The sequence below is a fragment of the Pelobates fuscus genome, chromosome 3 (assembly GCF_036172605.1).
Source record: "Pelobates fuscus isolate aPelFus1 chromosome 3, aPelFus1.pri, whole genome shotgun sequence".
Classification (NCBI taxonomy): Eukaryota; Metazoa; Chordata; class Amphibia; order Anura; family Pelobatidae; genus Pelobates; species Pelobates fuscus.
The window spans coordinates 150,673,525-150,726,987 of record NC_086319.1 but is presented as its reverse complement, the minus strand read 5'-3'; the positions used below and the strand labels follow the sequence as shown (position 1 = coordinate 150,726,987).

The 53,463-nt window shown below is 41.4% G+C and overlaps 1 protein-coding gene across 1 annotated transcript; it reads right to left on the bottom strand.

Moving 5' to 3' along the window:
• Window positions 1–8,817: 8,817 nt before the first annotated feature.
• On the bottom strand, window positions 8,818–48,095 carry CTNNA1 (catenin alpha 1). Its single transcript, XM_063447525.1, has 18 exons — window positions 47,771–48,095; window positions 37,826–37,929; window positions 33,817–34,012; window positions 33,086–33,252; window positions 32,191–32,310; window positions 27,864–28,127; window positions 27,194–27,397; window positions 26,523–26,603; window positions 25,418–25,570; window positions 24,270–24,362; window positions 22,996–23,152; window positions 22,202–22,402; window positions 21,590–21,741; window positions 19,390–19,500; window positions 19,037–19,218; window positions 16,432–16,537; window positions 13,757–13,891; window positions 8,818–9,518 (listed from the first exon to the last, which is right to left on the bottom strand). Exons 2-18 carry the CDS (start codon window positions 37,925–37,927, stop codon window positions 9,231–9,233), a joined length of 2,712 nt encoding a protein of 903 aa, XP_063303595.1. The 5' UTR covers window positions 37,928–37,929; window positions 47,771–48,095; the 3' UTR covers window positions 8,818–9,230.
• Between the last annotated feature and the right edge of the window lie 5,368 nt (window positions 48,096–53,463).

Here is a 53,463-nt window from a genome sequence, read left to right as displayed (position 1 = left end):
TGTGTAGTGGCAAATGCTCCCATCTTGTTCTCCATGTGGGATGTTCACAAGCCCAAATCCTGTATTTCTCTCCTGAGCCATTGCTTGCAGCTGGCCAACAATAGTATTTTGGATTGTGGTGGAGAAATCTGCCATAAACACCCTCATGGCAGCAATAATGAGGGGGGCATCTTCATTTGGAGGGGTTGGGGAACCTGGGGGTAAGAGGGAACCTTCCCTGGAGCTCATCCTGCCACCATCGTGGAGCTTCGTCGCCGTGGCTTTAAAAAGAAAAAGGAGGCTCTGACAGCCGTGGCTGGGATTAGCTTTCTGTTGCTGGGACATAGAAGAAGTGTCTCGAGGGGTTTCTCTTGGAAGTAATCGCCCCTTGCGGCTCTTTTGCCCAAAGCTCTAAACACACATGTCCATGCAGCTCAACTGCTTTTTTAAAAATATATATCTATAGCCACACATTATCTTTTCCTGCAATTACATTTCTAGTGCTCCTTCAACCAATAAATGAGTTGCAAAATGCCCAGAAATATTGATTATTGTTTAACTTGTTACATGAATGTAGTTAGCAAAATGGATAGTAGGTAAAACAGTAGTAAACCTTGTTACACTGAAGTACAGTTTGTGTTTTACCTGAAACCAACAATCCTAATTTTAAAGGTGACATTTTATTTAAAAAATGTCGATATAAAATATGCATGTAATTTGTTTTGGATGCTTTATTTGGGGTGGTCCACATTGCTAAACTACCATGAAGTAACAGGAACGGCTGTGTGACAGCTAGGGAGGTGCAACAAGGTTAACTTTTAAAAGTGATGATTTCAGTTTCTGTTAAAATCTACACTTTTATAAAATTAAAAAGAATACACACTCTTGTCTCACATATCAGCTGATCCCAAAGGTCAATTTCTTGCCGCATCATCTAAAACTAGACCTATATGAAACAATTGTATGAAGCTTATCACCTACTCTAGTTCCTATTTCCTGAGGTATGACCAACACAACATGTTCCTTATTTATAATTTTCTTCCCATCTCCAAGTGTGGCAAAACAATTAAACTATTATTGGTGACTGGAGAGGCCTTACTAGTTTACAAGCAGCATTGAGAGGCACAACCTGTGAGATGGGTTGTGGGGTATGTATGGCATAGTATGTTGTGGCAGAGTGTTGACCTCTCAGTGACATTAAGAGGCTGTGACAGGTGAAGCCTTAACTACTTGGCCAAGAAGGTGGAGTTTCTAGGCATTAGCTACAATTTAGGGCAAGAGGTGAAATGCTTCTGTGCTTGAGAGTGGAGGTTGCTACCTATTTGGCACAAGTAACCAAAGTGCTACATAGGACCATCTACGGTATCCTAACAGCCAGACCAAGCTACAGAGGGAGGATCAAATAGTCACTTGTGTGGTGACCTTCAGACCTGAATGCATAACCAAAGAAACTATCTAGTTTGACCAGATCGATCTATGATGTTCGTGATTGAAATAACAAGAAACTTTATGTGAAAGCAAGAAGGCCTAGGAATCAGTCAATGCGAGTGAATAGAAAGTTGGTGGGTGTCAAGGATTCAATCATCCTAATACGTCTCCGTCCTAGAATATAGTTCTGGGAGCAATAGTCCTTATATGGACTTTCCCACTGAATCCTCCACGAGCTGGATGCAAGATGCTGAGCAGTGATTGGCCCCTTTCCCCTCCCAGTAACTAGACGGCACATAGTTCTGAAAGTACAACTGATTTTAATGAGCCAAACTCTGCCTTTTATGCACAGACCCAACCTGCAGTCTCCATTGTATTCAACACAAGCCCCACCCAGGAATCTCTGGGCCTGGAAGATTATTGAGTTAAAGAATGGTAAGTTAATTATCTCCCAGGAACAGAGAGCCAAACACAAAAATATAATAGTACTCCAAAACATAATAAAAATATACAATAACCCCACATATTATACATCCCCAACAAGCCCTGATTTATGCGCTCAAGTTGTCCAAATAGAGCTCAGCTCCATGCAGTGTAGGGGAAACGCCACTGTGTCAAAGTTCTAACCGTCCACCCAAAATATCTCCAGGGTGTTTGGTGCTTTTGACGGTCAACTTTCGGGAGCTCCTGCAGCGCAATTTGGGATGCTCTGCATGGTTCTCAGGGAGCGTTTGTTCCACTTTTGTTCTCAGACACCTTCCATTCTGGCCAGTCGCAAAGCGGTTCAAATTGTCCAGGAAACGCAAGGTCACCTCATGCCGAAAACAGTTCTATAGCATTCGTGGCTAAGTACTGCTGAGGACCATTCGTGGATTTGTTCATGCAAACAGCCACCAGGAAGCTAGCGTTTGGTTCCATTTGAAAGAAGGGAAAATGCCGAACCAGGGGCACTGAGGGAAAGCTGCTAATGGCGGCTGGGCAGAGTATCCCCCGAATGGGGTCTCTGACCTGGACCACAGTCGGTGGGCAGGAGGCCTTCGTTCACACTCCTCCAGGGAGACTAACCAGACACCAGACCTCCAATCAGTCTGGGACTGTCATAGTTAGGTGACCTTTCCAAGAAGTTCAGTTATCCAAATGGCCTCCTGCCATTAGCTTCAGTTTGTACATCCAGGCTCTTCTGGGAAGGGAGACTGTTCTAATCCACTCCTGATGCACCAAGTTGTCGCTGGGGAGGATGTACGCAATTCTCCTCTCTCTGGAAACACAGGGCCGCTAGGGAGGGAGAAAGAAACTATCCGCTCCCTGTTGTGAGTACTGCCGCTGGGAAGTGAGACCAACTGTCTCCCCTCCCTGGAAGACAATCTGCTGCTGGGGAGTGGGACCGGTTGTCTCCTCTCCCTGTAATATGCACTGGCACTGGGTAGTGAGACTGTCTCCCCTCCTAGGAACTGTCTGCAGGGTAATCCCGAACGGGGTCTCCGACCTAGACCATAGTCAGTGGGCAGGAGACCAGCTTCCACACTCCTCCAGGAGTTTGTGGCAAACGTTCATGGGAAGGAGCGTATGACACAGTACTGAATTAACATGACAGATGAGGCATTGTGATTAAGCCTCAGTGTGGAGGGTATAGCGGAGGGTAACGTTATAAGAATAGCAGTATCATAATAATTTGATGCTTATACAGTGATTCCCGTTATTGCAAGAATAGGCAAAGTAGGTATATTGTGAACATGACATGATGTATGCTAACCTACCTATTAGCTGGGTGAAAGGGTGATAAGGCAAACCCTAGCATAAGGCAACAGCCATGCAGAATAATGAATCATACATAGTGTAGACTAGCCTACATAAAGCAACCAAGCTCAGAGTCAACTGTGACAATTGCTATGAACAGTGTATCCTATAATTATATAACGCACATCATCATCCATGTACACATCCATGTAGACATGTGTAGCCTAGCCTACATGAACTCCACCATAAAGAACATCTAAGTAAAGAAACAACAGAGTGACAGACATACCTATGGTTGAATCATAGGTGACTAATGTAGTATAATGTGTTTTTTTTTTCTGTATGTTTTTATTATTTAATGGTGAGCATCAACATATAACAATGGGTGTAAGATCTAGATTATATATCCATAGTCCCAGATATAGAAAAGTCATAGAGTTCCTTACTATATTATATGTGCCTCTGCTCCTTCCCCCCACCATGAGTCGGCAGATGAGACCTAATGCACATGCGTGGCAATGGCCATGCTCACATTATTATTATTTCCCCCACAGGAAAGCATGTATAATGCTTTCCTATGGGGTTTCGGGTGATGCTGGATGTCCTTATGCATGGCATCTAGATGTCTAGTCAGTCAGGCAACCCGGACTTTCCACTGAGTTAACCCTCAAAATTAAAAACTGCAATAATTACCTTTGCAGGGTTTAGGGACTTGGGACATTTCACAAACAAGGAACAGGATACACAAAAAAAGTGAAGGCACTGAATGCTACCAGAGACACCGTTCAATGTATAGTTCGCAAGTTTAAAGTTGAAGTAACAGTGATTACACTACCAGGACAGGGCAGAAAAAGAAAGCGATCAATAGCTGCAACCAAATCTCTGAGAAGGCAGGTTGTGAAAAATGCCTTGCATGACTGCACAAGACCTCCAGCAACACTTAACAGGCACAGGAGAGTGTATTGAAAGCATAAAGGTTTTGATACCAGGACCACTCCAAGATGTACACCACTACCAGCCCAAGAAAATTCTGCTCCAATACGCCAAAACACGCTATGGGTATGTGCGCCAAAAATGCTGTGCTGATTGCACCTCCTCGTAGAGATGCATTAAATCAATGCAGAGCGTGAAGACACTGAACATGAGCACTGGACTAAGATGGCCACTAGAGGTGCCGAGTAACTGTCACTACAGGTGTTCTCTGAAAAGGTACCGTTTACATTAACCCCTTAAGGACTGAGTCAATTGTACAAGTTGTGATCAAAACAAAACCTGGAATTTGCACTATATGTGGTTCAACCATAATTCACCTCTTTCATATTTAGTGCAACCACACACATTATATATATATATATATATATATATATATATATATATATATTTATTTTTGTGTGTGTGTGCGCACTTAATATGAAAGAGGTGAATTTTATATATAAATAAATAAATTTTGTTCAGGAGAAACAGGGCTTTCATTTTATATCAAATATTTATATATGAAACAATTTAAAATGAAATCTAAAAAAGTATGAAAAATTAAGAATGTTATTTTTCAAGTTCTGCATGGCATTTTAACTATGAATGTCAGAATACTGTTGGATTTTACAGAAATAAAATACACATTTGTATTCAGAAATGTCTCACGAGTACAACAGTACCCCCAATGTACATGTTTCATGGGGTTTTGCAAACTTACAGGGGTCAAATGTAGGGCTTGAAATTTGCCAGATTGATTTGCTGGGCCTATGTGGGCCTTTGAGACGGTATGGCAGCCCAGAAATTAAAATTAACCCCACCATGACATACCATTTGAAAAGGGAGACAACCAAGGGTTTTCAAAATGGGGTATATGTCCAGTCTTTTGTAGTAGCCACAAACGCTTGCCAACGTTAGCGTTCATATTAGTTTTTTGCATTTTTGTGTTTTACACAAAACCTGCACTTTTACTGACAATTTCATGGTCATAATAAGTTTTACGGTTTTGAAACACTAATTTGTGTTCAGCGAAGTCTCCAAAGTATAACAATACCCCTATGTAAACGTTTTATGGTGTTTTGGAAAGCTACAGGGTTAAATATAGGGCTTGCCAATTAAATTCTCTGGAATGTCTGCCTGGGTTGTCAAACAGGTCCCTCAAATTAGAATTCATAAAATCTAATTAATATACATGTATAATGTGTATATACACACACGATAAGTACACTTATAATGAAATCATATGTATACTATATTGTAAAATGCTTTTAGAATATATTATACATATATAATAGATTTATTTAATTTTTACATTTTAGGTGTCAGGGGGACTGCATGACAGTCTCCCTGCAGGCAGCTCCATAGACTTCTATTGCGGCCATGTGATCCCATGGCCCTGGAGGGCCGGAGCTGCTGCAGATGGACTGCTGGGCTCTCTGGCAGTCCCCCCCCCCACCGGGATCGCCGGTCCAGGGGGCCAGGATGGCTGGGTATACTACACCACCCTCTGACGTTTAGAGCCACCCTTTCAAGGACGGCATAGAACGCCCGCCGTCTTTAAGGGGTTAAAAAGCCTGCAGGGGCATGCTAGACACCAAAACCACTACATTAAGCTGTAGTGGTTCTTGTGACGGTCACTTTAAGCTCAAAAAGGCACACTAAGTGCTAAAAACTGGCACTCCCTAGTAGTCGTCAGGCACCTGTAGACAGGTGCCTACTCTGCCTAAGGAGAAATCCAGTTCTGTATACATATAGATTTTGGGTCCGTAGGATTAATTTTGCAGAGCTTATGTTTGTTGACATCAGGGGGAGATGGAGACAGAGAAAATCCATCTTAATGCTAGTGATACACTGTGCCTGGCGAGACCAGAAGAGTAAAGAATCCCTAAAAATCATGCCAGAAAATACAAATCTGTTTATTTAAAAAGAACTAAAAGATTGACCCAGGCACTTGCAACTGACTGCCCACTCAACTGTCAACTGTTTTTGTAACCCCGATGTAGTACATTTGGGACCTGGCTTACAGCAGGTATGTACTGAACACCCATGTAGCGGAGCTGATATCAGTGTGATACTATATCTATATTTATGTCTCTCCAGCATCGGCTGTAGAACTTGCACAAAAACAAAGTTCAAATATATACTTCTGGATATTACTTAAAAGCACTTTCAAAGTAATTAATTTGCCTGTTCAGGTCATCATTTGGATAGTCTGCCCCTTTACAGAACAAAACCACTAAATTAAAACTCTAATCTGACAAACTAAGTGCTAAACTCTGGTAACAATGCTCCACTTAGTCAGTGAGAGACATCACGTGTGGGATCAATACTTCTTAAAATAGGCCAGCAAGCAGAAAACAAGCCTGGAGAGTTTAGTTTTAAATGTCGTAAATACTAAAAGATTGAAAACACAAAAGTTTCCACAAAAAAATTAAATAAAAAAATAACACACACTGACACGAGTCAAAAACATACAAAAGGGGGGCGGAGCTAGCGGCGCAGCGGAAAGGGCGCCATTTCCAGCAGCTCTGAGCATCGGGGGCGAAAAAACAACCAAAAGACACGAAAATATTCCTCACCGGGGAAAACGAGTGGCAGACACATAATCCCGACACCCAGCTGACTTCACCGATGCCGTTTATGCAAAAATCGGGCACGAAACGCCGCGCCAAAGGTACTGGGGCCTACCACACACGCGAGCAAACCCTTAACAGGGAATTAACATCGTGGCTTGGGGCGAGCATATACTCCCCCGACGCTGACTTCTACTCACAGGAAGAAATGGGACGGAGGTCCCAGAAACCAGCCCTGAACAACCCCTTACCGCACAGGGACATTAGCAGCATGCTGCAGACTCCCACACAACAACGGAATCGTACCGCCACGGCAGTCTCACCCGAACAGTCGGAGAACGGAGACGGGGACCATAGCGCAGCCCAGGCGGCCACTGACAGCACGACAATACCAATCGCCGGAGAGGCGACCCCGGCCACAAAACAGGACATTCAGACCATGCTGACTGGCCTCCAGCGAAATCTCCAGCTCATGTGGCAGGCGGATTTAAAAGGACTGGCAACCGAAGTACAAGCGGTATCAGCCCGTACCCACGCTACAGAGCAGGAGGTGCGAGTGCTGCGCCAAGACCTCACATCCTTAAAAGCCACAGTCACTCAGCTGCAAAATGCACAAGCCAATGTCAATAGACAATTGAATGTCATGGAAGACAGAGGCAAACGGAAAAATATCAAAATAAGGGGGGTCCCAGAAGAGGTTCCGCTGGACGAATTGCCCCACTACATAAGACGCCTGGTGGCCTCCCTCCTGCCAAATAAGCAAACCAAACACTTCACATTCGATGGCGTGTATCGCATCGCCAAACCGCGACTAGCACCACAAGCAGCCCCACGAGATGTTATAATGAGATGTCAGTCCCTCACAGACAAAATAGCTCTGATGACAGCAGTCAGAGGGAAAACACCGTATGACTTCGAGGCACATCGGCTTACTTTTTTCCAGGACTTAAGTAGAGATACCCTGTTGTGGCGGAAGAGCCTACAGCCCGTCACGTCCACCCTCCAGACAGCAGGCATAACATACCGATGGGCGACCCCAAGAACACTATGGGTGACCAAAGGCAACAACCACTACAAGATTTCCTCCCTGGGAGATGCTCCAGCACTAATGGCTACACTGGGGCTGCCTAACGTCACCGTGGACACTCCTGCTGAACACATTGAGACTGTGCCATGAAACTAAGGGCGATTACATACCTAAATTTCAGCTAAAAGGGAGCTTAGCTTCAGAATGCTCTCAAACTGCTTTACCAGTTACTTTATTTGGAACTATTATTTGATGTTATATTATAATGTTTTTAGCCTAGACCCCAACTTGCCAGATGGCCTAGGCCAACACGCCCCGTAAGGACGAGGCGAACACCCAATACGCTGAGCCGACCTGTCCCCCTCCCCCCCCCCCCCCCCCAATGCCCTGGGGTTACAGGGCATAGTAATCACTGGAGCTCTTGCCTTATTTAAAAACATAGCCACAACCTTTATCAGATGACACTATTAGCTCAGACCTAGGGACACCCAGTAGACCAAGCTCCGTTATACGACTCGACTACACAGCAACAAACCATGGACACCCAGCCCATACATAGACGCCAAACCTAACAGACAGACTACCCCGACACAGGCTGGGAGCCCATAAGCCAATCCCCTATGCCAATGTCAAGCAACTACCCACCACCGTCACTAGTGGCACAGACGAAACATGCGCTACGACCGACCAGCCCAGTATTCCCCCCGAATCCCCCCCCCCCCTCAAAAAATAAAAAAAAAGTGCAGATTACACTTCAACCCGACGTACAGGATACCTGTTATACAAAGGTAGCTTAGACATGTGTTAAGGTGGCAGACTTATCTCTATATTAAGATCGTATTATTAATTAGCATGTTATATGATGGGATTATTACCACTTATAAAAATGATGCTAAAACTGCCAGTGTTACGAACTTGTACGAAATGTTATAATTATGCCTGCATAAGCTGTTGGGGCTAAGGAGGCAACGTTGTTTAATATTGCACAATGAAAATAAAAACATACAAAAGCATTCAAAATGTTTAAGTGTCAAGGGGGTCCTTTTAAAACAAAAAGTTATATATACAGCAGGGAGAAAGAGAGAAAGAAAAGAACCAAAGTTAACTATAAAAGGACTTTATTAACCAAAAATACACAGCAGCTACATAATCTTGCAAAAGAGATTTGAAATGCATTGTAAAGCTCAATATGTATATCCTTAAGAAAAAGAAAAAAAATTTTTTAGAAACAATGTGTGGCAGTAATAACCTCATACCATAGCAATTTGCAAAATAGAAACACACCCATCTTGAGTAAAAATTAATAGATTACACACGCACATAAAACTGTAAGATTGCTATAAAAACTATTCCAAAAGTTTTCTAATTAGTTCTGCAAGAAAAGTCAATAGAAATGTTCTTTTATATTTTGGAAATTTTAATTTACATTTTGCAAAAATTTGTGAGTCTTAAAACTTTAGAAGAAAAAACAAAAGCAACATTGGAAGCATGAATATGTAGAGTTAAATATAGATTTATATGCTTTCCATTGCCTTAAATTCACTGAGAGCCTGAACAGGATTAACATGTTTCTTCTGGGATGCCCGTTTTATTTTTGTTTGGGTTTCATCCTGCTTCTCTCTTTTGACAAGAGGCTTCTTCTCTGGAGCCTTCATTTTCCATGAAACTGCTGGAAGATTCAAAGATGCCATTCCTTGTGACTTCTGGTATTTCGTAGAAGCTACATATGAAGCTTTAACGGTTTGCACTACAGCATTCATCAGATTTTTAGCAGCTTGAATGAGGGACATAGCACTATCAACCTAAAATATTAAGAAAAAGGTTTATTTCAGTTACAATTTAGCTTACAAACATCTATAAAACAAAAGGCTGTTCAACCATGAAAAGCAATTTCTTGTTTCTAACAATGATGTAATGCCAATCTATACTCATGCAGATGAAACCAATGGAGCCAACATGTAGAATATACACATCCTTCATTGACATGGTTACATCAGAGGCAAGTTGTATTACCAAAAGCTCATGGTTTGCTTGGTTCATCTCTTTGCACCCAATACTGGCGGTTAATAAACAAGGCCTGGGTATTTATAGCAAATGGAATGAAGATACCAGATTTATACACTAGTATAAACTAATCAATCATATGTCTACCAAACAAACTATCACCTTATACTGCTCCAAACAAAGGGAAAAAAGGTTTTGCAAGTATTGTTTCTTACTAAGCCATGCTACAGGTATCACCTATAACCCCTTAGTGACCAGACAGTTTTTCCAATTTACTTGCCGTTAAGGAGCAGGGCTCTTTTTACATTTCCACGGTGTTTGTGTTTAGCTGTAATGTTCCTCTTACTCATTTACTGTACCCACACATATTATACAGTTTCTCACCATTAAATGGTATTTTTAAAGATACAATTATTTTCATCATATCATAATTTACTATAAATTATAAAATATGAAAAAAAAAAAAAATGTACAAAAACACACCTTTTCTAACTTTGACCCCCAAAATCAGTTACGTATCTACAACCGCCAAAAAACACCCGTGCTAAATAGTTTAAATTTTGTCCTGAGTTTATAAATACCCAATGTTTACATGTTAGCTTTTTATTGAAAGTTATAGGGCAATAAGTACAAGTAGCACTTTACAATTTCCAAACAATTTTGTTCCCCAAAATTAACAAAAAGGTTACATTGTAACACTGATCCGTCGGAAATCCCTGAATATGTATATATTTTTTTTTTAAAAGAAGACAACCTAATGTATTAAACCTGGGGTATTTTGACTCTTCATGCAACTATTTTACCCCCAGTCTATGCCAAATTTAAAACAAAATAATTGGCTATTTTTTTGACACACATAGCAATTTAAGAATACATGTACTGAGAACATTAAATGATTACTGCTAAAGAACACCCCAACGTTTTTAGCAACATCTCCCGAGTCCAGTGATACCACCCATGTATAGGTGTGTTGGGTTCTCTGGGGGCTAAAAAAATACCACATTTGGAGGGTGCGCATTCCAGTTTTCCAACTTGGAATTTTCACTGCTGGTCATCATGCACCCATGTCCTACTTGGGACATTTTTGAAGACGGCCTATCTAATTTACTTCCATCAAACCATATATTTTTGAAAAGTAGACACCCTAGGGTATTTCAAATGGTGGTATTTTAACACTTTCCATGCACCAATTCTACCACCAGTCTTTGTCAAACTTTTGGGTAGTCTTTTTTTGTGTTATTTTTCACAAACGTACTTTAGGCATGGATTTTCAGTTCCGGTTATGGATTACTGACAAAGAAAACCCCAATATGTGTTCAGCAACATATAATGAGTACAACAGTACCTCAATGTACAAGTTTTATGGGTTTTTGCAAACTTACTGGGGTCAAATGTAGGGCTTTCCCCTATTCCATGTTTGCACATTGAAATTTGCCAGATTGGTTTGCAGGGCCTATGTTGCCTTTGAGACCGTATAGCAGCACATGAATGAAAATTAAACCAATCATGGCATACCATTTGTAAAAGTAGACAACCCATGGTATTCAAAATGGAGGAGAGAGCGCGCGAGAGAGCACTCCTGGTGTAACCCTGTGGTGCCCGGTGCTGGCAAGGATCATGTAGACATAGCAGAAATGACCGCAAAACATGTTTTGTCCTGATGAAAGCTCCCTGTGGGAGCTGAAACGTTGACTTTTTAAATGGATTGAATAAAAGTAAAATTTTATTTGAAAATCTCTATAAAGTCCTTGGAGTGTGGTCATTTCTGAATATATATATATATATATATATATATATATATATATATATATTATATATAATAAACACAATACACAAGAACCAGCGCACTCTCCTATCTACTAAACAGCAACTTCAATGTTGACAGATTTTATTAGTTTTTAAAAGTTTTTTTCAAAAACACCTAATCTAGGCAAAAAAAATAATGGGGATTTAGTTACATTATATGATCATACATTGCATGAGCCTGCCACAACGTCAATGTACCCCATCTTTGGCAGGTCCTACTCTCACAGTCTAATGCAGGCATAGGCAACCTTCGGCTCTGCAGATGTTTTGGACTACACCTCCCATGATGCTTTGCCAGCATTATGTGTGTAAGAGCATTATGGGGGATGTAGTCCACAACATCTGGAGAGCCGAAGGTTGCCTACCCCTGGTCTAATGTCTGCTCTTATGAGATTAACCACTTACTTGGGAAAAAATTCCATCTGAGGCTCATGCAATGTATGATCATATAATGTAACTAAATCCCCATTATTTTTTTTGCCTAGATTAGGTGTTTTTGAAAAAAAAACAAAAAAACAACAAAAAAAAAACACTTTTAAAAACGAATAAAATCTGTCAACACTGAAGTTGCTGTTTAGTAGATAGGAGAGTGCGCTGGATCTTGTGTATTGTTTATTGTATAATATGGCCCCCAGCAGCACCCCATTTAAGCATGTTTAGGTGAGTGCAACCATCCCCCTAAGTTTGTGTGTGTGTATATATAACACACTAAAAATATATATCCGTCTAATATTGATTTACAAAGCATTTACTTTGGGCCCCTGGTCTCTGCTCCCCTCACCACTCCCTGGCATGCAATCACGCTCTCCACCCCAATGCAGTGGCAGAACTAAAGTAGAAAGAGCCCTGGTGCAAGAAATATTTGAGCCCACCAATCTCAAGCTTGGCCAAAAAGGGCAACTCCAATAATGCTTTGACGACTGGGGCTCTACCAGTTTCCCACGCTTGCATGGTTCTATGTAGTACTGAGCCGTGTTTGTGTGTTTGAATGGAAGCATGTTTTTGTATGGATGTGTTTGTATGTGGTGTTAGAGTTTGAATCAAGCATGCATTTATATGTAGTGTTGGTTTTTGAATGTAGTGGTGAGTTTATATATACTTTTGGTGTTCGTGTTGAATGCTGAGATATATGAACATAAAAAAATACACTGACACACACACAGATATAGACACACACACACAAACACATGCAGATACAGACACAGATATACAACCTGACACACATGCAGATGCTCAGACACATACGGACAGACATACTGACACAAACACTGACAGTTAATGTATTTATATGGTGTGTCAGTATATCTGACCGTGTATATGTCGGTGTGTCAATATATGTGCCAGCATGTGTCTGTCAGTATGCCTGTATGTGTCAGACACACACAGGCATACCCACACGGACAAACTGACACACACACACACACACACACACACAATTTACATTTGTTAAGCCCACCCCCCCAGTTTTCTACCTTTTTCTGGAGGGTGGCTTCCCTGGGGTCCAGTGTGGTGCATGAGGCTGATGGGAGTGAGGAGCCCTGTCCTCACTGCCTCCTCCTCCCTCCCGCGCAGCTTCTCTCTCTGTGGGAGGAAGTAACTCGCGGCTTTCACTTCCACTCAGCCGGCTTTAAAATTTAAAATTAAAGAGACTAACCAAAATAGCAGGTAGTCCGAAAAATAAAAAAATACTCTTATTTAGATTAAAACACCTGGTTATAGCTCCCATAAATGTGAGTTGGCATTTGTTAACCTCAGTGATGTCTGTGGCCATACTCCTTTAAGTTACTGCATCAGTGGTCCCCTCTTTTTTTCTTCTTCTTTCCTATATGCGAATGAGGATTTGACCCAGGACATCTTGAGAATTTCTGAAGAATATACCAGGCACTAGGGGGTCTTCCTGAGAGTTCAGGCAGGTATTGCACAAGTCGGCTATTCCGGCCATGTGATCGCGAGGACACAACGATTACACGGATCGGGCAGTGGGGGTCTGCCTGAGCTCCCAGGCAGACCCCAGGATTGAGTTCGCCGGCAGGGGATCGCCAGCGATCAGGTAAGTGCCGATTTATTAAATGACGTACCAGGTACGTCCGCGGTTAAATTTATTTTCATGTGCCTGGTTAGAGAGAAAAGCACAACATGAATGAGGCGAAACCTCAAATGCACTCAAGCTGTGTTGGGGGACCATAAAATAAATAGCAGTATTAAAGTTATATAAAGAAAGAGTACTTACTCCTGATACCACAAGTTCTCCTCCAAGATTCTGAACTTCAGCCTTAACTTTGCTACATATATTTAATTGATGGCAATACAAGGCAATGCGTTCCAAATATACTACAAGATCTTGCTTGCAGGAAGAATCGGGACACTAAAAACAAGGATAAAAAAAAAATTAAAGGTTTTTAAATGCCATTGCTACAGATCCTTTACAATGTCCTTCTCATTACATGTTTCTATTGTTTTACAGACATGCACATAACCTTCTGTACACTAGCTAATACTTCTAAGGTGCTAGCAAAGTGGCACATCTCTTTAGATTGTTTTCAGGGTGCAGAGTTAGCATTTTACTTCTCGTAGACCTGTCTCTTGGTCCAATGTGGAATACATTTACAAAGCTCAGATTATTCCTTTAGGCCTTCTTAATGGCACTTAGGTGCCCAGCTCACTCTCACCTCTAACCTAGAGTGCTTGTCTTAGAGTAGAACTTTGTGTCATTATCTTTAATGGTTTATTTTTCCCCACAAGTCTTTCCGCTGAGTTCTATGTCAAAGCAGCTTTTCTGGCACTCACTTTTATCCAAATACTGAAACAAAGTTCAGTTTGGAGCACATAAATGGAGTTCCAACCCATATGGGTTAATATAAAATAGTTTTGTTTTAAGTTACAGAATATTATACACACACGAATAAATACAGCTAGTTAAGCATCAGTCACGCTTTGTTACAAGTCTGACTTAAAGAGGACACTATAGTCACCACAACAGCTTACTTTAGGGTCGATAGCCTGTCTCTGCAGTCTTTTTAATGTAAATACTGCCTTTTCACAGCACAGCAATGGGGGGAAAAATATACAATTTTTAAAAAGTGATTTTAAACACTATTTAAAGGCCTGGCACCTAAATGCCTATTTTACCACTATAGTGTCAACAAGACATGTTTGTGTTCCTGATACTATAACTTCAGAAAGCCACCTTAAAGGAACATTATTATGTTGACTTAAATCATTAGCCAAGTATTAGAGTGTCCTCTAGTGACCAAATTTAAATTGAGGGTGTTGAGACCGAATAATCGATTTAAAAGCGTTTTTATTAATAAATGTTCTATTTTAATTTCAGTTTCAAAACTGAAATCTTCCCCTTTTAGTATTTCTCCAGCATCCCTTTACATTTTCATCTCACTTTCACGTTACGTGTTTTTGCAATGTCACTTGTCTAGATCGTATTTTCCCCCCAATTTACTTACACTTTACAGTTATCTAGACAGTATATTTTAAATTTATGATTAGATAAATTAACCTTGCAATCTAAAATATATGGCCGTTTAGTAGTTCCGGTAATGCTTAAAAGGGAAACGGTCATATGCTGTACTTGGCCCTTCACTCCACAGCCAAGATCTAATTAAAGAGGTGAGTGTTACACTTCTGTAACACCAACCTCCTGTCCAACTGCGTTCCTCTTGTGCTCTTCGTTTATTTCCCCTGCTTGGGGACACATCCCCAAGAAAGGGGAAGAAAAAAAAAAAAAAAAAAAAAAACTTCAGTTAGGCAGACAAGCTGGCTTTGTTGCCAGCATCTGGTAATAGAGTGATGTGACTTCACTTAGTTCATACTTCCTATCCTGCGCGAGCTAGAGAATTACCATAGCAACCAAGGAGCATGCACTATGGTTGCTATGGGTGAAGAGCAGAGGGACCTCTTCTCTGCTCTCCATGCCTCTCAATTCCTCGACATTAAGTGTCTGTCTAGGAACAGAATCAGATGAAGAAAGAAAAAAAAAAAAAAAAAAAAAAAAAACCAAAAACATTTTAAATAGGCATTTCTTCCAAACTATGCATTTGCTAGCACAATGTACAGATAGAATTTAACAAGCACAGAAGTACTGTTGGGCATGAGAGGTTCCCTTTAAACACAACCCTAATGGCAGTCAGTATTCCTGACAGCCACTAGAGGCCCTTCACAGTGAGAACCAAGTGAAACTTCTCATTCATATGCTGCTCCTAGCCTCCACTTAAAAAAGGATTTAATTGCCTTAGTTTTTATTTTTTTAATCTTCTGACAAGATACCTAAACAGTTTGCAGCACACTATAGCATTATGAATAGACTTTTATTCATAATGCTAGTGTTCTTTTAATGCAAATATTTTCCAACCATAAACAGTATCAATAAAATAGGGTTTAAAAACCCAGTGTGAGACTGGTTTGCCAAGAGTTGTAATTACTTGGAAACAAAAATCTCCAAATTGGATAGAATCATTTTATTTGGGTCTATTATTAAGTACCCAATGGTACGAAACATGTTAGGAAAGCCCACTGCCACAGCTGCCTATTTAGTAGTGCCACTTGTGTTACTTTTGTAATTTTCCAATTAAACACTGTTATGCCTTACTTCTTGGAGATGTTTCCTTCGTATGGTTGAAAGTCTAACTACTGAGAATTTTGAAAGAGTGAGAGAGTCTCCTTTATCTCATCTTCAAGAGAGCCCAAAGGAGAAGGTAGAATTTAACAATTTACTGGAATACAATTTTCTCTTTTTTGAAGAAGCCCCTCATTCTGCCCTTCAATCTTTCAGAGCTTACAAATGTAAAGATTATTTTGCTGTCCAACTTTGTTGAGCTACATCACCATCATTTATAACACCGATAACACCGTTTACACACATTCTCTAAAGTCCTACAAATATATGGTACTTACATGGTCAGCAATGGTACGGCCCAACTTATCCATTCGTGATCCAGCTTCTGCTATTTTCTTGGCAGCACTAATTACATCTGATGTATTTTTAAGGGGTCCTTTTCCTCTGTAAAAGAAATGAAAGTCCATTACTCTTAAACCAAATCCACAAAAAAATAATAAAAAAAAAAATAACACCACAACCTTGCTTGGTCTTGTTACATGCTGGCAAGTGTTTAATTCAGTTGTATTGCAACTGTGCAGATGTACAAACCCCCCAAACCACAAGTCAGAGAAAAAAAAAAAAGTCCCTGCTGATGTTTATAGAGTAGCAGCAAAATAGATTTAAAAAGAAAAAAAAAAAAAAACACATCAGAAAAGCCTGGTATCAGTGTTGCCATTTAACCTACAATTAGGCTATTGCTTCAAATATAAACTTCAATTGCTTTGAAGTGATCTGGGTGTTTGGAGTCTGTACGTACAGGATTTCAGTAATACTGCACATACAGAATTAGTTAACTTTGCTACCAGAGGTAAGAATCATTACTAGACCAAGGCATGAGTTTATTAAAACCCCTTCTTTAGTTGGGGTAACCCTTAATGCCCTCTCCTACTCTAATACGTAAATTGCAGGAATAATGAGACCTGTATTTTTTAGTTTGCAGTGACTTAAGAGGACACAAAATTGTGAGAATGGTGCTGTGGAATCAGCTCCACATGGGCTCCCGGCTCAGTGGTGGGACAATGAGCCAGAGTGGCTTCTGGAGTCTGCGGTGGAGCAGGCAAGGTAGGTATTCTATACGGTTCCAAAATTCTCTGCATAGCTTTTCAAATTTTTTTCCTTAGACTTCTCTCCAGTTCTGGACTCCTGGCCTGCTTGTCTCAAGATATGTGGCTGCGTGGCGGCCATCTTTGACTCGCCTGGTGCTTGTATGGCAGGTCGGAATTAACACTTGGCTGTGTCTGACAGGTAATTTCCCCCCCCCCCCCCCCCATCTATTTCTTACCACCACCTTAGCTTTTCAAGCTATCCTCTCTTCCTGCAGTTTGAAGATCCTTCTTTTGAAATCCATTTTAACCTGCTTTGTTAAACAGGTTTGCACCCACTGCTTTGTGGACACTTTCCTCTTTAACAGTTACTAAATGTAATACGCATACGTGTATTTAAATGCAAGTGTGACATTTGCGGAGTTGATTAGTGAACCTGGTTCCATTATACAAGTGAAATGTGTAAATTTCACTTGTGTGTTTAGCTGTAATTTTTCGTCTCATTTACTGTACCCACACATATTATACATTTTTTCCTTGCCATTAAATTGTCTTTCTAAAGATATTATTATCATATCATAATTTACTATAAAAATATAAAATGATTGGAAAAAATTAACAAACACACACCCCTTTTCTAACGCGCATCTACCACCGCCAAAAAACACCAGTGGTTTCTAAATGTTGTCCTGAGTTTAGAAATACCCAATGTTAACATGTTATTCGATTTTTTGTTTGCAAGTTATAGGGCTAGAAGTACAAGTAGGACATTACGGTTTTCAAAATATATTTTTGTGTAACACTTATCTGTCAAATTTCTGAATCACACCTCACATGTACAGATTTTATTTAAAGTAGACAACCAATGGTATTCAATATGGGGTATGGCCAGGGGGGAGGAGGGGGGGGGGGGGGAGTACTGTTATACTCATTTATGTGAAAAATGCAAAAAAAACGTTGCTTTCACTGACCATCATTGCTGTGATGGTTTTACGGTTTTGAAACACTAATATTTGTGTTCAGAAAAGTCTCTCTCATCCAAGTAGAGAGCACTCGAGTCATTGTAATAAATTCAGTTTCAAACTGTTGCTTTATTTTGCAAAAACAGTGATACAACATAAGTCGACGTTTCAATCTATGCAGACATTTTTCCACTTTTCTCTTGAAAAAAAAAAAAAGTCTACAAAGACTGAATCTTCGACTTATATGTTGTATCACTGTTTTTGAAAAATAAAGCAATAGTTTGACACTGAATTTATTACAAAGACTCCAGAGTGCTCTCTTCTTGACATACATACTTTAATTTTAATTTTTTTTTAAAAACAGAAGCAGGGAGACTGCCTGTCCTACAGGCAGCACTATGGACACCTATTGCAGCCATGTGATCACTCTTTCAGAGTGATCACATGGCCAGCGGGGGCCTAATTTGCTGAGGGGGGACTGGCTGGACTGTCAGACAGTGCCCCCAGACCGGGAGCAACAATGTTCGCCGGCGGGGAAACAGCAGCGATTGGGTAATATATTTGCCGTGGACGTACCTCCTTAAGGACCGGTTTTGTCAGACGTACCTATTACGTCCGCAGTCCTTAAGGAGTTAGGCAGTTGGTCTGAAACGGAGATGGGTGGAAAAGATGGGGGTGCTGAAGAAACTCTCCTAGCTGAGAGGTGTGTCTAACTATACAATTTGACCAGGTTTATAGTAAGTTTATGAACATTATATACTTTTAAAAGTTTGTCTTGCTTTATTCTGGTTTGTATATTTGTTTAAACGGTTTGCTTGCTGGTTTAAATATTTGTCAAGCAAAGCCTTTAAAAACGTATTCTTTAGTCATGTCACAGATTGGTTGTGAAGCCTCACCTTGTGAAATCAGTCATCTCCATCATGATCATACACATCTGCTTGGCCAGAACAATTATATCATTTCCGCTATCATCCCATTTTGACACTTCAGCATCCAGTTTACTCTTTTCTTCTTGGAAGCTAGCAACTTGCTCGGCAATTTTAGCCTTTTGTTCTTGAGGAAGCTGAGCCATGATTGCCTGGAATAAAGATAAATATAAGATTACCTCTAAATTGTAAAATCTAAAATGCCATAGTACGCCAACACCGACATCTGTATAGTGTTTGTTTGTATATATTAAAATGTATTATGAGGGGAACAATACTGTAGTTTTGACTTTAAGGTGTCAGTTGATGAGCTAAAAGTTTACCCGTGCACTTTGTCCAGCAATAAGCTGATCATCTGCAGTCTGTACACTGGTTCTGCTCCTGGCATCAAAGTCATCTGGCTCAAAGTCCGAATCATCCAACTCATCAGGGGTCTAGAAAAGAAGATAGGAAAAGAAAATGAAACTGGGTTCTCTATCATTTAGGATTAAGTGGTTTTGTCATAAGAGGTAACCTTTAAGATTAGATTACAACAAACAATGCACACATTGCAAGAGGCTTCTTAACAGTGGGTAGAATAGGTTTGTGAAGGAAAGTAAATCTCATGGTGCCACTTGTCATTTGATACAAAAGGTTTTAAATCCAGCTTAAAAAAAAAAAAAAAAAAAAAAAAAAAAAAGTTGTATAATGTGCCAATGCCTGGGAGGATGGGATCAGATACCCAGCAAATTGCTGATACATGAAAACCCATACATACTCTGAACTTGACAAAACCCAAGACTCCAAAAAAGTAGGTCTGTTCTAACAAATTGTTAAGACTTCCTTCATTTTTTGTTTTGATAATGAAGACAGATATGCATAACACAAACATTACTCTCTAAAACTGGTAACAATATGGAAGACTGCATTCAAGTATATCAACACAGGTGACTGTTGCAGACATTCAAACCAGGGAAAGATTTAAGACTCAAATTTTCCAATTACACATTTTTTCTAAATGACGGATCCAAATATTACAGCAAACAGACGCAATAAAAGCATAAAAGCTTTTCTGAGTGCTAGTTTCACAGCTTCCTATTAGATTATTTGTGGGAGGAGTTGAAACTGCAAATTTGACACCTTGCTGATGCGTATTACTTGGGGTAAATACGACAAAATAAATGTACAAGGCCTTTGAGGGAAAAACTACACATCTTGGTAATCCATAAGATACAGAAGGTAACATTTTAATAAAATTAGTAGCCTTAAAACAACGGGTGTTGGTCAACACCCGAAGCTTGTGTTATCACCATGACTGTCCTTCCAGTTCTATTTGTGTAACATACAGTAATAGGCAGGTGGTTTTAATGTTGTCTGATCAGTGTACTATGTCCCACTAATGGTGCCCAAAGAGGTTTTTTTTGCGTCGAGGCAAGATCCCTCATCTGGCACCAAGATCCTAGAAGCAGATCCTTTAATTCCTGCAAGTTGTGAGGTGGGGCCTCCATAGATTGCATTTGTTGTTACAGAGAAAGCATAAGGCTATCCTAGATACAAGAGGCAGATTAAAGCATTTAGAAAATTGGGCAGTCTAGATGGGCCGAATAGTTATCCGCCATCACGTTCTACTTTTTTAGCACATCCCACAAAGGCTCGGATTGAGATCTGGGGAATATGGAGGCCAAGGCAACACGTTGAACTAGTCATGTTCCGCAAACCATTCTTGAACAATTTGTGCAGTGTGCATGATCCTGCTGAAAAAGGCCACTGCCACCAGGGAACACCATTGCCATGAAGGGATGTACGTGGTCTGCAACAAACTCTAGGTAGGTGGTAATGTCAAAGTAACATCAACATGATTGCCAGGACCCCAGCAGAATATTGGCCAGAGCATAATGTCTCCAAAGGCCTGCCTCTCCCATAGTGCATCCTGCTGCTATTTCCTTCCCAAGTAAACATCACACACACACATAGCCATCCACATGGTCTAAGAGAAAATGGGATTCAACAGACCAGACTATTTGTACTGACACCTTCCTGTCATGGGCAGCTTTAAGTTTTTCAGAAATTTGAGCTACAGTAGCTCTTATGTGTGATAAGATGGGCTAGCCTTCTCTCCCCTCATTGAGCCTTGAGTGCCCATGGCCCTGACACCGGTTGTCCTTACTTGCACAATTTTGGTAGGTACTAAACACTGCAAACTGGGTACACCCTACAAGACTTGCTGTTTTGGAGATACTCTGACAAGTACCAAATGGTGAAGGCTAGATTCCTGGGTCAGTCACTCAGATCTTTTCACCCAACACATCAAATTGAACAACTGACTTCACTTGATGCTTTATATCCCACCCATTGACCGGTGTCATTGTAACGATGTAACCAATGTTATTCACTGCACCTATCAGTGCATCTTGCATTTTACAGTTTCCAAACCATGAGGGTTTTCTTTCCCCTCCATTAAAACAGACTGCAACAGCATCCTTTACCAAGTGTTTGATTAGTTACACACACACAAAATAGTTTTACCACCAAAGGCAAACTTACTCTGATCATCAGTACAGCTTTCCGAATGTCACGAATTCCATCATATACTAATCTTGATGCATCAATAAATTCATTTTCATCCACTGGCAGATTAGACTCTCCGCTGAGGGCTTCCACTGCAGCTTCAACTTGTTCCGTGAAACGTGGCATAACTACAAGTAATACAATCAGATTACTCATGTTAAAAGTGCATTAGATGGTTGTAATTTTTTTTATAGATATAGGTATCCTCCTTGAGACCAGAAGGTGCTTGACATTTGTTTTTAGTCTGTTAAGATACGTGCAAAACTTCTATTCTCTAGGATTTTCAAATAGATCTAAAGATTGGATGCAAAAGCAGACCTCCAGGTGTCCACATGGATGGCAAAACATGAACTACAAACACCAAAACGGAACCATGCCACTTCCATTCAGAAGTGAAATTCGGGTGGGGGGTTGGAAGGGGACCAAAACCAATAAGAGTGCCATTAATAAAGTGCATGTTTTCACCCTAAGTCCATTGCCATATCAATCATTGTGCACAGAACACAAAATGTAAATACAAGTTTAGTGTGCTTGCACAACAGTGTCCTGTAAATGGTGTGAGTGATTGTAGATACAATTCTCTCATACCAGTGTTTGATAACAGCTTGGTGGCCTCGAGAACCTTTTCAGTATATATTCCAGGTTCATAGTTATCCATTTCTGAAGTGACAACATGTATGACTCTTGCGGCACGTCCACGAATTGCACCAGCTGTTCGATCCAAGCCATCTATATCTTTCTCTTGAAGAGCTATAACACATTTATTGACATCTTCCAAAATATGATTCTCTGAAAAAAAAACAAAACAAAAAAAAACACAGACACCAATTAGATTTGGAAGTGAAAAACCATCAAAACTAAAGCAAACACTGTAAGCACCATAGCCACTATGGTTTACTAAAGTATATAGAAGTCCAAGGAATCTGTAGTGACAACTTTTATTTTGGTAAACAATTTTTTAGGTTAAAACATTTTTTTTTAAAGGGAGAAGTGAAACTTCTGCCTCAAGAGTTAAGGATGCTATGAAGCCCTAAATGTACCAACGTCTTGTTTGACTGTTTATATACACACACACACACACACACACACACACACTACTCCTGACCCTTTCAGGAAAAAAGCCTGGACATATTTTGTTTTGTTTGTTGGGGGTGGCATAGGGTGCTGTATTATCTGGAAGTAAGGGGGATGTAGGTATCAGTGTCCCAATCACACTACACCTCTGCAGAGCCTCCATACTCCTGGCCTGCTCCAGCCCATGCAGTTGTCCTTAGGTTTCCAAGGCTAATGCCCAGTTTGGAACAAAAAAAAAAAAAAAAATTCAAGAAATACTCTCACAATGGGGGGGTGGGGGGGGATGCTAAATGTTAAACACAAGGTACCTGAGACGGCCAAGAAGTCATCAATTGAAGTAATGTCGTCAACAGCATCAGTCAGAACACGAACTTGCTTTTCCCATTGTTCTTTGAAAAGATCCATAGTCTCTTGTGCCAGCTTGCTGTTTGGTTTTGCTGCTAATGCCAATGCTGCATTGATTACCTTAATAAAGCAAAGGATAGGACAAGTCTCAGAATATCAGAATCACAATTTGAATGACCAGTACCAACAATGAGATTGTTTATCGCAATATCCTACAAATCCAACAAGTTCCTTAAGTGTTTTTATTTTTTTCAGCACCAAAACTCCCCCAGTGATTCCCTCTGCACCTTCCATGACATTATCGTGGAGGAATTGCTTCCACAATGAATGTCCAAACCAATGCTCCTCAGAGCAACTTTGGGCACAATCTATGTGGCAAGCACGTCCAGTCAAATGCTTCTCATTTGAAGAAATTCAATATGTGATAGCCACCAGAGGTGTGCTTAACCCTGCAATATAAAAACATTTCTACAAAACTAATGTAGACGGCAGGGTTAAAACTACAGTGGTGCAAGTAAAACAAAATGTGCGTACACAAACCATAAGTGCAAATAAGAGGTTAGCAGACAATCTTCCCTGTGCAAGGTGAAGCTTCCAAAGGTACCCCGAAAACTTCCTCGTCTTCCACGAAATATATACACAAAATATAGGGGATAATCTGCTTAGCTAAATAGTAATACTTCCCCCTTCCCTCCCCAGTCCTTTATACCTCCCCAAATGTCCCAAAAAGTCCAATAATCTCTTGCAGTTTTTTTTCCGGTTTCGTCCGAGCGATGAGACATCATCGCGCACGCCTACCAATGGAGTCATGCGTTTCACGGCCAAAACACGGAAGTAGCTGGGGCTTGCTGTTCATCAATATACTTTGCGAACATGGAAGCAGGCCACGCAGAGAATATTGTACAGAGTGAAGACAAGTCACATTGGCACTCTACAAGTGATTAGTTTTAAATCTCTTGATCTTTCTTGATGAAATATTGATGGAGAGTCCAGTAATACAAGTTCAAGTGTGGCTTCACAAATAAACTAACAAAATTATTACTGTAACAGAATGCTAACAAAGTAGATTTTTTTGCAACTCAAAGACCAAAAGGTATATATGGTTTCACATTGAGAAACTGGCACATGTTCAAGTGGCACTGCTAAAGCGTTGTTAGTTTAAAACAATAGTTTTCTTCTTCAGATTTTTGGAAATACATTTTACAAGTCTAAGTGAAGGCGTCTAACCATTACAAACCTGAGGACAGAGCGCTTCAAGTTGATTAGCCGACATGCGAACAAGCTTGACACCTTCTTCATTATTGGATATTGAGCATGCCAAATTAGCCACCTATAAGAAAAGAACATTTCAGTCAGGCAAATTTCATGTCAACTTGTTATAATGTAGGGATAGAAAATATTTAGTCTGATTGGTGAAAATATATATATATAAAAAAAAAAAAAAAAACAAAAAAAAAACACACACACACACACACACACACACACACACACACGACTAACCCACAGGCAAGGATCAGTAGATTTAGCATCTTACATTTTGTTTTTAGGAGAATTATGTCTGCATGGAGGACACTTTCAGAAAGCAAATAGACACCACATAGGTAATTCAACAGACATTGAATAACCATTAAGGGTTACTTTTCCTAGATTAATAAAGCAACAGCTGCCTCCTTATGAAAATAATTAGGAGACATGTACATTTTCTTATCGCATATTGGATATAAACCATGTTTGCTGCAACGCATCAATGTAATGAGAACTACAAAAAAAAACAACCTAAAAAGGCTTTAATATAAAATTAATACTATAAATACACTCTGCATAACAAATTTCATCTTAAATGAGTGAAATTGTGTTTTGGTGTAATAAACATCAATGGATAACATGAAATCTTCACACATGTAATTACAAATCAGGAGATAAGCCATGTCAGCATAAAAACAGTTTGTTTATTGTGCCCTGGAGCATAGAATAATTGGCAACACAATTAATGGCTTCATAAATGGCTCTGCTTTATTCCTACTACAATAAAATATTTGGAACCCACGATCTGATGGTTGGATTTCACACTAGTTTGTTTTGATGTTTCAAATGCACAGCAGTGTGGTGTCAATTTTCATAACTTGGAAATTTAGAAGTCCATAACTAACTTGCCTACATTAAACACATTATAACCTCTCCAGTTCCCCTTTTTCTCCCAAGTTACTGGATTACGTCTGTCTGCAGTTTAGAGTACACACAAAGTAGACAAGTGAACGGTCAGAAGACTAGTCCCAATTACATGTAATCTAGCAAAGACAACACTTTCTGGCATGTACAGACAATTTCAAAATAGTCCTCCACACCCCCCTTCAGGTCATACTAAGAGTAGCAGCAGCGTTTTACCTCAATCAACTTATTGGCATGTTCACGAAATACTTGTGCATATTCCTTTACTTCCTTCTCATTCCCATTCTTTGCGGCTTCAATTAGAACAAGCAGAGGTACATTTGTTTCCAGGAAAGAATCAGAGACATGGTCCATAACAGCTTTACGGAGCTACAAGTAAAAGTTTGGATCATTAAAAACTACGGTATATGGAGAGGTGGGAGAGAGAGAGAAGTATTCAAAACAAAGACACTCAAAGCATTACAAATCGTAACAAATACCCCTGGACAGCCAAATCACTTGACCTTTGCAGTGCAGTCAAACTGGCACTGGATGGCTGTCAACTCCATGTCCACAAATGGTCAATAGCAATTCATGTTCCAGAACAGATGAATCAATCAATCCTAGTTAAAATGGTTTTGTTCACCAGAGTGCTCAGAGATTATTACTAATGTAACGTAATGTAAGCTCACAGTGCACAAAATATTTTGGACATGTGCAAGTGAATTTGCTCATTAGGAGGACCCAAGAATGAAGTGAGCTGTGTGCCTGGCATCCTCGGTTAAAGAGATATACAGATGCTGAGCTCTTGTTTGTGTAACTACTTTAAAAACGGTCCATCCACCAGATTACCTCTAAGGGTTAGCAGAGGATCAGACAGAGTTACTTTTATCAGTGTTAACCACTAGGCTGCATGAAATGGTGATGAATAGTGGGAGAGAATCCCCCTCCAGTGGGCTGCTGGTGGTTATTCCGTGCCCAGTTGTATACTTGAACCTGAAGGAAAACATGTATACCAACTAAGCTTGTGTGTCAGACAACATGGCAACAGAAACCATTTGGCGGATGCCATTAATACCGTGGCCCTAAGGGAAGCATGGCAATATTTGAATACACCACAGGATATTAAAGTAGCAGTCTGTGCAACATAACCACTACAGCACACTAATGATTACAGTGTCAAAGTCCCCAGACACCCTCAATATTAGTGGTTGCTGCATTAGCTTTGCTCCTGTTCGGAAATTATTGGTATACATTTAGACTATCACCATACTTTTAGAACCGCATTGTATGGACATTACACAAGTTCAGTTCCTGGAACAGGGCACAACATTTTAAATACCTGTCTGCGCAAGTCCCTGGTTTTCTTCGTCATTTTCTCAATTGCAGAATTTAGGGTGTCGCTTCTTTCTTTGCGGCCAGTCTGCAAACAAACACATTGTAAATGTCAGTTAAACCAAATATTTGTTCACAGATGTTATACCTAGTACGTAAATGGAGAATATATACATCACACTTTTTAAACACTTTGTTAATAATATGGGTGGGTCTTACCAGTAACTATGCTAAGAACCAAAGTGGTTGGCAAGTATGGGTTCGCTCACAGTATTCTTCAAGTAGGTTTACACAGCAACAGATTATCATCAACATGAATATGTTGAGGGCTGGCAGGCATCAGACCACGAGTTAAAATTCCACATTTTAACAGTTATATTCTGCCTATGATTACCTTAAGGGGTTGGAGTACACACTACTTAATCTTTCCTACAAAAATTACTTAAAATGCAGTGTGTACACAATACCCATAGACAAAACACAGGCTACCAGGCTAGCTTTAGAATTTTAAACAGGCAGCCAATTAATTAAGGCTTGTATTTCATGATCATGAAAGCCAGTTGTGCTGCTTGAGTTGGACTAATAAGTTGCTATAAAAATCTGTTCCGTAGTTACCCAAGTTATCGGACTTAAGACAACATTAGCCTAGGTTCTGAGAGTGCAAAATAGAAGTCTTACATTTCCCATATATTCAGAAAGAAGATCCTGCAAAGCTTGTCGAACCGAATTACATTCAGCAACTATGCGTTCCCGACGGTCATCACGAGTGCAAGATGAATCCGCCATTAGGGCAGCACCACTAATTATGCTCTCTAGACGTTCCTCCAGCGAAGGTCTAAATCTTTCTTCACTGAAGCCAAGAGGATCCACAATAATTTGTTTCTGTTTAAAAAAAAAAAAAAAAAGTGTACATAAGCATTACATGAAGGAATGAGAAACAATTTATACAGAAAATTACTGTTTTAGATTATGTGCTAGGTACGCATTTAAATTTTTCCTTAACAGGGCGGAAGCCCCGCTTACTAATGGCAACAGGGATGACCGTAGCCTTAGGTACTATGTCTACAAAGTAATATGATCTCGATGTCAAATACTACGAAAATGCCTAGGGTTTGAACATGATGCTAGAGATACCCGACCCACCTGTATACAGCTCAGTTCAATCCGTAATATACATGTTATGTTCAGTCTCAGAATTGTTTTACTATAAAAAGGTGCACTGTTTTCCGTGCCATTGTTTATGCTGTACGGATTAACGTCTACGCTGTTGTGGCGTCATTTAAATGCTCTGTAAACAACTGCACAATAAAAATAAACAATAAAAACAATAAAAAAAAAAAATACTAACATCAAAATTGTTCAATGCAATGGCTAGCTCTCCACCTCCTTGTTGCTGCCCAACTTCCTCAGATGCTGTGGCTTGAGCTGCATTTGAGATTCCATTGACAGCCTGTTGAAGCTGTTTGTAGATCAAATCTCTATTGGCCTTGTAAGCAGCAACATCAGGATGCTGCAGGCATGCCTGTGAAGCAGTGTACAGTATTGGAATGTTCTTTTGCAAAATGCCACGGGCAGCAGCCATCTGATCCCTGTGTCCCACATCCTTCAGTTCCTAGAACAAAAAAAATAAAAAATAAAATAAAAAAAAAACACATTTAATTGCTGGACAGCAAATGTGTTAATGTTGGCACACAAACAATGTCCTGATTTTTGTGGATTTAGACTTATTTTTAGTTTTGCTATAAAATTAATTTTAAAAAATTTAAAAAAAAAAAAAAAAAAAAAAAAACACAGAACACGTATGTGTGACCCGGAAAAAAATGTAAATTAAGGAAAAGTTCTACTAAAAGCTACCATTCAATAGGCGATATCAGTAAAACACCTTGCCAACAAGCACTGGGAGGTTGGGAGGAATTGTGGCCTACAGCTTTTAAGTAGGGATCGATCTATATGGATTTTTTTTAGAGCAGATCCTGATAATCTGTGAACTTTCAGGCCGATAACCTGTACATTTACCATTTTGAAAAAATAAACCATTTCTACACAAATCTACGGTTTATTATTTATTCCTTTGAAAATTATTAAAAGGTAAATGCACAAAATATACATGCCAGTCAGAATTTATGTTTTCAAGAATATATGTGTGTAGTGTGTGGCGAGTGTGTGTGTGGCGAGTGTGTGTGTGTGTGTGGCGAGTGTGTGTGTGTGTGTGGCGAGTGTGTGTGTGTGTGTGTGGCGAGTGTGTGTGTGTGTGTGTGGCGAGTGTGTGTGTGTGTGTGGCGAGTGTGTGTGTGTGGCGAGTGTGTGTGGCGAGTGTGGCGAGTGTGTGTGGCGAGTGTGTGTGTGAGGCGAGTGTGTGTGTGAGGAGAGTGTGTGTGTGAGGAGAGTGTGTGTGTGAGGAGAGTGTGTGTGTGAGGAGAGTGTGTGTGTGAGGAGAGTGTGTGTGTGAGGAGAGTGTGTGTGTGAGGAGAGTGTGTGTGTGAGGAGAGTGTGTGTGTGAGGAGAGTGTGTGTGTGAGGAGAGTGTGTGTGTGAGGAGAGTGTGTGTGTGAGGAGAGTGTGTGTGTGAGGAGAGTGTGTGTGTGAGGAGAGTGTGTGTGTGAGGAGAGTGTGTGTGTGAGGAGAGTGTGTGTGTGAGGAGAGTGTGTGTGTGAGGCGAATGTGTGTGTGAGGCGAGTGTGTGTGTGAGGCGTGTGTGTGTGTGAGGCGAATGTGTGTGTGTGTGTGTGTGTGAGGCGAGTGTGTGTGTGTGTGAGGCGAGTGTGTGTGTGTGTGAGGCGAGTGTGTGTGTGTGTGAGGCGAGTGTGTGTGTGTGTGAGGCGAGTGTGTGTGTGTGTGTGTGAGGAGAGTGTGTGTGAGGAGAGTGTGTGTGTGAGGAGAGTGTGTGTGTGAGGAGAGTGTGTGTGTGAGGAGAGTGTGTGTGTGAGGAGAGTGTGTGTGTGAGGAGAGTGTGTGTGTGAGGAGAGTGTGTGTGAGGAGAGTGTGTGTGTGTGAGGAGAGTGTGTGTGTGTGAGGAGAGTGTGTGTGAGGAGAGTGTGTGTGAGGAGAGTGTGTGTGTGTGAGGAGAGTGTGTGTGAGGAGAGTGTGTGTGTGTGAGGAGAGTGTGTGTGTGTGAGGAGAGTGTGTGTGTGTGAGGAGAGTGTGTGTGTGTGAGGAGAGTGTGTGTGTGAGGAGAGTGTGTGTGTGAGGAGAGTGTGTGTGTGAGGAGAGTGTGTGTGTGAGGAGTGTGTGTGTGTGAGGCGAGTGTGTGTGTGTGAGGCGAGTGTGTGTGTGTGAGGCGAGTGTGTGTGTGTGAGGCGAGTGTGTGTGTGAGGCGAGTGTGTGTGTGAGGCGAGTGTGTGTGTGTGTGAGGCGAGTGTGTGTGTGTGTGAGGCGAGTGTGTGTGTGTGAGGCGAGTGTGTGTGTGTGAGGCGAGTGTGTGTGTGTGTGAGGCGAGTGTGTGTGTGTGTGAGGAGAGTGTGTGTGTGAGGAGAGTGTGTGTGTGAGGAGAGTGTGTGTGAGGAGAGTGTGTGTGTGAGGAGAGTGTGTGTGAGGAGAGTGTGTGTGTGAGGAGAGTGTGTGTGTGAGGAGAGTGTGTGTGTGAGGAGAGTGTGTGTGTGAGGCGAGTGTGTGTGTGAGGCGAGTGTGTGTGTGAGGCGAGTGTGTGTGTGTGAGGCGAGTGTGTGTGTGAGGCGAGTGTGTGTGTGAGGCGAGTGTGTGTGTGAGGCGAGTGTGTGTGTGAGGCGAGTGTGTGTGTGTGTGTGAGGCGAGTGTGTGTGTGTGTGAGGCGAGTGTGTGTGTGTGTGAGGCGAGTGTGTGTGTGTGTGTGAGGCGAGTGTGTGTGTGTGAGGCGAGTGTGTGTGTGTGTGAGGCGAGTGTGTGTGTGTGTGAGGCGAGTGTGTGTGTGTGTGTGAGGCGAGTGTGTGTGTGTGAGGCGAGTGTGTGTGTGTGTGAGGCGAGCGTGTGTGTGTGTGAGGCGAGTGTGTGTGTGTGTGAGGCGAGTGTGTGTGTGTGTGTGAGGCGAGTGTGTGTGTGTGTGTGAGGCGAGTGTGTGTGTGTGTGTGAGGCGAGTGTGTGTGTGTGTGTGAGGCGAGTGTGTGTGTGTGAGGCGAGTGTGTGTGTGTGTGTGAGGCGAGTGTGTGTGTGTGAGGCGAGTGTGTGTGTGAGGCGAGTGTGTGTGTGAGGCGAGTGTGTGTGTGAGGCGAGTGTGTGTGTGAGGCGAGTGTGTGTGTGAGGCGAGTGTGTGTGTGAGGCGAGTGTGTGTGTGAGGCGAGTGTGTGTGTGAGGCGAGTGTGTGTGTGAGGCGAGTGTGTGTGTGAGGCGAGTGTGTGTGTGTGAGGCGAGTGTGTGTGTGTGTGAGGCGAGTGTGTGTGTGTGAGGCGAGTGTGTGTGTGAGGCGAGTGTGTGTGTGAGGCGAGTGTGTGTGTGTGAGGCGAGTGTGTGTGTGTGAGGCGAGTGTGTGTGTGTGAGGCGAGTGTGTGTGTGTGTGTGTGAGGCGAGTGTGTGTGTGTGTGAGGCGAGTGTGTGTGTGTGAGGCGAGTGTGTGTGTGTGAGGCGAGTGTGTGTGTGTGAGGCGAGTGTGTGTGTGTGAGGCGAGTGTGTGTGTGTGAGGCGAGTGTGTGTGTGTGAGGCGAGTGTGTGTGTGTGAGGCGAGTGTGTGTGTGTGAGGCGAGTGTGTGTGTGTGAGGCGAGTGTGTGTGTGTGTGAGGCGAGTGTGTGTGTGTGTGTGAGGCGAGTGTGTGTGTGTGTGTGAGGCGAGTGTGTGTGTGTGTGTGTGAGGCGAGTGTGTGTGTGTGTGAGGCGAGTGTGTGTGTGTGAGGCGAGTGTGTGTGTGTGAGGCGAGTGTGTGTGTGTGAGGCGAGTGTGTGTGTGTGAGGCGAGTGTCTTCCCAGCAGCTCCCTTCAGCTCCCCTGTCTTATTCTCGCGGCATGTGTGCCATGTGGAGCATTGCCACGGGTCAGCTCTGACAGCCGCGGGACTCACGAGAGGTAGACAGGGGAGCTGAAGGGAGCTGCTGTGAAGGCAAGTAAGTATGCTGGGCCCCCCAGGACCGCCGTGGTCCCCAAAGGACCCTGGTCTGCATTATTGGAAATATCGGTATATTTATTGGATATCGATATTACTGAAAATGCAGAATAACGTCCGATAATGTCTCCCAGACCAATAATTGGTTGATCCCTACTTTTAAGAGACCAGATCTATGCCAGAATAAGAGTCTTACACATTTAGAGCACCCACGTGAGAATGTATTATCCTCGGCATTAGGTGGCTAGAGTAGGACCTGCTAAAAGTGGGGTGCATTTGAGTTGTGGCAGGCTTATGCAATGTATGATAATATATTATAACTAAACCCTTCATTATTCTTTCTTCGGTTGAGTATACAAAAATATAAAAAAAAAAAAAGTTACAGTCTGTGGAGAAGATGGATATATTAAAACCCCATGCAATTTAGCGGTTTGTCAGAGATAAATGTACAATATGGGCAGGGAGAGCACCGAAACAAGAGATCATGCCACAGGAAGGTACTTCGCTTTAGGCCACTTATAAGTTACGATTCTTATGCCTTCATGACAGTGGAAAGAGGATACGCACTTAAGGATTGTTCTTATTTAAACATGAAGCATTAAGAAATCTTAAATAGATAATTATTAAAGTTAGTCCATGAAACAAAATATGGAAATGAACACATAATCTTACCTGTTGTCGTTTTGCAGTCATTACATTTAATTTGTCCACTTCTGCCTTTAATGCCTTGTACTGTATACCCAAGTCTTGCTCAGTGCCAGCGTTTCTTAGTTTGGCAATTCCCTCTTCCACCTATAAAAAACAAAGTCCTCTGTTAACTAGTTCTGCATAATATTATGTGGCATTCTCAGTGGTAGGGGCAGGTATGTGCAGTAAACATTCCTAGCCAAGGTGCTGTGTATTGGTCTACATTTCATAAGTTCATAAAAGTTACAAGAAGCCACAGAAAGGAGAACCTACAATTTCCTTTTTTTTTTTAGCTTGTGAACATCTTAAGTGCTCCATCATGGAGAGAGTCCTAAATGCACGCACACAAAAAAAAAAAAAAACCACACCACAGCTTTAAATTTTATAAAATCCAAGATACAGTTTTTAAGCTTCTTGTAATTAAGCGTTTAGACAGTGATATACTTTCAAAAGGATAACTGTCAAATTGTCACTTCTGTTTTGTCTTTTAAAGTTTAAAAACATATTTAAAAAAAAAAAAAAATGCATTTGAGAAAATGCAACTGTGAATTTATATAGGGTCAGGAACAAACATGTATTTCTGACCACATCGTTTTAAACCACTTTTCCTGAAAATGCAGTGTTTACATAGAAATACCTGCAGGGAATGATTATACTCCCCCAGAACTGTAATTGTTCTAGTGAATGTAGTGTCCCTTTAACAAATTTTTCCCTTTGGAAAGTTCTGAAAGCCTTATGATAGACCAATCTTTCTGCATTTAAGCGAACATTGGAAAACACACTGAATAAATCCTTAAATACACAAATCACATTCATTAATCATTTGACCATCCAGACTTACACAGGATTGCCAAGAGGAAAGAAAAATAAAAGAAATTACCACTTTCAGCTGTACAAGTAGTTTATACACATCTGCCATGTCAGCCAAAATAAGCAATCTTGTGACTGCAGATAACAGGGCACGTGCAGCTCGAACCATATTTCCACGTTTCACTGAAGAGCAGGGATCATCAGCAAACTCTCCAGAAGCACTCTTCATCGACTCTCCTGTAGAACACAAAACACTTTATTTGTACCAAATGTGGACTTAAAGTTAATGTTTCAGATCACTGTAGCTACTGCTGAATGGTAACTGACAGATAACCTCAACGAAAAGCTGGTTAGAAAAGAGCAGTCAATTACAGGCCACATGCCGGAAGGCAGGGTGATAGGTTGCTCGGGGGAAGAGTCTGTAAATCTGCTTCAGTCATGAAGGAACACACACACCTCGATTTAAAAACAGAAGAGTATCTTTTCCAACCAGTGTCCAAAAATACATGGGTCTGTGAATGCTCACATTGCATGTTTCAGCAGGAAAATTATATACACATATACAGACTTGCCCCCAAAACAGAATAAAGTCAATAAGAATCAAAAGGAAATGTGCAAAATTTAGAAATAAGTACTGTATGCAAAAGGTTAACCCCTTAAGGAACAAACTTCTGGAATAAAAGGGAATCATGACATGTCACGTGTCCTTACGGGGTTAAAGGAATTATAGCATTCCCAAGTTCTGTACAGAGGGGCGAGGGGGGGAAAACCACCCCACTCACACAACACCACGACAAATACCTTGTTTACGAACATCATCAACAGCTGCAACTAATTCCTCTTTGAGAAACTGGCTTTCCTTTGCAATTTTATCTCCTTTCTCCAGGAAATTCAGTGTGGCTTGTTCAACTGAAGAGGCCAGAACATGAGCTTTCTTTGACCGACCTTTCTTCTTATTGGACGGTCCTTTATTACTTGTATTCACCAAAGTTGTTACCTAAATGTTGCAAATAGTGGAGAAGCACCATTACAAACAATGCAAGACAATCATGCACACAAAATAATTTACTGTTCCTAGGCAAGGATTTCAGATTTATACACATACGTTTAAAAGGGAACACAAACATGCATTCCTGACCTAATAGTGTTAACACCACCACGCTGAAATGTAAACACTGCAAACCTTCTAAAAAAAAAAAAAAAAAAAAAAACTGCAAAAAGCCTGAAGGGACTGATTATACTCACCAGAACAAAATACAATAAATTGTAGTTGTTCTGGTGACTATAGTGTTCCTTTAAAGCTATTTTATCATCCCCACCACCCATTCCATAATTAGTATTTTATAAAGAACAAATCTCATATAGCGGTCATCAATGGTAAAGTGGCAAGTGGTGTCCCTCAGGGTTCTGTTCTGGGTCCATATTTATTTAAAGGAGCACTATATGGTCAGGAATACAAACATGCATTCCAGACCCTATAGGGTTAAAACCACCATCTAGCTACCCTAGTCCCCTCATGCCTCCCTAAATATAGTAAAATCTTACTTTTATTCAAGTCTGAAGCTGCCTGCTTTGTCAGTATTTCCTTTTGACCTGCCCACTAACATTAGAAGAAGTGGTAGTCTGATCCAATTACAGTGCTTCCCCGTAGGATTGGCTGAGACTGACAAGGAGGCAGATCAGGGGCAGAGACAGCACAATTCAAACACAGCCCTGGCCAATCAGCATCCCCTCATAGAGATGAATTGAATCAATAAAATCTCTGAGGAAAGAGACGGGTCTGCATGCAGAGGGAGGAGACATTGAATGTTTGGATGCATTTTAGGCAGCCATGACCCAGGAAGGATCTCTAACAGCTATCTAAGGAGTGGTCAGTGAAGTTATCAGTAGGCTGTAATGTAAACACTGCATTTTCTCTGAAAATACACTGTTTCCAGCAAAAAGCCTGAAGGTAATGATTCTACTCACCAGAACAAATTCAATAAGCTGTAGTTGTTCTGGTGACTAGAGTGTCCCTTGAACAGATTTGTAAAAGATCTTGAAATAGGCAAGTGCAGAGGCTGCTATAAAATAAATAAAATGAATGGAGCATTATAGTTATAAAGCAAGGTAAACAAATTTAAATCTCTTTAGTTTACAATAAACAGTGCCTCAGGTGATATGATAGCATTATACAAGTATATTCGAGACCAGTACAAACCATGGTCTGGAAACCTATTCATAAAACAGGGCTACACATAGGACACAAGATCACGCATTTAGGCCGGAAAAAAAAAAAAAGGATTTAGTCTAAGGCAAATTAAAGTTTGTTTATTTACAGTAAGAACAAAAGGGGGTGGGGGGGGGGGGGGGGGAGGAAGAGACACGGCAAGCCTCTGAACAATGAATTCAGAGACTAGCGCTCTGTATCCAATGCTGCAAGGCCATCCTTCAATATAACTACAGCACACAATGAACTCCTATTTATTTCCACTTTGGCTGTTAGTGGGGCCTCACGTTTAAGTATCGCCCAAGGCCTCAAAGTCTAGAGCCGCCACTGCCCTGATATATACCCTTGCACAGGGCAATTCATATAACGTTGTTTACGTACTGGAACCCATATATTGCCCTGTGCATGGGGTATACATCAGGGCAGAGTGAGAGATACAACTGTGTACATACTAAGGATATATAGATGTATCACATTCTTGTCTATAAATAATATACTCTTGCTTTTAAATGCATGTTTTTTCCCCTTTTGTGAACAAGCATAGAACGCTAGGATATGGGGCTGGTATAATGACAATGCTATTGGTCTGGTATAAAATTATTCCCAGGGCTGGTTTTTTATCCCAGTCCGGCACTGATATGGTGTAATGTGTTATGCTCGTAAAAAAAAAAAAAAAAAAGTGTGATTTGCCTTTGTTGTGTTTGCAGTAAGGTGTAATGTGCCTGTGTTATGCTTGTCATTAGATGTAATGTGCCTGTACTATGCTTGCAATATGGTGACAAGCATTCCTCTGGCACATCACCATCATCACACACGTATAAATGTGTGTGTGTAAATATATACATATATTTATGATTTGAGGCTTAACACATTATTATTGGGAAAGCATTATGTATGGAGCTTAAAATACAATACAATATACAAAGAAACCAAGCTAAAAGATGGCGCAGTAATTTCTAAGTGACTAAAAGATATTAAAACAAATAATAGCAGCACCTTATAAGTGTATGGAGCTTGCAATTCATGCACACTAGCAGATGGGAGGGTTTGTAGGAGTTCTCCTTGCAGTGGGTGACTAGCAGGACTCCATTCCCAAGAAACCTCAGAAACTTAATTTATTTGTATTATTTTTTTTAGTGGGACAGGGAGGTTTAGGAGACAAAATATGATGCTAGATATGTTTCTTTAGTTTCCCCTTTACATGGTGAAGCACATTCTTTCAAATTTTTAATTTTTCCATGATATAGAGGGGGGAGTGCCGGTACAGCTCCTCGCCAAGGGCGCTAGAGATTCTGGGTACGCCTCTGAAAACTATTTGAATAAGGTTTGACTACTTTTGGCGAGATGGTACAAGAAAACACCTGGAGCCATAACAGCGGGTGATGGTTATGCCATCTATACTGTCCCTTTATATGAATTAGCAAATAGGCACATATTTTTGCCTTGTGCAGTACTCCTGACAGCTGAAATACTCATCCAGCCATAAAGGAAGGTGCAGCTGCCAGGAACCTTTGTTTGTAGGAGCGCCCGCAATTCAAATAAGTGCATATGATTGACATCCCTGCCTGGATCAATACAAGTGAAGGATAAACAGGCAAAATGGTGCCAGCAGGGAGTGTAATCTTTATTAAAAGGGGATGCAGTCCCAAAATTGCAATGTTTCGACCACTGATCTGAAGTGTTTAAATACACTAAAGTGAATTTAAAACCAATAGTGTATTTAAACACTTCAGATCAATCACGTGACTACCTAATTAGATAACCAAGAAAGTCACAAAACTTGACATCTCAAATACAGCAGCTTGCATATATCTATATAGTTAACTTGGATAGCAACAACAACAAAAAATAAAAATAAGGAAAATATAGTCATGCATCACAATTTGCAGAATTACAAAACTGTGGCAGCTCCGCTATATATTACCAAAGCGGAGCTGCCACAGTGAACTCTGCATGGATCAAGTCTGCCTGCACATATAAGGCAAAAAGAGGGAGACTTTCCTGCAATGACCAATTGGTAAGGGAGGACTTGACTGGTGTGCATAAGCAGGTGCGGTTTGGAATATACCAGTGAATGTGCTATGGCCATCAGTCTTATTCACTAAACCTCAAATGCAGGTGAGATTAAACAAAATTCTGCTAAAATTAAGGAGTTTCGAACACGTTTGTAGTACTCAGCTACTAAAGGTCAATTCTGTTGAAATTCTATTATACCGGCACCATCTAGTGTCTGCTTTAAGACTCGGTAATTTGCACATAGAAATCCTACTTAAACGTATTTATCAATAAGCAAAATTCCACTGGATATACTCCAGGCAAAATCTAACAAAATTTGAACCGTTTTAATAATTGGGAATTTGACGTTAACCATTTCTCCCATGCAGCTTTTTAAATGATGCCAATGAGTTTTTCATAGTGATGGATAACTGACTGGTTGCATTTACAGTCCAACTGAGTTGTGGAAGTTCAGCTGAACCACATTTGTAGGCAGACAGCAGACAGAGGTATATTATTACAAAATATTAGCAAAAAAACAAAGCAAACAAAAACAAACAAAGAATGTTTTTACTTCAATATTCAAATATCAGAAAATTGACTTACCTGAGTAACTAGAGGCTCAAGCAGTCTTTCAACTGCCAATGTTCGAATTTCCAAACTTTTTGGGTCCCATTTGAAGTTCACGTTTGCTGTATTTAAAGTCATCTCTATAGACAGAAGAAAAATAGGATCAGGGAAGAATTCTCCCCCCCACCCCTCCAAAGCATCTGTAATCACGAGTGCATTTTTGGATCTTTAGTGCCTTATGTATCCCCTTAAAAGGATAACCTTTATTGTACAATGATTAAGTGAAAACCTATTTGTATGCTAGAATTTTAATCTAGGTTTGAGAGCAGCATGCCCCATTTACAAGTAGTGCCTCACTGTGGCAAGCAGTAAAAAAAAAAAAAAATAATAAAAAAATAAATAAATAAATAAAAAAAAAAAAGGGCTATGGTAAAACAAAGTTAACCGCCATCACTGGAACCTAAATCATCACAAAATACTTAAAATCTGGCTTGTCAAGCATATGTATACATAGAAATGCAATATGGTGTTTATGTTTTTTTAAATAAATATCAAGATTCCCCGCCTTCCCCTCCCCCCCAAACCCAATGGTCTGCCTGAGAGATGATTTACTCCATGTGAACCAGAGACAATTCTCACCACTGCCCCACATAGTGTGGTTAAGGCAGCGTTTTCCAATTTGTGTTCCGCGAGAACTAAAGTGGGGTTCCGCGGCAATATATCCATCGGGTGGCCCAAGCATTTAGGTCAACCCAATGGGTATCGCTAAGCAGGGGTCTGGTCAGGCGCCGTGGCATCTAAGACCTCGTGACCAGTATGGGATGCTGGTAGGAAGTGACAGCACTTCCTTTAACGAGAGCGCGCCGGCTGGAGGGAGTGAGAGCGCAGCAGGGACTGAGCAGCTGTCGTACTGGCAAACCAGCCTGCAGCACTAAAGAAAGTCACCCTCCTGGAAGGGAAAAAAAATAAATAAATAAAAAAAATAATTGAGTGAACAGAAGAGTAACTGCAAATATAAACATATGTATGTACCTGTGTCAGTTTGTGTATCTGTGCGTCACTGTATCCGTGTGTGTGCATCTGTCAGTATGTCTGAGTCTCATGCCAGTGTATATCTGTCATTGTGTGTGTGTGTGTGTGTGTGTCAAGTTGTGTATATCTGTATCGGTGTCAGTGTGTGTCAATGTGTCTATTGTTTTATGTGTATTTATATGTGTAGGTATGCATGTGGCATTACATGCACAGACATCCCCAACAATCAAACCAACACACACACACACACACACACACACACACACGTCATACAAAGACACCCCTGAACTCTAACTGAGAAATTATATACAGTCAAAACAACATTACTATACACAAATGTACATCTGCATTTAAAATCCAACACTACATCCAAACACACCACTGCACTTAAATTCAAACATTGCATACAAACAGACCCCCATATGAAAGAAAATTATATACAAACACCAACTCTACACACAGAAGCACACCTGCTTCTAAGTATTACAAATTTGTTTACTATCTGTAGAAAATAGTTGATACACTAGGTCAAAGGGTTCCACGGGAAAGGTAAGAACAATAAAGATATGGAATTATCTGCCTTTTTGTGGCATAGTTGGAAATGGCTACAATTGGGTTTTTGTCTTTTGTATCAACAGTATAAATTATGGGTTTCAAGGTTGAAGCGGATTGGCTTTAGCCTTTTTTCAACCTAAAAACTGTGTCACTATAGTGCCTGATGTCCCCTGGCACCATCCTTCCATTCCTAGACAAACAGGAAAAGGGTTTTAATGATAAAGGAAAGGTCTCAGCATACCATCTCGCTTTGTGAATTGTGGGCTAATGAGAACGTATTATTCGCCGGAGATGCAAGGGGCAGTTGTGATTGGCTGCAATGTCTGCTGGCCACTTTCAGCCCATCACAATGCCCACTGATGGTATAAATAGGTATGGCCAGAAGGAAATGTTCAATACCTGCCATGCCTCAAGTATGAGCCAGGCTGTGGGTGGCCAGGGGCCCTTATTTAGTGTTAAACTGCTAGAAAAAGGGACAGGACCAGTGAACAGTGTAGGGCTGCAGGATTGGTAAACAAAATCGTTGACTGATGTCTCAATTTACTACTCCAGTAACCCAAAATTGCTTCTAAGGCCACAACACCGTTTAAGTGTTTTGATTAATTAAAAAAAAAAAAAAAAAGCTGGAGCTCCGAGACAGAATCCCAAATATAGCGATATTCCAGACATATAGGAGTCCCACAGGCGACATCCTCACTCACCCTCCAACAGAGACTGCCATGGGGCGCAAAAATAGAAAATACCAGCCTCCAGCGATGCCGAGAATGCCGGACATAAGGCTCTCCTTTGAGAGACCTGCAGCCGCAACCGCGGCTCCCGCCAAAATGGCGCCCGCGGCCCGGGCTGAAGAGGAGGCCTCAGACGCATCCCAAGAGGAGGGAGACATATCCTCCTCACCCGAGCCGGGAGAAGACTACCCAGAAACGGACTCCGAGGAGGACTCCTCTCCAGTGACTAAGGGAGACATAAAAAACCTCCTGCAAGAAATAAGGCAAGTCTGGAAATCGGACCTGAAAGAGGCCCAAGCAGACATAGGAGACCTCCGCAAGAGGATCTCCGAAATTGAAAATAAAGAGCAAACACGAGAACACCAGGTGCAGAACACCCACAACCAAATAGAGGACCTGGCTACAAAGGTGCAGAAACTTACCCGGTCGGTGACCGCACTGGAATCCCGCCACAGACTCAAAAATGTCCGCATGCGGGGAATACCGGAAACTGTGTCTGACGAAGCCCTGCTACCCTTCACCCAGAGACTGGTGGCCTCGATGGGCCTAAAGAGCAAAGACACCAAGGGGATGTTAGTCTCGGCGTTCCGAGTGCGGAAAGCGGCAGCAGCACCTCCAGGGGCTCCGAGAGACACAATAGTCATCTCCAGAGACATTGCAGTGAGGACCGCTATCCTCAACAGATCCAGAGAGATCAAGTCGTTCCGGCTCGAGGGCTGCTGCGTGACGATCTATGGGGACCTTCCCTTCGAGGTACTAGTGGCAAGGAGACAACTGGCTCCAGTAGCCAAGAAACAGAGAGGCAGATGTCCGGTACCGCTGGGGAGAAGATGGAACGCTGAACGTCCAAAGGGGAAATGAGACACTTACACTATCGGCCGGGGAAGACCCCACGGCGTTCTGGAAGACCATAAACTCACCGGGCGAGGACTGACAAAACACTGGGGCCTGACCCTGAGAGTGCAAATAAGGGGCGAATGAAAGCCTGCGAGATGAGCAGCCCTATAACAAGGACTGACCCACTACTTGACTTACCACATACCAGACAACACGCCTAATCGTCTACACAATGACTCACATAATCAGGGAGGGAGACAGCCTCACACTTGGACGACATGGAAAGAAACCTATGACACGTAGCCCCCCAGACAAGCTATAAGACATAATATAAGCCACACTACGAGAAGCAGTACCACACAGCCCAGACGCCCAACATCATAGCCATACGAGACCACACAACATAGACAACACAAAACAACTCATAAGAGACGAAGACACACACCAGACTATAACAAGCCCCAATTGAAGGCAACCTATGTGTCATGTATAAAAGAACAGCAGAACTTTTGAAATTTAAGACCTATAGAAGAGGCACAGAATATAGCGTGCCTCCATGACATACTCTGTATTAGTTGTATTTTTTTTTATGCAAAATCTCAATAAAATATAAATTAAAAAAAAAAAAAAAAAAAAAAAAAAAAAAGAGAGAGAGAGAGACAGAGAGAGACAGAGAGAGAGAGACAGAGAGAGAGAGACAGAGAGAGAGAGACAGAGAGAGAGAGAGACAGAGAGAGAGAGAGACAGAGAGAGAGAGAGACAGAGAGAGAGAGAGACAGAGAGAGAGACACAGAGAGAGAGAGAGAGAGAGACAGAGACAGAGACAGAGAGACAGAGACAGAGAGAGAGAGACAGAGACAGAGAGAGAGAGACAGAGACAGAGAGAGAGAGACAGAGACAGAGACAGAGACAGAGAGAGAGAGACAGAGACAGAGACAGAGAGACAGAGACAGAGACAGAGAGACAGAGACAGAGAGAGAGAGACAGAGACAGAGAGAGAGAGACAGAGAGAGAGAGAGACAGAGAGAGAGAGAGAGACAGAGAGAGAGAGAGACAGAGAGAGAGAGAGACAGAGAGAGAGAGAGACAGAGAGAGAGAGACAGAGAGAGAGAGACAGAGAGAGAGAGACAGAGAGAGAGAGACAGAGAGAGAGAGACAGAGAGAGAGAGAGAAAAACTTGGCACTCACCCTTTTCAAAAAAATCTTAGCAATATTCTTGCCTGGGTGCAGACCTCAGCGTAGGTATGAATATTCCAATATTGTAATAAGGTGCACTCACAGGACTTTTTCAATAACTTACTTTTATTCTGAGAAGTGAATTACATGTGAAGAAAATATCGTAAATCGACGTTTCGACCCCTATAGGGTCTTTTTCAAGAAGTAATACACAACAACAACTTCCCCATACTCGGATCACGGTTGGTTTGACTTGCAATCACATAACTACCATACCCCTAATCAACGTGGTGTCAGCAAAATTCTTGGCCCTCCGGAAACCGTTAACAGATCTCATCTCTCTCTCGCAGTTTATACTAAATATGCATTTAATTTTTCTCTTTTTTTTTTAAAAACAATGTGCAGAGTGAAAAAAAGACACACACACACACACGACAAACCCCGCTTCATGAAGGTCATTACTGCAATTATAGCATACAACATACCATTAAAAAAAAAAAAAAAAAAAGTTCACTGTATGCACAGTTCACTATTCAAAATTCTGCAACTCCCCCCTTTATTATCCATATTTTAATTGGTATCTGTATATTGTTAAACAGTGACTCAAATTGATATAGCTGATTTTGTCTGGTCACTTGGAAGGAAAAAAAAATCCACAACACACACGCACCTCAACTCTCCTGCATCCAAGCAATATTACATTCGTTCTGAACCCTTATTGCACAGGTGGGCTAACCAAAAGGAGTTTCAGATTGAATTCAAGCCTTACCTAGAGTTTGAATCCAACAGAAAAATGACATACATGCGTTTTAAGTGACCAGCATCAATATCATATCAGGAAAAAATGTAACACCTGCATTCACATTTGAATGTCTGTTAAAACATGGGTCAAGAATGCCAGCACTTTTTTTGGGTGAGCTGCCAAAAATGTTAAGTACTTTGATATGACCAGGTCCTGATTTAGTCACTCAACAATCTGCACATATTTGGAATTACACACTAAAGGACACAGGAGTGGTGGGGGAGGGGTAACAAAAAAAAAAGTCACCATCATATGTGGAAACAACAGCAATAATAAATAAAAAATATGAAACATTAGTAATGGAAAGGGAGTTTCAACCAAAACAACACTATATTGGCTACTGTGGCCTAAAATTTGAAACTGACTTGTAACCTTATTTACATTAAGCACTGTTAAAACGTCCTATGTGAAACTAAAGTATGGATGGACACAGATATCAATGAAAGAAACGCGAACATTAAATAATTTTTATGTTAGTTTTCCTTAATGTATTTAGGCAATTGTGACTAGGGGAGTCACATAAATAAAAAAATAAAATAAACACACACCACAGTCTCTTCTCTGGTGAAGTCATCATTAGGATTTTTGGCCAACCCAGTGGTTTTCAAAGAGAATTGACAAGTGCTGCGGCCTGCCTTGGATGGGTTTGTTTAGCGTCCTCACAAACAGACAGAAAGTCTCCAATAAGGAAGTCTTTCTAGTGGTGGTCAGTCTGACATCCAGCACTGTTTAGACAATGAGTAAACATTGACACTTCTCAGCAGTACTTCACAACCATCTCCTCAAGGTACACCTAACAGTCTAGGCTTTAGGGATTACCTGGTATGTCTAAGTTGTTTAGAGAGAGAGAAGAAAAAAAAAAAAAAAAAAACAAACACACACACACACCTTAGAGTCTAAGGTGTTTATTTTTGTTTTTAAACACCTTAGACACACCCGGGTAACCCCTAAAAGCCTTGAGGAGAGGGTTGAGGAGCACTGCTTCTCAGAAACGGCAATGCCTTTACATTTTCAAATAAAAAAGGCACTGCAACCAAGCATCAAAAAAAAAAAAAGAAAACATTTTTTTAAAAAAGTCACACTTCATTAAAAAAAAAAAAAAAAAAAAAAAAAAAAAAGGGAGTGGTTTTGGTGCTTAGAGTATACCATTTAAAAAACACACCACTATTAAAATGTAACACATTTAAAGAACCATAACTATTGTAGTGGTTCTGGTGCCAATAGTGCTCTGGTACTTCCCTGTATAAGCAGTCAATTCATTTTAGAAGCATTTGACTTCTTAAAAAAATAAATCATAAATAAAAACCAAACACAGAGATAGCCGCTGGAGGCAAGTTGGGGGTTAAACCATTTGACAACAGTTTAACAATGTCAGTCAAGTGTCCGTCCGGGGGGCTCCTGGCACCATAACAACTTAATTTAGAGAACGTTGTTTGGGTGCCTGGAGTGTCCCTTTAAATGTGGGATACAGAATAGTGCACAACTAATTTTTTTCTTTGTTTTTAAATGTATGTATTGGGGCAGATGTATACTATGGTAGTAGTAGTGGGAGTTTGAGTGCAGGGCTGAATTTTGTATATTTGCATTTGGTTTGACTTCAGGCCTACAGTATGCCAGCTCTGCTCTCTGCCTCCACTACAGGAGAGGACAGCTGGAAACATCTACGCAAGGTGTTCCATTAGCTTGCCTGAGTCAAACTGAGCTGGGTAGGGCTAGCTCACAGCATCAGCTCCTTTCTCTCAGCCAATGAGCTAAGCCCTCCTTAACTGAGGCAGAGAGCTTACAACTCTTGTAGCTGTGGAGGACATAGGCAGCGAGTGCCTGCAGACCCCAGGTATGACGTCAAACCAATACTAAAGAGAGTTTGACTACTTGCAAAGAAGAGGATGGCGCACCAGAGCACTTTTGGCACCACAACCACTACAGTTAGCTGTGGCAATTATGGTGCTTGAAGTGTTCCTTTAACAGCCTTAAAAGGAACACTCCCAGCACTGACGACTACAGTCTGCTATAAGGGTTATGGTGCAAGGAGAGCCCTTGCACTGTCCCATGGAAGGATAAGAAACCATGGAGAAACAGTTTGACAACTTAACCAAATCCTGCAGTGCCACATCTGGAATTCCCCAGCTAGTGAAGCTGGATAGCTCTAGAGATACAAAAAAGTTAATCTAATCTAGGTTAGGACACAATGATACCAAAGAAGTGATGGTGCGCAATAATAAATAAAACCCTCACTATGGGAGTCTTTAAAAGATAAAACCTCTATGCATAAAGGTTTTATCTTTTAAAGACACCCACAGTGAGGGTTTTTATTTTTTATTGCGCACCATCACTTCTTTGGCATCATTGTGTCCAAATGTTATTACCAGGATTTGTTTGTTGGTTGCTGCACTTATCAGATCAATTGTATTCTGCGCCCTCCTATTTATATACGTTTATACTGTAATCTAGGTTAGGGGAAACGTTCCCGAACATAGATTTGCAGGATTATATGCCTTAGTGAATTGGTTTATGTTTGGGGGGATATCCCCCCAACGTAGACCTGCTTGCAATCTTTTTTTCCCCGAAAGAAGACACCCCCTGAAAATAAGAACTAGTGCGTTTTTCGAGGGAAAAAAAATTAATAAAAAGACCCGGTCCTAGTTTAGGGGAAAGATGGTAGACTCTAAACAAATTTGTCAAGCCCTGGGCTAAGAGCACTGCCAAAGATTGGGGTCCTGCGTTGCTCTTAGCAGTGACATCCGGCTTCTCCTGCAAGGAGAACAGATGTAGGTTATGCTGCACAGGTGCCAACCGGACTCTGGTAAAATGTCAAACTGCTAAAACAATTTAACACCCCTGACCATAAGAATCAGGACACCCCTGGTACCATGACAACTACAGATGGCTGTAGGGTTTATGGTTCGAATGTTTTCAAGAGGAAAAAAATAAAAATGTGCCTATTGCAGAGATCGGTATTGCCAAGGAGTATGATAATGTGAATACTGCCAAGTATACTATCTCTGCAGAAAGTTTTCTAAATAAGCCAAAATTATATAAAAACGCTTAAACTCTGATGTGACTAGCTGTGCAAACAAGGTAATGCACAAGTTACTACACCAAGCTGATAATATTTTGATAGCCATCATACTTGGAGGCAAGTTATAAAGAAAAAAAAAAACCACACACACACAATTGCATCAGCATATTACCACAGCCTTTATCTGCTCTCAGACTCCCTTGTCTATCTATAGAAAATAGTCAAAACATGGTGCCAATGTAAAAAATTATTATATATGGTTTGGCTAGGCTTTGTTTAAAATTAACAATTCTTTATTGTGCAGATACAGAAGCCAGTTGCACTTTGTTTCAGATTGATATAGGAATCCAGCATTGAATACCAGGTTTTTCGTGATACATATAAAAACAACAATTAGAGAAAGCCCTGCATGCATTATTGATGCATCCAAAAACTATGTTAACCTGAAGGGATGGACACCTTGTCTAAGCCTTTTTCAATGAATAATTAAAGTGGAGGAGCAGCATAGAATTTCGGGAATGGTAACAAAACACCACAGGGCAAATTGATGAGAAAGGAATGGCAACAATTTTAGAGAGACTCCATGGACGACACACTGACCATTCCTGGGAAGAAAATAAAATAAGAACACAGTTCTACTACTGCAAGAACAACGATCTATTATTTATAACACGCCAACATATATCAGGGCTCTGAACAACAGCAGAACTAAGTACAGTTCGTTGAAATAAGATGAAATTTGACAGTAACTGGAAATTGCTCACGTTAGCAAATTTACAGCTATACTGTGATCTGTCCATATCTCGCAGACACTCAAGATTATTCACTAGTTATTTACACATGGTAAGGATTTCAAAATAGCCGAACTGGAAAACAAAAGTCACCCAGTCAGCTATATGTTCAGTTTAACTATTGTGACCTAAATTTCGACATCTTGCTGGGTTATTCACTAAAAGTATAATTGTAGCAAATGAAATGAACTAAGTAATAAAATTAAGGCTAAAAAAGCCGATTCAGAGAAATTCTCCAAATCGGCTAACGTAGACTCAAGATTGCCATTCGGGATTTAAACGTGCAACAATATACTGGTTTACCAAAGTTCGGAGCTTCGTAAATAACTCCTCAATTTTCACAGCTTATCGAATTACCCGGAAAAGTATACATGCTATAGAGAATAAACGTTGGTTTTAAATATGTATCAGTGTAAATCCAACATACCATGTACAACCAGTACTGGTCTAATCGAAACTAAAAAAAAAAAAAAGGAAATCTGAAAAATAAACCCAGGTTAGAGAGAGAGAGGAGGAGGAAAAAAAAAAAAAGGAGGGGGCTGGCCCAAAGAAAAAATGTGATTCAGACCCCCCCGCCCTACGCCTCTACTACCTCGAATCGGGCCTGAGGACTGAAATGTAGTTCCACAGCATCATACATGGCGCCGGAAGACAGGGATCTGGACAACACCCTCACCTCCACCATAATTCCAACTTTTAAAAACAAGATCACTCACCCGAGTACGAATAGGTGGCTGATCTAACCGTATCTTTAACCCTTTCAGTGCCAAGAACGAGGTGTGTCCAGGACACTGGAAAGGAATGCTGGGGGGCACATCTCTGGCACAGAAAGGGTTAAACAAAGTTTACTAATGTAGAAATACTCTGGTAAGAAAGGTAGATAAGTCTACTTGAAGTGAGCCCATATATTACATAAGATCCCAGCTTGTTACACTATAGTTACACTATAACTGCGCATGGAATCCTAAAGGAACGTTCAACTAGTTTAAAAGAAATAAGAGAGGCTGTGGGAGTGGGGAAAAGTTGCCCACCTACACTCACCTGCTACGATGTCGAACTCGACAACGAAGACCAGGACTGGGGGTAAAGGGCGGCCTCAAGCCACGGACAGGCGCTTTGTCCCAACTCACAAATTCCAATTTATCCCAGCCCGAGATCAGAGGGAGGAAACAGGATGAGGAGAGCAGTTCCTGTGTGCGGGCTCCTCCCTGCCGCCTACTCTGGCTAACACTCCTTAATGGCAATAATAAAGTGACCGTAACTGGGAACTATTCGCTCTCCCTGACTCGGTAATCAGTGTGACGTCAGCGGGTCCAGAAAGTGAGCTTAGTCAATCTGAGGGAGCGGTAAACCCCAGATATAGAAAGTGTTAGTGGGGGGTTCGCTGAGTTCCTGGAACAGCCCTGAACTGTGTATCGAGCAAGGGTTTCGGCCACACCCCAGTTTCAGGTGGGGTTTGTGCAGTCACAGGAAGAGCTGGAGTTCTGGGATATAAAAAGTCCTGGAATAATAATATTATTATTATTGGGACAAGTCTGACAGCGTGATAGTTACAGCGTTTAGAATGTTCGATCTTGGTTTAATTAACCACTAGCTATACTGTACGTTAAATAAGAGGCTCTAATATCGGCTAGACGATTTTTCCGATTTTAGTTTCTAGTTTGATAGTGTTGTGATAAACTCCTGTCATTTCAAGCGCTGTGAATTGTCGTCACAGCAAGTTTAATATGTTAGGGGAAAACAGTAAAGCTCTACAGATAAAGATTTGCAGGTTTCTAACCATCTGGCTTAACTCATGTTATGCTATTGTTTCTTACTTACCTTACTGTGATACTGTTAACAGTTTATAGTTGCATTTATTTCCATTACCCCGTCTCCTGCAGACACCCTCAATCATGTTTCAGTAAAGGGAGTGCAGGAAGATACACCTCTCCTGCATTTCCCTGTTTAGGAACCACAGATTTTCTTCCCATTGCAGGTTAAAGGGTTGTTACAACCACCATGACCACTTATGCTTTTACAAGTGGTCATTGTGGTATGAGTCTGTACGTTCAGTGATTCTCGTTGATATGCTGCACATATAGAGTAATCTGCATTTTTGTGCTGGGGGCTAGTTGCATGTTAAAACTCTGCTTCTTCCTGCCTAATGTGAATTCTGTGCAAAAAGAGGTATGTCTGTCGTCAGCATGCAGTTGACGGGCACAATGAGCTTGTTTCTTCCTGCCCTCCTTCCCCGCATAGATAGTAATTTTATTATCTAGTCTTTTACATTCCTTTCCCAATCCGTCTCTGAGACAGTGGAAGACTAGAACAATTAAAGGAACACTATAGTGTTAGGAATATAAAGCTGTCTCCCTGCTCCCCCACAGCTATCAAGGGTGTTAGGATTTTCTTATAGGGATGCATTGAATACCGTATATACTCGAGTATAAGCCGAGGCCCCTAATTTTACCCCCAAAAACTGGGAAAACTTATTGACTCGAGTACAAGACTAGGGTGGGAAATGCAGCAGCTACTGGTAAATTTCTAAATGAAATTAGATCCTAAAAAAATTATATTAATTGAATATTTATTTACAGTGTGTGTATATAATGAGTGCAGTGTGTATATGAGTGGCGTGTGTATGAATGCAGTGTGTGTGTATGTGTTGCAGAGCCTTGGTGGGGGTTGGGCAATTTTATTATTATTATTTTTTTAATTATTTTAATAATTTTTTTTTTAATTATTATTTTTTATTTAATTTAATTATTATTTTTTATTATTATTTTTTATTTTATTTTAATATTATATACGTAATCTTTTTTCGTCCCCCCTCCATGCTTGATACATGGCAGGGAGGGGGGCTCTCACTCCCTGGTGATCCAGTGGATGGGCGCTGTGTAGGAGGGGGGCTGGCAGGGAGCTCTTACTTACCTCTCCTGCAGCTCCTGTCAGTTCCCTTCTCCTCCGCGCCAGTCCGTGCAGCTCTTCTGTCAGCTCACACTGTAAGTCTCGCGAGAGCCGCACTATGACCCTGCGGCTCTCGCGAGACTTACACTGGGAGCTGACAGAGGTGCTGAACGGACCGGCGCGGAGGAGGAGGGAGCTGACAGGAGCTGCAGGACAGGTAAGTAAGAGCTCTGCAGCCCCCATAGCCCCCAGTCTGTATTATGGGAATGTAAATTGCCATAATACAGACAATTAACTGGAGTATAAGCCGAGTTGGGGTTTTTCAGCACAAAAAATGTGGTGAAGGGGGGCGGAGCTAGCAGCCATACTGGGAAGACGCACATGTCTCGAGCTCCGGGAGACAATTGCATAATAACGGCAAAAAAGGTGGAAAAAAACTACTTTTCACGGTTGGCTGCTACCTGCTCCTGGATGGTCATGGGACGGCGAAACAAAAAACCGAAGCCGGGCAGACCTCCATCTACCGCGGACATTGGAGAACTCCTGCGGAGGCCTCCAAACTACCAAAGGCCCGAGATGGCGCCGCAGCTGGAAGGCCTATACCACTCATTCAGTGAGGCCACAGAGTCGGAAGACGACGACTACGGTACTGGGGCAATGAGCAGAGCGACTCTCCCACCCAAGAACCCTAGCCTGACAGAAGAAAAACTCAAAGACATGCTAGGTGAATTACGCCGCAATATAGCGACCGATATAGGAGTTTTCCAGGATGAGATAAGCGGAGTGGTAGCCCGCCTGCAGAACGCGGAGCTCAACACCGCCGCACAAGAATCCCAACTGCATGTAGTGGAGCAACAAATCTCTGCCCTGCAACAGACACAACAACAGCATCAAGATAATTTGGCAGCGCTGGAGGACAGGAGGCGCTGGAAAAATCTAAAAATCCGAGGCCTACCTAATGCGGTAGAGACCGCAGAACTGCCGCACCTAATTCGCAGATTGCTCACCACGCTCTTCACGGCCAAACAGGCCAAAGGGATGCCACTGGACAGTTGCTTTCGCATCTCAAGACCTCAAACTGGCACACCAGAAAGAGGGAATGATGTAATTGTAAGATTCCAACACGGGCGAGACCGCCAGACATTCATGTCAGCCGTACGCAACAAGTCAACCTTCCAATTTGAGGGTCATGATTTAACCTTTTACCCAGACCTGTCGAAGGCCACTATGGACTGAGACGGTCTCTGCGACCCCTGACTGCAGAACTGTTGGCACATAACATACCCTACCGCTGGAGCACACGCAAAGCTCTAATTATACCCAGAGACACTGGTCATCTGAAACTACATGAAGCTACCGAAATACCTGAAATCCTGCAGCAGCTTGCACTGGGAGGGCGGACACCAGCCACAACGGAACCCAACAAGCCGAAGGCCACTACTACCTGGAATCCTGCCACGGCGCAATCCTTTGTACCGGCAGCCCAGAGGGGAGAAAAGGCGTCTACATCAGTGCCATGAACTCTCCGACATCGTCCACATTATGGACTTAAACCTCTCTCAGTTATGCTATACTTATATGTTTTGTTCTTTTCTTTTCTCACTGTTATGTTTAACCCCTTAAGGACACATGACATGTGTGACATGCCATGATTCCCTTTTATTCCAGAAGTTTGGTCCTTAAGGGGTTAAAGGCTGCCCGCTACCTTAAGCAAACCTGCTTACCCCCTCCATTGATGTGTGCGCGCACCGCACCAGTTTTTTACTTGTTCTCCCCCCCCCCTTGGCCCCCTGTATAATCCTTAGAGATGTCGTCCGGTATTCCTGACACAGAAGTATATGCAGGGGGATGTAAGCCACTCTATCAAGCTCCCGGTTCACTCATTTAGACACACCTAGCGATCTGAGCGGCAATTGTTGCACCCTGCCCGTAGGTACTCAGAGTACACTCACCCCGCATTGCATAAGCAGGTGCTGCACGTAAGATAACCCACTGTTTTCAGCTTTTATTGTTAGAGCTATCGTTCATTATTAATAACACTGTTTACTATATATTAAAATGTGCTGCCTTACTGATGCTAACAACTGCATACCCTTGCTTGGCAGAAAATACTTGATCTAGCTGTTGTGGCTAAACTGAGCTTGTATGTACCATCAATGCACAAACAAAATAAAGAATAAAAAAAAAAAAAAAGTGCTGAAAAACTCGGCTTATACTCGAGTATATACGGTAAATGCTTTCCTACGGGGATTTGAAAGACAATGGACATCCTCATGCAAAGCGTGAGCTCGACCAGCACCGTTTAACAGAGTTAATCTCCGTGAAACAGCAAAAAGTGCCTCTAGTGGCTCTCTGGTAGGCAGCCACTAGAGGCAGTCTTAATCCTGCAAGAAAAACATTGCAATGCCAGTTTCTGTACAAGTGCGATGTTTTCAGCAGCAGGGTTAAGGGGAAAGAGACACTGCACCCACACCACTTCAATGAGATGCCTGTAGTGTCCTCTTAAACTGGTTAAGGACCGCAAACATACTAGGAAAGTCCGACAAAAAACGGTCCTTGAGGCGTCCTATGCACTTATTCAATCGCCGTCGTTCCCCCGCTGGTGATCGTGTTGCTTCCAGTCTGGGGGGATGGCCAGACAGCCCCCCCTCGGCAAATAAGGCCCCGTGGGCCATGTGATCGCTCTGAAATATAAGTTACATAGTTACATAGTTACATAGCTGAAAAGAGACTTGCGTCCATCAAGTTCAGCCTTCTTCACATATGCTTTTGCTGTTGATCCAAAAGAAGGAAAAAAAAACAGTCTGAAGCGCTTCCAATTTTGACACAAACTAGGAAAAAGTTCCTTCTTGACCCCAAAATAGCAGTCAGATGTCTCCTTGGATCAAGCAGCTATTACCCCACTAATTAGAAATGATATCCCTGTATGTTATGTTTTTGCAAGTATTTATCCAATTGCAGTTTAAACATCTGTATAGACTCTGACAAAACCACCTCTTCAGGCAAAGAATTCCATATTCTTACTGTAAAAAAAAACTTTTCCTTGCCTTAGATGAAATCTCCTTTCTTCAAGCCTAAATGTGTGACCTCGTGTCCTATGTATAGCCCTGCTTATGAATGGATTTCCAGATAATGGTTTGTACTGGCCCCGAATATATTTGTATAATGTTATCATATCCCCTCTCAGGCGCCATTTTTCCAAACTAAAGAGATTTAAATTTTTTAACCTTTCTTCATAACTAAAATGCTCCATTCCTTTTATCAATTTTGTAGCTCGTCTCTGCGCTTTTTCTAGTGCCATGATATCTTTCTTTAGAACAGGTGCCCAAAATTGCACAGCATATTCAAGGTGTGGTCTTACCAGTGATTTATAAAGAGGCAAAATTATATTTTCATCTCGAGAATTTATGTCCCTATTTATACATGACAAAACCTTACTGGCCTTAGCAACGGTAGATGGACATTGCATATTGCTACCTAATTTATTGTCTATAACAATTCCCAAATCCTTCTCGTGTGTGGTTATCCCTAGTTCACTACCATTTAGGGTGTAAATTGCTTTTGCATTCTTAACCCCGGAGTGCAAAACTTTGCATTTTTCTACGTTAAATTTCATCTGCCATTTTAGTGCCCAGTCCCCCAATCTATCCAAATCCCTCTGCAACAAGGCAATATCCTGCTCACATTTTATTACTTTACAAAGTTTTGTGTCATCTGCAAACACTGATACATGGCTTTCAATGCCCATTTCAAGATCATTTATAAATATGTTAAATAGAAGCGGTCCCAAAACAGAACCCTGAGGGACACCACTTACCACTTTTGTCCAGCTTGAAAATTTACCA

Excerpts from the sequence above, each read along its gene's own strand:
- CTNNA1 (XM_063447525.1), bottom strand. The coding sequence starts at position 37,927 with ATGACTTTAAATACAGCAAACGTGAACTTCAAATGGGACCCAAAAAGT. Across the intron at positions 24,363-25,417 it reads ATGCCAATAAGTTGATTGAG|GTGGCTAATTTGGCATGCTC; the intron begins GTAAAACGCTGC and ends CTTTTCTTATAG. Across the intron at positions 16,538-19,036 it reads GAGATGACTGATTTCACAAG|AGGAAAAGGACCCCTTAAAA; the intron begins GTGAGGCTTCAC and ends TTTCTTTTACAG.